Here is a 72,089-nt window from a genome sequence, read left to right as displayed (position 1 = left end):
TGGGAATTAGCTACCACCATAAAGGCCACAATATGCAAGCTAAATCGCTTAGTCATGCAAACATCAACAATCATCCACAATGGACATATGCTCACACTCTAAGCCATAAACAGTCCATTCATAATTTCATACATGATAGATACATTCACAATATTATGCATATCATCATACATCATCAACATATTCACCACATAATCATATCATGTCATACCACATAATCAATCACAGCATTAGCACACTCTACTAATACCTATACTGCTCAAAACAACGGGAAATGATCCCTACTCTATCATACATCAGCTAAATTACATTACTCAGCTGAACAACCAAAAACTGCACAACAATAGCACAGAAAAAATCACAATCCTGCCCATACGCGTACTGCCTAGTCTCATACGCGTATGGCCCATTCCTCAGCCAATCCCATACGCGTATCACCTGTCTCATACGCTTATGCTACGCGTACCACTTCCCCATACGCGTATCAACAGAGACCAAACCACGTTAAAAACATCATCTTCCTCATCCATACGCGTATTGCCTAGTGCCATACGCGTACCAGACCATCTCATACGCGTATTGCCTAGTGCCATACGCGTATGACCAGAAACCAGATTTCCAGATCTGCTATGGTTTTCTCTACCACGAGATTCCTCAGATCCAACCTCCCACAGTCCAATTTTACAGAGTAATCGTTCGTATCATCTAACATGAATCATACCCTATTCGGTTTCACAATTTCTAACATTTTTACATCTAATTCTTACGAATTTCCTTCAATTATAATCCAATTTTCGTTCATCCAAAAGTTCACAATTTCATCATGCATCATTCAAATCAGAGACAAATCAATGGTTTATCACTACCCATTACATGTTATCCCATAATACCCGTTAAACGACGATAAACCCCCCTTACCTGAGTTAATCCGGCGAATCTTCAGCTTCAAGCTCTTCCTCTCTGCAACCCTTGTTCTCTTGCTCTTCTCTTTTTGCCCTTTTTCCACTTTTCTGTCTCTTTTTCCTTTTCACGTGAAAATAACCCTTTTTACCAAATGAGACCTTTTCTAATTCCAACTTTTATTCCAATAAAAATAATAATCCAATAATAATAATTCCAATAATAATATTCCAATTATTTAGTTAAATTAATAAATATATTATTAATCTTAAATTAAATAATTATCTTATTTTATCGGGGTGTTACAAGTCTCCCCCACTAAAAGAGTTTTCGTCCTCGAAAACATACCTCAAGCGAATAACTCCGGATAAGACTCCTTCATCTGACTCTCAAGTTCCCACGTCACATTGCCACCTGCTGGTCCTCCCCAAGCTACCTTCACCAAAGCAATCTCTTTACCCCGCAACTGCTTCAACTCTCGATCCTCAATCCTCATAGGTGATGTTTCAACAGTCAGGTTATCTCTCACCTGGACATCATCTACTTGGACCACATGCGACGGATCATGAACGTACCTCCTCAACTGAGACACATGGAAAACCTCATGCAAATTCGCAAGTGACGGCGGTAAAGCGATACGATAGGCTACCTCTCCTATCCTCTCCAAAATCTGATAAGGACCAATAAATCGAGGTGTCAACTTCTTCGACTTCAAAGCTCGACCAACCCCAGTTATCGGAGTAACACGAAGAAACACATGATCTCCCTCTCGAAACTCAAGTGACTTCCTCCTCTTGTCGTGATAACTCTTCTGACGACTCTGAGCAATCCTCATCTTCTCCTGAATCATCTTAATCTTTTCCGTAGTTTGTTGAACAATCTCCGGTCCAACCACAGCACTCTCACCGGACTCATACCAACATAAAGGTGTCCGACATCTCCTACCATACAAAGCTTCAAACGGTGCCATACCAATGCTCGAATGAAAACTATTGTTGTAGGTAAACTCAATCAAAGGTAAATAACAATCCCAAGCACCTCCTTTTTCCAAAACACAAGCCCTCAAAAGATCCTCTAGTGACTGAATCGTCCTCTCAGTCTGACCATCAGCCTGCGGATGATATGCAGAACTCAATCTCAGCTTAGTTCCCAAAGCCCTATGCAAACCTTCCCAGAACTTCGATGTAAATCTATGATCTCTGTCCGAAACAATACTCGACGGAATACCATGCAAACTTACAATTTTCTCAATATACAACTCAGTTAATCTCTCTAACGGATAATCCATTCTGATCGGAATGAAATGAGCCGATTTTGTCAATCTGTCAACAATCACCCAAATAGCTTCAAAATTCTTAATTGTCCTCGGTAAACCAGAAACAAAATCCATACTGACACTATCCCACTTCCACTCTGGAATAGCCAACGGTTGCATTAGCCCAGACGGCTTCTGATGCTCAATCTTTGACTTCTGACAAGTCAAACAAGAATAAACAAAACTCGCAATTTCTCTTTTCATTCCCGGCCACCAAAATAACTTTTTCAAATCATGATACATCTTCGTAGCTCCAGGATGAATACTCAGGCCACTACGATGTCCCTCTTCAAGAATACTCTTCTTAAGTTCGGTAACATCCGGAATACACACCCGATTACCAAATTTCAAAACACCATTCTCATCAACTCTGAATTCACCACCTTGACCTTGATTCACTAGAGTCAACTTATCAACCAAAAGCACATCGGATTTCTGACCCTCTCTAATCTCATCCAGAATACCACTCGTTAACTTCAACATTCCCTATTTAACACTATTGTGAGTACTCTCACACACCAAACTCAAGTCTCTGAACTGCTCAATTAAATCCAATTCCTTAACCATTAACATAGACATATGCAATGATTTCCGACTCAATGCATCAGCTACTACGTTTGCTTTACCCGGATGGTAATTCAAACCAAAGTCATAATCCTTCAGAAACTCTAACCATCTCCTCTGTCTCATATTCAGCTCTTTCTGATCAAACAAATACTTTAAACTTTTATGGTCACTGAAAACCTCAAATCTTGACCCGTACAAGTAATGCCTCCATAACTTCAGAACAAATACCACCGCTGCCAACTCTAAATCGTGCGTCGGATAGTTCCTCTCATGAACCTTCAGTTGTCTCGAAGCATAAGCTACAACCTGCTTATTCTGCATCAACACACCACCCAAACCCAACAATGAAGCATCACAGAAAACCTCAAATAGTTCCGATGGACTTGGTAATATCAGAATAGGAGCAGTAGTTAACCTTCTCTTTAACTCTTGGAAACCTTCTTCACATTTTGAGTCCCAAATGTCGCATCACGCGAAAAACCGGCGGGAAAAGAATGAAACAACAGAGCCGCCACCGTGCGTTATTTATCCCAAAAGAGGGAAAGGAAACGCTCAGAGTAAACCTGGAAAAAACGTGGTCTCGCGACCAAAGAGAATGGGTTCGGGAGTCGGTTATGCGAAGGGAAGGTATTAGCACCCCTACGCATCCGTAGTACTCTACGGGATCCACGCACAAAAGAAAGGAATATTGGTTGCTAAACACTGCTCAAACACTCACACACACTGGCTGAAGGAGACACAAGAAAATGACTGAAACTGACTCGGCAGGATATCGCATCCTGGGCCTACTTAGTCTATCAGGCATAGACATCAGAGTCGAAGTAGTTCGGACTGGGGAAACGACACATGCTCGCTAGGATGTCGCATCCTATGCATACGTATCTTCTCGGACGAGAGAAGAATCAGAGCATTCGTAGCTCGGCTGACACGCACACAAACAAACACAAACACAGGCAAACGTGGAGCCCGAATGCCAATCACTGGACTTACGTCAGCATCCGAACCTAAACACACATGCAAAGAGGCAAACGTGGAGCCCAAATGCCAATCACTGGACTTACATTGACATCCGAACCTAAACACCACACACTGGAACCCAAATGCCACTCGATGGACTTACATCGGCTTCCAAGCACACAACAACACAACAGGTTAATAGGGAGTCGGGGACTCGAGCCTATAACTGTCAAGCACACACACAAAAGAAAAGAAAAAGGGCGCCCGGAGAGATCAGCTCAATCTCCTGCCTACATACTTCATCTGGTATGAAGATCAGGGCGATGTAGTTCCCCTACAGAGGGGCAAGGATCTAGCCTAACCAGATAACAGAGGGAGACACAACTCTAGGGAGACTACGACTCGAGCCTAGATGTTGTCATGCAAAGTCAACCCTAAGTTAAGGTTTCTAGCTAAATGGCACAAGGGCCAACCTATCCTAAGCATGGCTCACACAGGAAGCAAGCCACACACACACTTAACTTGCACAGGAAGCAAGCCAAGCAAAACCTACTTGCACAGGAAGCAAGTCTAAACTAAACCTAACTTGCACAGGAAGCAAGTCAAACAATCCTAACTTGCACAGGAAGCAAGTCAAACAATCCTACCTTGCACAGGAAGCAAGTCAAACAATCCTACAAGCACAGATAGCACACGCTATACACAAACAAGTGGCTCAAACAAGGGTTAGGTTTTAGTCAAGGGGTCATATCAACCTCAATAAACAAACCTCTGGAACTGGGTGAATGTGCTCTTAACCTTGCCATTGAGGGGCTAAGGTGAAGCAGATGAAAGGTGAGTGAAGGTAAGACTTCACAGCTCTTATCCCTGGCCTGGGAGAGCTTAAGACAAGAATGTGTGGGTTCAGAAAGTGGGAACCCTTCTACACATTTGAAACTGACTCAACTGTACAATCGTACAAGATCTTGGGTTTTTATCTGGAATGCATCAACACAGTGGTGTGAGCAAAGCAGAAGACACACTGAATAGTGGGGGATAGATTGCATATCCCTACCTTCCACCAATTGCCTCTTCACTTAGGAGGACTTTGACTCTATGCGAGGACAAAATTAAACAATCACAAACATTGCCTCTTAAGGAGGACTTCAGACAGTTGCCTGGCCAAGTAACAGGCCAGGTCTTCCAGACTACATGAAGTAAAAGAGACATACCTCAATGCAAATTTCTTATACAAGCAAAGCAAAGCAAAAGTTCACAAGGAACTAAAAGCAACTAAAGTACCTGAAATCAGTCAAGCACAGTTAGTATACAAGTTCAAACAAAGCAAACAGAAACAGACACCAACAGTCAATTAGGGGCACATGGATGTGCAAGGCACAAGGCTTAAGGCATGTGAGCCAAGCCACCTACAAAACAAAGAGGTTAGACAATGATACTTGAGTAAGCTCAATCAAAAGAATTGGTCTTAATGGCCATTTGATGGTCAACCTGAAAACACAAACTCAAAGGTGAGTAACAGGACCACTAGGGCAAGCCTAGGGTCAAAAGTGAATGAGAAAGTAAAAACAGCAAGGGGTAAGTATCCAAAATCATGTTCAAACAATTAGGAAACAAAACCAATTGGGCTCACATCCATATCAATCACTATCATCATTTCATGAACCACTTAGGTCAAAACATGGCAAACAGAAGCTCATAGAAGTCAACAGAAAGACTTAACTCAAAAGCAATCTAAACATTTTCCAAAAATCACCAAATAAATCATGATCAAACCTAACACATAGCATGGTAAGCATGTCAAATTTCATCCCATTTGGACAAGTGGAAGGCAGTCAATGAAAATCAGAAAGTCAAAGCAATTTTGAACATGCTCAAAGAAGTCAACCAAACATGCATCAACTTAGAAAAATCATAAGTCAAGAATGGTGTATGATAAACGAATGGGATCAAAACCATGGCAAAGATGAGGATGTCTAGTTATCTCATGTAAAATTTCATGTCCATCTAATAAAGTATGAGAATTTCACAAATGAAGTGGGAACATGTGTCACACAAAGTCAACATTTGACTAGGCAGGGGAGAAAATCTCAAACAATTAGGAAATGCCACAAATAATTCCAAGAAAATTCACGTGTAAACTATACATACAAGAGTAGGTTCATGCAAAATTTGGGGTCATTTGGATGTAAGGAAGCATGGTAATGAAAATCATGAAGTTGGACATCAATGGTGTGACACAAATTGTCACACCCTAATTCAAAAATTCATAACTCACAAACCAGCAATGATAAATTCACAAACTCTACACCAAAATCACCATGAGTGTGTCTAGTTTAAGCACAAAAAATTTGGGATCCATTGGATACATTCTCATCATTTCACAAATGTTTTGGCAAAGTGTACAAGAATTGGTCACATGTCACAAACCCTAGCAACATTTAAAAACCATCCATCAAAAAATTCTGGAAAAATAATGATAAAAAAGTAGAGATCATGATGAACACAACAAAAAAAAATCCCATTAAATTTGGATTAAAAATGAACAAGTTATGATTTTTGTAAGTTAGGCATGGCAAATGAAACAAACATTACAAAACAAAATGATTAATGGAATAAATAAAGAAACAATGGGGGGGTCAACGCCCCGGTCAACGCGCGAACATGGCCAATAGCAGGACGGCATGGCAGCGCTCTTTTTTAATATATATTTTAGAAGGCGTGAAATAAATGAATTGGCATTGCGCCCCAGTGGTAAAACACTTGGTATTTGAAGCAAGGGTCTGGGGTTCGAATCCCCCTCTCGCCCCAGGCCTTTTGGAATTTATTTTTACAGCAGCAGCAGAAAAACCAATTACAGTAGCAGCAGAAAAACAATTACAAAACAATTACAGTAGCAGCGTTTCAACAACTACAAACCCAAGTCGAAATTTTTTTTTTTCAAATCCAAAAACAGATATATCAAAACGTTCATCTCTTAATGCTCATCAATATTCCAAGATCAATTTACCCTAACACGAACTAACGAGGATGAACCGAGCCAAAACAAGTTCACACATCAAACTTCAATCCAACATAACTTTCAAAATAAACGACCATTTTCAATCATTCAAAGTGCAGTGTGATCAGGGAAAGGTGATCTACAAAGTGTGTATCATGGTTTTGCAAATGAAGAAGTTCGAAATTTTACCAAGTTGGATAAACGGTCGTGGTTCTGTTGCTTTTTCGTGTGTTTGGCTTGAAACAGTTACTTTAAAACCCTCCTAATGATGAATGGTGAAGGTGCTTTAACTTGCAACAGCTTGGAGTGGTCTCACACTTGGACTGTCATGGATGGAAGGTGAAGAAAAACAGTCATGCAAAGGCTGTTACAGATGGAAAATGATGTTGCAAATCAGTTCAAAATGATGCTTGGATGGTGTTTTTGGCAAGGCATGGCTTGGTCCTTTGGAAGTTTGTGACAGATTTTGATAAATGGCCAAGAATGAGTTTTTTAGAGTGAATGAAGTTCTGTTGGTTTTGTTGCTGTTCTTGTGGCTGCTAGTAGTGTGTAACATCACAGAAAAAATGATGAAAAACCTGCTATGTTGTGGTACAAGGCATGGCTCATGGATATGTGGGATATGGTGGTTGCAAATTGTACTTTTCTTCCCATTTTCAAGCAATTAGGCATGGCTATGTGATGGGTGTAGGTACTTGCACGAATTTGCCTTTGTACATGCTGCAAATAATATTCCAAGCAAGTTCCAATTGGCCCCAAGTGTTAAAAATGCATAATTCAAAAAGTCAACCATTGGTCAAACTTGAATTTCACATATGCTAGGTTCAAAAATGCCATTTTGATTGGCAATGTTTTGGCTCATGAAATTTATATTTTTGAAAAGAGGGGATCAAATGTGACTTGTAGGAAAAAACCCCACCAAAATTGGCCAAACGGTTTGAGAGATATGGCCTTTTGAAGTTCAAGATTTTCTGAAATCGATTCGATCATAACTTGCCAACCACACATGGGAATTGAGAGTTCTTGGACTTTTTGGAAATGGGAGAACAAGATCTTCAACTTTCATGTTGGGAAAAAATTCATTTGAAGCTTGTATCATGATGTAATTTTGAGGATCAAGACTTTCCATTTTTGGTAAGTTTCAGGTACAGGTCCAGTTTCCATTTTGGGAAATTTTTGATCTGGCTTCAAATTCTTCCATGATGGTGTTTGACATGATATATTAGGCCTATTGGGACATGAATAAGCTCTCTCAAACCATTTTCCATCAACAAATCACTGATTAAATGAACAGTTGACCAACAGTTGACTTTTCTAGGGTTTTGGATGACTGAACCTCTTCTGATGAATTCCAAACCCTAATTCCTTGAGACCTTGACTTCAAATGATGTCCCAAGACATATGAACTCTTGATTAATGAGCATGGTGCCCAAGTTCCACAATAATGGCCACCATCCACTGCTTTGACTGACAGTTGACTTTCTTTGACTTTTGACTGTCTATGTATGAACTGATGATCTCCAAGTCTTCAACCCCTGACCAAAATACTTCAAATGGACCTCCAAGCTATGTGAACTTGTTGCACAAACCCTAGGGCCTTGGCTCAATGAAAAACAACTTTGCCCGATTGGTTGACTGATCTCCTGATCAATTTGACCTAATTCTTGATTGGCTTGCACTTGAGGCAACTGTGAACAATGCAAATGCTATGCAATGGACCATGATATGCTATGACCTAATATGAAAATGTATGTGCAATGATAGGTGCAAATTTGAGGTGCTACAGCTGCCCCTATTCAATCAGCTGGGAACCCGAATGGATGAGAGCAACGGCTGTCAGACTTTCAGGGTAAACAGGGATTGAATACCAAGAACCGTAGAATTTGCACAATACAGGGATCCACCAATGGAAACGTCCACTGGGATTTGATATTTATTACTGGGTATATTTTTTTTGTTTTCAAAGGGTACGGCCACATCCAGACATCACAACGATGGGGAATGGGAACAAAAATCACAACTAGATGCCAACGGACAACTAGGAAAAACTCGACGTTTATCGAAACCAACGGAGAGGTAACCAGACATTAATGAATGACTGGGAGGGATACAACCATACGTCAACGGACGAAATGGGAAAAACTCATCGTTTACCAAGACCAACAGAGAGGTAAATCCACATGGGGACAGGTACAACTAGACGTCATAGGACGAATAGGAAAAACTCGACGTTTACCAAGACCAACGGAGAGGTAAATCCACATGGGGACAGGTACAACTAGACGTCATAGGACGAATAGGAAAAACTCGACGTTTACCAAGACCAACGGAGAGGTAAATCCACATGGGGACAGGTACAACTAGACGTCATAGGACGAATAGGAAAAACTCGACGTTTACCAAGACCAACGGAGAGGTAAATCCACATGGGGACAGGTACAACTAGACATCATCGGATGACTAGGAAAAACTCGACGTTTATCGACACCAACGGAGAGGAGAAATACTTCACTAGGGAAGAAGGACACAAACAAATCATCAACGGATGATCGGGAAAAACTCGACGTTTATCGAAACCAACGGAGAGGTAACTCTGCATGGGAGGGGGTACAACTAGGCATCATCGGATGACTAGGAAAAACTCGACGTTTATCGACACCAACGGAGAGGAGGAAACTCTACTGGGGAGAGTGAACACAACCAAATCATCAACGGATGATCGGGAAAAACTCGACGTTTATCGACACCAACGGAGAGGAGAACTCTGCATGGAGAGGGGTACAACTAGGCATCATCGGATGACTAGGAAAAACTCGACGTTTATCGACACCAACGGAGAGGAGGAAACTCTACTGGGGAGAGTGAACACAACCAAATCATCAACGGATGATCGGGAAAAACTCGACGTTTATCGACACCAACGGAGAGGAGAAAAACTTCTTCGGTCTGAATACCGGAAAATTGGCCTTGTGCCATGAGTACATCGACCTGATCGTCGGAAACTCCTTCGGTCTGAATACCGGAAAATTGGCCTTGTGCCATGAGTACATCGACCTGATCGTCGGAAACTCCTTCGGTCTGAATACCGGAAAATTGGCCTTGTGCCATGAGTACATCGACCTGATCGTCGGAAACTCCTTCGGTCTGAATACCGGAAAATTGGCCTTGTGCCATGAGTACATCGACCTGATCGTCGGAAACTCCTTCGGTCTGAATACCGGAAAAACATGAGACATATTATCTAAAGCCGTCAAAACGCAGATAATACACTCGCATGGAAGATTATCCATAACCGGGTTGTAGGTTGTTAAATGAATAATCGACCGAAAAAGAAAGGCATCTGGGTACCAGACTAGGTATGCAAAAGATGACCAATCAACAGGGGATAAAGCTGCTAACTCGGAGCAAGTATCCAAAAGAAGGGGAAGACCCAATGGGGACAATACTGCTTGATCAAGGCGAGTATCCAGAGGGGAAAGAATATCAATATCACAAACCGGATACTGATAACTGCACAGAGGGAGTTACATCTACCGGTTTGTAGGCAGAAAACCACGGAAAAGTAACCAGTCATCGATAGGATGAGCACAAAGGGTTAACTCCAATCAAGGGGATGAGAGTGGGATTTTACAACTACCAACTAGTAGGTAGAAAACCACAAAGATAGGACTTACAGCTACCGGTTTGGTGGTAGAGGCCAATAAAATCCGCTGAGGATGAAATGAATGAGTGCCGGTTAGTGAGCGACTATTCATTTATGCCCCAGGGCAGCACAAGAGATAGTCAACAAGAAGCCAATTTAGGATCGATCCAAAAAGGCAGACTGAATCAAGACTCATCCTAATGAGGAAAGAGCTCAATAGGGAAAACCCATCCTGTTAGGGAGGGAACGGAAGCAACCGTCATCCACGAGGATGTATCTCAGTGGGGAAATGGCAGGAAAAGATTAACACTTTCTGCTTAAGGGGTAGACTCTATATGGAGAGATCAGACACACCCACATCTGCTTAAGGAAAAAAGACCCAAGCTTGGCAAGACGCTAACAATTGGGGAGTAACACTGTTGGGGATACCCACTCGACTGAGGAATCACTTGTTGGGGAAACACCAACCTCTCAATTATGCTGATGAAACCAATCCTGAAGCCGATCCAATGGCGCGATGCTAAATTTTTCCAACAACCCGAGCTCGGCTGGTCGCCACGGCCTAGGGCTAATGGATATGCTTGTAATGTTGATGCATGAGTTTTTTCTTGCTTTACACAATGCCCCATGATTATGGAAATGCTATGCACTAATGATGCGATATGCTATGCTTATCTAAATGATGAATGCATAAACACACGTCTCCTTCAGAGACAACACCGGGGAACTCCAGGAACTGTGCTAGGGATCCTATAACCAAGTCAACTTCCATTCTGCTGGGGAAAGACAAACCTTGCTGGGGAAAAACCATCAACACAACCTCTGCTGGGAGGACAGCTCCGGACTTGGAAAACAGTCACAACTCCGCTGGGGATACAGATATCAGTCTATTACAGAAAACCCGTCCAATCCACTGGTAGGATGAACTCTGCTGGAGAAATAAATGCTACTCCATTAGGGACGACCCAACCAATCCATATGTAGGAGAATCACTGCTGGAGATGTATTTCATGAGACCCGCTCCACTCGGGGAACTTGCTGAGGAAAACCACACCATTCTGCTGAGGAGAACAATCCTAGTGGAGAGAACAACCATAGTGGCGAGAGTAACAACTCTGTCGAGGATGATAGCACGTCATATCATACTGGAGATGAATTCCCACAAACCTGCTTGGGATAAGCACTCACGGCCACACTGGAGATGATAGCATCACAAAACCAATTGTTGGGGAACACACCAACGGTCTACAGATAAATTCCACTAGGGGACTCCCGGGGAAAATAGCTGTCAGGCGCTCAGCGGGGATTCTCAACTGGGGAAATCTGCAAGCATAGGCCTGCTGGGGAGAAGCAATCCTTAGATTTGCTGGGGAAAGAAGGTACTGTCCACAGGTATCTCTGCAGGGGAAAATGATTCTGATAGCTTCAATACTGGCTTGGGCTGGGGACGTGATGACCTTCAGGCTTGCTGAGGAGACAACGATCTCGAATCTGCCAGGGAGAACACACTCTCAATCCTCTGGGGAGATACAGCTTGTTTGACCGGGATGTCGGTCGCCTCGTCGAACACTAGTATCCATCATCCACCCATAGTGTTGACTTTCCACTTTTAAGAACTCTCAGACTCTTCTGGACTTTTCTGCTCCATCATCTTGTATTCCCAACTCGTCCGTACTTCACGGAGGTTGAACTCTTGGGATTCATACATACTTTCCAATCATCAGACTTTGAAGAGTCTTCTTGATTAACTTTCCAGGATCGTCGTTGTAATCCTTCACCGTCTTTTCATCGTTCAACTATCCCTTGCCCCTGATTCGGCTCTACAGGGATCGTTAGATAAAAGAACGTGCCCCAGGTATGCCCCATGATAAGGCTCAAACAGCACTCTACTGGGGATGCCCCACAATAGAGCTAATAGGGACTTGGAGGGAGAAATGTTGCACTACTGGGGACATGAAGATGAACATCTTCAAACAACACTGCGTCGGACAACTTCATTGAGGAGAGACCATACGAGGTTCTGTAGGACAAAGATACAGTCATGCTTGAGATACGAACAATTGTCTTACCTGTTGGTAATCATACCACCCCCGGGAGAGCACTGTGGGTCTCCTAAGTATCCTTCCATCATCGTGAACGTTCACTTTGTTTAAGAACAATTTTTTTGAAAAATTTGTGTATTTTGAAAACAATGATACTTTATAAATTAAAACATGCAAAACGTTTGTTGAGTTGAAACAAATAAGAGTGCAAATAATTGGATGAAAAGCTCAAATTGATGTGATGGAATGGTAGTCTGCAAAGGGCGAGACTCCATGGATCTGTACAAGTTTGAAATCGGTGATATATATTGGAGAGGGCTACATTGAGCATAATGACCTTTCCTCTACCATTCTGAATTTTCGATGTATTCAAAGCTTCAGTCGACGACGAATCGAGAATCCCTGACGGATGACGGATATAGAGCACAGTCTTGTCAAGATGCAGTTACTTGCCAAATCCCTAATTTTTGCCTAGATTGCCCCAGTGTGAGGTGATCAATCTAGCGGGATGCAAATTCTCTTTTTTTTTCAATGTCTCTAACTTTTGCCTGGATCGCCCTTTCGAGTTTTCAATCCACCGAGACGCTCCTTTTTGCCTAAGTCGCCCTTTGGGGTGTTCGACTTAGCGAGCTGTTTTGCTTTTTTTTTTCTTTTAGGCGAAGTATTTCTTGACTGCATCGGGAATTCACAGGACGAGTGAACTTCTTCATCCATTGTAGTAAGTGTCAGAACACTGCCTGAAGAGGCTCTTTTGACAACATATGGACATTCATAGCTTGGGGGTTCACTTGCCCCTGGAATCGGGTACAAAAGACAAGACTTTCTTGAGCACAAGGTCACCTTCTCGGAACACACGAGGCTTGACCTTCTTGTTGAATGCTTTTTCACTCTCTGCTGATATGACTGACCATGACTCATGGCAGTTGATCTCTTCCTTTCGATCGAATTCAGCATCAGCCAACTTGGGACTTTGAGGGTGCTATCTTTCTTTTGTTTTTTTTCTTTTGATTTTGCTTTTGATTTTGCTTTCTTTTGATTTCTTTTGATTTTGCACCCTCTCTTTCTTTTTCTCTTCTTTTTTTCTTTTCTTTTTTTTTTGATGCCCCAGTTGGCTATTCTGCTGATTCTCGAGATGCAGCTGAGTGATCTTCTTTTCTTGCTCAAGAAGTCGGGAAATCTCGTCAGGAATCCCTTCAACATCATCTTCTTCCGCTTCGAATACAGGGAATTCAAAATTGGGAGATGACGTCTGATCATTACGTTCAATGGGTTTGAGAAACAACCTGCATAATGATTTAGAGATGAAAAGCTCTTTGAAAATCAAACAAGACAATCGTTATGCAGATGAAAAAATTGCTTTTATTCTTGTTTTTTAGGGTTTTTTGTGATCACCAATTTCATGCAAAAAACGAAAAGGGAAAACAAAAGGAAAAACAAATGTTTAACATGAATTTATTTGAATGAAAATATCATTGCACAAAATGTTGCCAACAATGTCATCACTTCTCCTTTTGGCATGGGAGAAGGGTTTTTAAACAAAGTGATTGTTACTCTGACTTATGAAAAAACTGTAGAAAAGCCCACAGTGACCCAATTGTGGCAGACACCTCCAGGAATGATGAAATTGTTCAAATCCCCTGCGTCCTCTTCCAAGATAGCAGCATCCTTTTCTTCAAGTTGATCGTCATGGATGAATCCTCCACTCTTGAACAGACCTTGCTCATTGCATGCCCCAGAATAGTAGCCAATGCCAGCCCGGGATCGGTTAACCAGGAATAAATCCATCAACAGTACAAAGTCTGGCAAATATCTCTCTGAGTTCACAATTCTCTTGCTCAGGATGATCCATCAATCTGGCAGAGATGGCTCTGGTATAATACCAGCAAAGTGCGTCTTCAAAATAAATGAAGATCGCAGGGTCAGACCACAGAACAGGAGACCGGAACAGAACCTGCTGATGCAAATGATGCATGAAGTGTTTATGCATATGCTTGTTTTTATTTCAAAGGAATTCGAGGGTTTTATTTGCAAACTTTGAAATATTTAGCATTTTGATCATATATGAGAATATCTCCTCAGATATATCAGGTGAAAAAATTTTCCCGGTTTTTTCATGTTTTGAAATTTTTTGCAAATAAACTCCTTTGAGTTCCTTGAAAATTTTCTTTTTTGATTTTTTTTTTCTGATTTTTTTTCATTGCGTTTCTTTTGAAAAATAAATATGCTATGATGCACATGATGCAGACTGGACTGGCTGGTTGTGCAAACTCTGACTAGGTCGAAGCTTCAGTCAAGATCAGAACATAAATCCAACTTATGGTCAAACTGATCACACTGTTGTCTGAACTAGAGTCACCAACAGAACCAAAGTCACCAACGGTACCTGTAATGAATAACCCTTCCCACTCACGGGCGTAGTCTAGGCCAGGGTAAAGCTGAGAGAAACGCAGCATAAATAACCTTTCGCAGAATACCATCATATACACACCTGAAGTATGTAACGACAATATCCCACCAGGGTCTGAACTGCTCGTGATATCAATGTTCCGCTAAGTGGCGCCATACCACCCGCTTCCCATGAATCACTCTATTCCTAGGTTTCCTAGATTTCACTCATAGCCTGGGTATTGGGCCTTTTACCTCGAGTAACTCCCACCCCAAACAGAGAAACACAGCCAGATGAACAGATGAATATGAATGAATGCAAACATTGATGCAAATAATAAATGCAAACAGTAAATGCAAATATATACAAAGAATGCAATAAAATAGTGCAAAGCAACCAAAGCCCTAACCTAGAGAGCGCTAGGAGAGACTCGCTCAGGGAAGATGGACCAGCATAGGTCAACTTCTCTATCATCCCCAGCAGAGTCGCCAGCTGTCGCATCGCGCGAAAAACCGGCGGGAAAAGAATGAAACAACAGAGCCGCCACCGTGCGTTATTTATCCCAAAAGAGGGAAAGGAAACGCTCAGAGTAAACCTGGAAAAAACGTGGTCTCGCGACCAAAGAGAATGGGTTCGGGAGTCGGTTATGCGAAGGGAAGGTATTAGCACCCCTACGCATCCGTAGTACTCTACGGGATCCACGCACAAAAGAAAGGAATATTGGTTGCTAAACACTGCTCAAACACTCACACACACTGGCTGAAGGAGACACAAGAAAATGACTGAAACTGACTCGGCAGGATATCGCATCCTGGGCCTACTTAGTCTATCAGACATAGACATCAGAGTCGAAGTAGTTCGGACTGGGGAAACGACACATGCTCGCTAGGATGTCGCATCCTATGCATACGTATCTTCTCGGACGAGAGAAGAATCAGAGCATTCGTAGCTCGGCTGACACGCACACAAACAAACACAAACACAGGCAAACGTGGAGCCCGAATGCCAATCACTGGACTTACGTCAGCATCCGAACCTAAACACACATGCAAAGAGGCAAACGTGGAGCCCAAATGCCAATCACTGGACTTACATTGACATCCGAACCTAAACACACACACACTGGAACCCAAATGCCACTCGATGGACTTACATCGGCTTCCAAGCACACAACAACACAACAGGTTAATAGGGAGTCGGGGACTCGAGCCTATAACTGTCAAGCACACACACAAAAGAAAAGAAAAAGGGCGCCCGGAGAGATCAGCTCAATCTCCTGCCTACATACTTCATCTGGTATGAAGATCAGGGCGATGTAGTTCCCCTACAGAGGGGCAAGGATCTAGCCTAACCAGATAACAGAGGGAGACACAACTCTAGGGAGACTACGACTCGAGCCTAGATGTTGTCATGCAAAGTCAACCCTAAGTTAAGGTTTCTAGCTAAATGGCACAAGGGCCAACCTATCCTAAGCATGGCTCACACAGGAAGCAAGCCACACACACACTTAACTTGCACAGGAAGCAAGCCAAGCAAAACCTACTTGCACAGGAAGCAAGTCTAAACTAAACCTAACTTGCACAGGAAGCAAGTCAAACAATCCTAACTTGCACAGGAAGCAAGTCAAACAATCCTACCTTGCACAGGAAGCAAGTCAAACAATCCTACAAGCACAGATAGCACACGCTATACACAAACAAGTGGCTCAAACAAGGGTTAGGTTTTAGTCAAGGGGTCATATCAACCTCAACAAACAAACCTCTGGAACTGGGTGAATGTGCTCTTAACCTTGCCATTGAGGGGCTAAGGTGAAGCAGATGAAAGGTGAGTGAAGGTAAGACTTCACAGCTCTTATCCCTGGCCTGGGAGAGCTTAAGACAAGAATGTGTGGGTTCAGAAAGTGGGAACCCTTCTACACATTTGAAACTGACTCAACTGTACAATCGTACAAGATCTTGGGTTTTTATCTGTAATGCATCAACACAGTGGTGTGAGCAAAGCAGAAGACACACTGAATAGTGGGGGATAGATTGCATATCCCTACCTTCCACCAATTGCCTCTTCACTTAGGAGGACTTTGACTCTATGCGAGGACAAAATTAAACAATCACAAACATTGCCTCTTAAGGAGGACTTCAGACAGTTGCCTGGCCAAGTAACAGGCCAGGTCTTCCAGACTACATGAAGTAAAAGAGACATACCTCAATGCAAATTTCTTATACAAGCAAAGCAAAGCAAAAGTTCACAAGGAACTAAAAGCAACTAAAGTACCTGAAATCAGTCAAGCACAGTTAGTATACAAGTTCAAACAAAGCAAACAGAAACAGACACCAACAGTCAATTAGGGGCACATGGATGTGCAAGGCACAAGGCTTAAGGCATGTGAGCCAAGCCACCTACAAAACAAAGAGGTTAGACAATGATACTTGAGTAAGCTCAATCAAAAGAATTGGTCTTAATGGCCATTTGATGGTCAACCTGAAAACACAAACTCAAAGGTGAGTAACAGGACCACTAGGGCAAGCCTAGGGTCAAAAGTGAATGAGAAAGTAAAAACAGCAAGGGGTAAGTATCCAAAATCATGTTCAAACAATTAGGAAACAAAACCAATTGGGCTCACATCCATATCAATCACTATCATCATTTCATGAACCACTTAGGTCAAAACATGGCAAACAGAAGCTCATAGAAGTCAACAGAAAGACTTAACTCAAAAGCAATCTAAACATTTTCCAAAAATCACCAAATAAATCATGATCAAACCTAACACATAGCATGGTAAGCATGTCAAATTTCATCCCATTTGGACAAGTGGAAGGCAGTCAATGAAAATCAGAAAGTCAAAGCAATTTTGAACATGCTCAAAGAAGTCAACCAAACATGCATCAACTTAGAAAAATCATAAGTCAAGAATGGTGTATGATAAACGAATGGGATCAAAACCATGGCAAAGATGAGGATGTCTAGTTATCTCATGTAAAATTTCATGTCCATCTAATAAAGTATGAGAATTTCACAAATGAAGTGGGAACATGTGTCACACAAAGTCAACATTTGACTAGGCAGGGGAGAAAATCTCAAACAATTAGGAAATGCCACAAATAATTCCAAGAAAATTCACGTGTAAACTATACATACAAGAGTAGGTTCATGCAAAATTTGGGGTCATTTGGATGTAAGGAAGCATGGTAATGAAAATCATGAAGTTGGACATCAATGGTGTGACACAAATTGTCACACCCTAATTCAAAAATTCATAACTCACAAACCAGCAATGATAAATTCACAAACTCTACACCAAAATCACCATGAGTGTGTCTAGTTTAAGCACAAAAAATTGGGATCCATTGGATACATTCTCATCATTTCACAAATGTTTTGGCAAAGTGTACAAGAATTGGTCACATGTCACAAACCCTAGCAACATTTAAAAACCATCCATCAAAAAATTCTGGAAAAATAATGATAAAAAAGTAGAGATCATGATGAACACAACAAAAAAAAATCCCATTAAATTTGGATTAAAAATGAACAAGTTATGATTTTTGTAAGTTAGGCATGGCAAATGAAACAAACATTACAAAACAAAATGATTAATGGAATAAATAAAGAAACAATGGGGGGGTCAACGCCCCGGTCAACGCGCGAACATGGCCAATAGCAGGACGGCATGGCAGCGCTCTTTTTTAATATATATTTTAGAAGGCGTGAAATAAATGAATTGGCATTGCGCCCCAGTGGTAAAACACTTGGTATTTGAAGCAAGGGTCTGGGGTTCGAATCCCCCTCGCCCCAGGCCTTTTGGAATTTATTTTTACAGCAGCAGCAGAAAAACCAATTACAGTAGCAGCAGAAAAACAATTACAAAACAATTACAGTAGCAGCGTTTCAACAACTACAAACCCAAGTCGAAATTTTTTTTTTTCAAATCCAAAAACAGATATATCAAAACGTTCATCTCTTAATGCTCATCAATATTCCAAGATCAATTTACCCTAACACGAACTAACGAGGATGAACCGAGCCAAAACAAGTTCACACATCAAACTTCAATCCAACATAACTTTCAAAATAAACGACCATTTTCAATCATTCAAAGTGCAGTGTGATCAGGGAAAGGTGATCTACAAAGTGTGTATCATGGTTTTGCAAATGAAGAAGTTCGAAATTTTACCAAGTTGGATAAACGGTCGTGGTTCTGTTGCTTTTTCGTGTGTTTGGCTTGAAACAGTTACTTTAAAACCCTCCTAATGATGAATGGTGAAGGTGCTTTAACTTGCAACAGCTTGGAGTGGTCTCACACTTGGACTGTCATGGATGGAAGGTGAAGAAAAACAGTCATGCAAAGGCTGTTACAGATGGAAAATGATGTTGCAAATCAGTTCAAAATGATGCTTGGATGGTGTTTTTGGCAAGGCATGGCTTGGTCCTTTGGAAGTTTGTGACAGATTTTGATAAATGGCCAAGAATGAGTTTTTTAGAGTGAATGAAGTTCTGTTGGTTTTGTTGTTGTTCTTGTGGCTGCTAGTAGTGTGTAACATCACAGAAAAAATGATGAAAAACCTGCTATGTTGTGGTACAAGGCATGGCTCATGGATATGTGGGATATGGTGGTTGCAAATTGTACTTTTCTTCCCATTTTCAAGCAATTAGGCATGGCTATGTGATGGGTGTAGGTACTTGCACGAATTTGCCTTTGTACATGCTGCAAATAATATTCCAAGCAAGTTCCAATTGGCCCCAAGTGTTAAAAATGCATAATTCAAAAAGTCAACCATTGGTCAAACTTGAATTTCACATATGCTAGGTTCAAAAATGCCATTTTGATTGGCAATGTTTTGGCTCATGAAATTTATATTTTTGAAAAGAGGGGATCAAATGTGACTTGTAGGAAAAAACCCCACCAAAATTGGCCAAACGGTTTGAGAGATATGGCCTTTTGAAGTTCAAGATTTTCTGAAATCGATTCGATCATAACTTGCCAACCACACATGGGAATTGAGAGTTCTTGGACTTTTTGGAAATGGGAGAACAAGATCTTCAACTTTCATGTTGGGCAAAAATTCATTTGAAGCTTGTATCATGATGTAATTTTGAGGATCAAGACTTTCCATTTTTGGTAAGTTTCAGGTACAGGTCCAGTTTCCATTTTGGGAAATTTTTGATCTGGCTTCAAATTCTTCCATGATGGTGTTTGACATGATATATTAGGCCTATTGGGACATGAATAAGCTCTCTCAAACCATTTTCCATCAACAAATCACTGATTAAATGAACAGTTGACCAACAGTTGACTTTTCTAGGGTTTTGGATGACTGAACCTCTTCTGATGAATTCCAAACCCTAATTCCTTGAGACCTTGACTTCAAATGTTGTCCCAAGACATATGAACTCTTGATTAATGAGCATGGTGCCCAAGTTCCACAATAATGGCCACCATCCACTGCTTTGACTGACAGTTGACTTTCTTTGACTTTTGACTGTCTATGTATGAACTGATGATCTCCAAGTCTTCAACCCCTGACCAAAATACTTCAAATGGACCTCCAAGCTATGTGAACTTGTTGCACAAACCCTAGGGCCTTGGCTCAATGAAAAACAACTTTGCCCGATTGGTTGACTGATCTCCTGATCAATTTGACCTAATTCTTGATTGGCTTGCACTTGAGGCAACTGTGAACAATGCAAATGCTATGCAACGGACCATGATATGCTATGACCTAATATGAAAATGTATGTGCAATGATAGGTGCAAATTTGAGGTGCTACACCAAACAAACGCTTGCCCCTTTCGAGTCAACATCGTCAACGGTAACGCCAACTTAGAAAATCCCTCAATGAACTTCCTATAATAACCTGCAAGTCCAAGAAAACTCCTTATCTCAGAAACTGACTTCGGAGCTTCCCACTTAGATACCGCTTCTATCTTAGAAGGATCAACAGCAACACCACCTCTTGAAATCACATGACCAAGAAAACTAACCTCTTCTAACCAAAATTCACACTTAGACAGTTTAGCAAATAACTTCTTTTCTCGTAGAACTTCTAAAACCACTCTCAAATGCTCAGCATGCTCTTCTTCAGATTTCGAATACACCAAGATATCGTCAATAAATACCACAACAAACTTGTCTAGGTACGGATGGAAAATCCTATTCATATACTCCATAAATACTCCAGGCGCATTAGTCACACCAAAAGGCATTACAGAATACTCATAATGTCCATACCTTATTCTGAAAGCAGTCTTCTGAATATCCTCAGTTTTCACACGTATCTGATGATAACCCGATCTCAAATCTATTTTACTGAACACTCTCGCACCAACCAACTGATCCATCAAATCATCAATCCTCGGCAAGGGATACCGATTCTTGATCGTCACTTTATTCAGTTGCCTGTAGTCCACACACAACCTCATAGTACCTTCTTTCTTCTTAACCAATAACACTGGCGCACCCCACGGTGACACGCTCGGACGAATAAATTCCTTATCCAACCGATCTTCCAACTGACTTTTCAATTCAGTTAACTCAACAGCAGACATACGGTACGGAGCCATCGATATCGGCCTAGTACCAGGTACCAAATCAATCGAGAACTCAACTTCACGCTCTGGCGGCAATTCATTCACTTCTTCCGGAAACACATCAGGAAAATCACACACCACGGCTAGATCGCAAATCACCAGTTTATCTTTAGCCTCCAAAGTCGCTAACAGCATAAACAACTCTGCCCCATCTGCTACTTCCTCATTCACCTGCCTTGCTGATAGAAACAAACTCTTTCCTTCCTCAATCTCAGGAAAGATCACAGTCTTATCAAAACAGTTGAGATAAACTCGGTTAAACACCAACCAGTTCATACCCAGAATAACATCAATCTGCACTAGTGGAAGACACACTAGGTCCATTCCAAAGTCTCTACCAAAAATTCTCAAAGGACAATTTAAACAAACTGAAGTAGTAGTCACTGAACCCTTCGCAGGAGTATCAATCACCATACTACCATGCATCTCAGATATCTCTAATTTAAGTTTCACAGCACAATCCAAAGATATAAAGGAATGAGTCGCACCTGTGTCAATAATAGCTACAAGAGGAAAGCCATTAATATAACACGTACCTCGGATCAAACGATCATCTGCAAAAGTCTCAGAACCCGATAAAGCAAAGACCCTGCCTCCCGACTGGTTCTCTTTCTTCGGCTTAGGACACTGTGAGCTAATATGACCCACCTCTCCACAGTTGAAACAAGTCACAGTCTTCAACCGGCACTCTGCAGCCAAGTGACCACCTTTGCCACACTTGAAACATTTCTTCTCAGTACTGGTACACTCATGGATACGATGTCCAGCCTGACCACATCTGAAACACTTAGCAGGGGCACTGGAGTCTCCCCCACTAGGTCTCCTCATCCCACTCTGTCTCTGGAAACCTTTGCCAACTGCATACGGCTTCCCACGATCATTCTGATTCTTGCCTTTCCTATCAACCCTCTGCTGATAGCTCTCCGCTCTGGCCTTGGTATCTTGTTCAAAAATCCTGCAACAGTCAACCAAGTCAGAAAACACTCTAATCCGCTGATACCCAATAGCCTGCTTGATCTCGGGACGTAACCCGTTCTCAAACTTCACACATTTTGAAAATTCCCCAGTAGCCTCATCATAGGGAGTGTAATACTTCGACAGCTCCGTGAACTTAGCAGCATACTCAGTAACAGACCGGTTGCCCTGCTTCAATTCTAAGAACTCTATCTCTTTCTTTCCTCTGACATCCTCTGGAAAGTACTTCCTCAGGAATCTCTCTCTGAACACCGCCCAAGTGATCTCAGCATTCCCAGCAACTTCCAACTCAGTGCGGGTAGCAACCCACCAATCATCTGCTTCCTCTGACAGCATATGCGTACCGAACCTGACCTTCTGGTTATCGGCACACTCAGTCACTCGGAAGATCCTCTCAATCTCCTTCAACCACTTCTGAGCACCATCTGGATCGTATGCCCCCTTGAACATTGGAGGATTGTTCTTCTGGAACTCACTCAGTTGACGAGCAGCTCCCAAGCCCACAACATTCGGATTCCCTCCAAGTACTCCAGCTAGCATACCCAGAGCCTCAGCAATCGCAGCATCATCTCTACCTCTTCCAGCCATCTCTATTCTGAAAACCCAACAAGCTAAACAATAAGTACCGATAGGGTTACACAACACCTATCCCGTACAGGGGAACAGAATAATTACGACTCGACTCGACCGACTATGCTCTGATACCACTAATGTAACACCCTTCTAAAATACCCCAAATATTTAATTAAAACAACAAATATATATCAGAGTAGATATGCAATTAAGGGTGTCACACAATCACTTCACACCATTCACCATGATAACTGTCATGCTCTTTATTTAATCAAAATAACATTTCATAATTCGTAGCGGATAGAAATCAAATCAATCATGCAAAACATGTAACACATTACATGTAAACTGGTTCAACAACCAACAATAAAACAATTAAAACATCCCTTCCCGATGTTACATCTACCAGAGCATGACCCACTAAGGAACTACACTAGACTCCAAGTACTAGCTCCTACTCAATCACTGCTCGTTACCTGAAAAATAGTTGTAAGGGTGAGTTCCTCAATCGATATAATAAGCATTATAAAACATCATGTAATGCTAAGTAATTTAACACACATCATCACCCTAATCAGATCACACATATTCAGCAACTGCAATATCAACTCATAATCATCATCATCATCATACTCGAACTCAACACAACCATAAAACACACGTATAATATTGGAATACATCCATTCATATTATACGCCATACATACATACATTATGCAATGAGACTCCATGCATGCGGTACCGACTATTCGTGAACATATAGTTCAACCTCACCGATCAAATCCAGATACGGCTACCAAGCTCACTAGTCCCATTCATTTGAGATCTAGTGACTCACTCACTAATTCCTCACCATGGGAATTAGCTACCACCCCAAGGGCTATGATATGCACGCTAATCACCTAGCATGCAAACATCAACAACAATCCATAATACTCACTCACTAATTCCTCACCATGGGAATTAGCTACCACCATAAAGGCCACAATATGCAAGCTAAATCGCTTAGTCATGCAAACATCAACAATCATCCACAATGGACATATGCTCACACTCTAAGCCATAAACAGTCCATTCATAATTTCATACATGATAGATACATTCACAACATTATGCATATCATCATACATCATCAACATATTCACCACATAATCATATCATGTCATACCACATAATCAATCACAGCATTAGCACACTCTACTAATACCTATACTGCTCAAAACAACGGGAAATGATCCCTACTCTATCATACATCAGCTAAATTACATTACTCAGCTGAACAACCAAAAACTGCACAACAATAGCACAGAAAAAATCACAATCCTGCCCATACGCGTACTGCCTAGTCTCATACGCGTATGGCCCATTCCTCAGCCAATCCCATACGCGTATCACCTGTCTCATACGCTTATGCTACGCGTACCACTTCCCCATACGCGTATCAACAGAGACCAAACCACGTTAAAAACATCATCTTCCTCATCCATACGCGTATTGCCTAGTGCCATACGCGTACCAGACCATCTCATACGCGTATTGCCTAGTGCCATACGCGTATGACCAGAAACCAGATTTCCAGATCTGCTATGGTTTTCTCTACCACGAGATTCCTCAGATCCAACCTCCCACAGTCCAATTTTACAGAGTAATCGTTCGTATCATCTAACATGAATCATACCCTATTCGGTTTCACAATTTCTAACATTTTTACATCTAATTCTTACGAATTTCCTTCAATTATAATCCAATTTTCGTTCATCCAAAAGTTCACAATTTCATCATGCATCATTCAAATCAGAGACAAATCAATGGTTTATCACTACCCATTACATGTTATCCCATAATACCCGTTAAACGACGATAAACCCCCCTTACCTGAGTTAATCCGGCGAATCTTCAGCTTCAAGCTCTTCCTCTCTGCAACCCTTGTTCTCTTGCTCTTCTCTTTTTGCCCTTTTTCCACTTTTCTGTCTCTTTTTCCTTTTCATGTGAAAATAACCCTTTTTACCAAATGAGACCTTTTCTAATTCCAACTTTTATTCCAATAAAAATAATAATCCAATAATAATAATTCCAATAATAATATTCCAATTATTTAATTAAATTAATAAATATATTATTAAACTTAAATTAAATAATTATCTTATTTTATCGGGGTGTTACAGATAACATGATATATGCCATGCATCAACAATAAACATCGATGATGCAATATATGTCTCAGATGCAGACATCATTCGGGCAACAATATCTACAAGAATATGATTATGTTGCTATCCGAACAGCCCTTGGTGATGCTCTCCAGAAGCTCCACCGCCGGAATGATATAGATATAGAGCGTGACACCATGTTCTGAGTTATGCAACAGCGGTAGCTTGACATGATGACACACATTCAGCTGGTACGAGAGCAACATCATGATTATGCAGGACAGACCGAGCATAATATAACAGATCTAACGAGGGGATTATGGGACTACATATGGGGATGGATGACATGATATAATATATGCACATTATGGGTATGCCACCTAACCCTCACCATGGTCGTGGAGGATATAGAAGAGGCCGTGGTCATGGTCGACGCTAATTTCTTCACCAGATTCTTTCTTCCTTTTCCCACTTTTATCAAAATATTGGGGAAAATGTTTGGTTTAAGTGTGGGGGAGGAACTTTACTGTTTTCTTCCTTCTTCTTATTGTTTTTTTAGTTAGATTTATTGCTTTTCTAGTTTATTTCATGTTTATTAGGATTTTATCAATTTCTAGTTTAATTGTTGTTAGTAGAGTCAATGCATGTGATGTCGAGTCATTTATGTGTGGTTTATGTCGGTTGTTAAACTCTCCTTAAAAATTGAGCACCAACAAAAAATTTCTTCATGACACACTCCAAAAGTATATAGATTGTTTTAGTGTATTGGCTATGTTTGAGAGACTTGGGAAAGTCCCGACAAAATCGGTACCGTCCTGACACCTGAGAGTCTCCCAACTATGAAAATCAATTTGGATACATGTTATGCTGAAACCTTAAGTCTTCTTTTTAAGTAACCATTGAGTAGTTTATATTAGTAGTCAACACCATCTTAGGCGCACACTACGTAGGAAGACTGATGCAAATAAGTGAATAATCATGCGCAAAAAAATGAACAAAATGAACAAAAAAGGAAAATTAATTATAAAGCCAACGTGCATGAGTTGGATTTAAAAATGATCATAGTCACTAATAGGTTTCCTTACTATATGTGTGAAAAGATAACAGGCTTAATGTAATTAGACTTGAATGAAAAAGGGTGAAAGATGATGAGTGATATAGGTTGAGCCATAATAGCATGATTCATATTGGTTTGCATAGGAGGGGATTTTTTACCATGGAATGTGGAATTGTGTCCATACGGTGTCCTTGGTGTTGACTTAGTACCTATTGATCTAACGTTAGCCAAACCAAATGAGCAATCACGTACAAGTAGAAGTGATGTTGTGTCTTTGTTGAAATTACATTGTTTGTATCATGTTGGTTGTTTGCTTGAGGACAAGAAAGGATTTAAGTGTAGGGGAGTTTGATAACCGCATAATATACCGTATTTTCTTACTCAACTCACTTAGCCTTCGATTTTATTTTGTCACTTTTATGTAGTTGGTAGTTTCTCCTTGTTTCAGGTATTTTCCAAGTAGGAGTTGGTACAAGAGACAACAGAGCAAAAATGACCAAAAATGAAGAAGTACAGAAAATGCACTGGTGACGACCTCTATGGCGTGCGCCATGACGTGGTACCCATGGGGTACCACCCACCTTGAAGAAAAAGTAAAAAAATTAAAGTCTGAAGTGTGTGGTGTTCGCCACAGGGGCATGGTGTTCGCCATGGCCCCTCCACCAGACACGTTAACTACTCAATGCTCATGGCATTCTCCATGAGGCCATGGCGTCCACCATGGACTTCGTGTCTAGAAAAATAGCAACTGAATTGCTCAGTCTTCTCCCACTTCAGAACTTTTCTCTCAACTACTTCCACACGAATTTGATTGACTTCTCAACTATTTGAACACTATATATAATCTTAGTTTCTAGGTTTTAGGGGTGCAAGTTTTCTAGTATCAAGTAGGCAAAAACATCATTTATTGTAAAAGTGATTTATTGTTCATATTGAGTAATAAGCACACCATAGTTCTAAGATTATGCAAATTTCATGTTTGTACTTGGATCCTTCATTGTTTAAGCTTGCCGCCGTATTAATTTCAGAGTTTTATTTACAAGTTTTTCAGTTTCCAATTCCCGCACTGTATTACTTTCAGTATGTATTTTTCTTCTTTAATTTTTATACATTTTATTCTTTTAGGTTTTAATATTATAATTGTCATCTTTGATTTTTTTACTAGTTTTAAATATATCATATTGAAATCCATTGTACTCGTATATTATTGTTTGCATGCTAGTTGTTGAGAATGTATCAAGTGTGAGTAGTGTGGATAATAGTCCCACAATGGTTGAAAATGTGGAGACTTGAGCATTTATAAGTGAGAAAACCAACCCATCTATCATCTTAAGGTTTTAGGTGAATATGTGGTGTGTCTCACAAAGGTATTGCTCTAAAAAGAAGAAGTGCCACAATGTTCAATGCTCCCTAGTGAAAAACTCCCCCAACAAATGGTATCATGAGCCTTTGGTTTGAAAAAGGGACTAACTTACTTGTATTGAAAGTCAAACGGCGCTAGTGTGGTGAATAAAAAGTGTTTCGTTGAAGAGTGTCAACGGTGCCAGTGTGGTGAATAAGAACCGTTATGTGCGGTACAAGAGTTTGGGGAAGTAAGAAGAGCTTTCACTTGGGGGAAGTATTATGGACTTGCACTTGAGGGGGAGTGTTGAGAATGTATCAAGTATGAGTAGTGTGGATAATAGTCCCATATTAGTTGAAAATGTGGAGGCTTGAGCATTTATAAATGTGAGAACTCACCCACCTATCATCTTAAAGTTTTAGGTGAATATGTGGTGTGTCTCTCACAAAGGTATTGCTCAAAAAAGAAGAAGTGCCACAATGTTCATTGCTCCTTAGTGAAAAACTCCCCCAACACTAGTTACTACTACTTCTCATTATCATCATTATATTATCATGTTTAGAAATTTATTTGGTACGCATAGTGAATTTAATATGAACAGTATGTCAAATATGTCTGGCTAAACCGTTTTGGGTCCAGAATGCGAGGACTGTCGTTTCGACGGTACTCCATCTAAGTTGGAAATTACCGGTTAAATTGGGATTCGTTTTTAGGGCTGATTTTTATAATGTTTTAAACTGAAATTAATTACCACGAAAGCGTTAAACTTAGAGATATTGGCTTTGTTTCGAAGGAGAAGAACCTGTATCTTAGCTTAGAAATAAAAATCAGATTTTATATTAAATCTAGAGCGACAACAAAGGTTATTTTAAATTGTAAAAATAATTATTTCCAAAAATAGAGTTTAGAAGAATAAATGTGTTGCAATAGCAGGCGTTTGTAAGTTTAAACTCTGGTGTTACGCGAGCGATAGTCGGTATCACCTTTAAATCTGTTTTTCACTCAAAAAGACTTTTTAGTTAATTAAAAATTCTTGATTTTTAAAAACATAAGTTTTATACTTTAACATGCTGAACCGCAACAGTGGCGGTGTAGATTTTAGAATAAAACTCGATTCCGATTTAGGGAACGCAAACGGTTCATTTAAATTAAGTTTCTTCATATTATAGAAAAATATTATCCTGATTTAATTAATTAATTCTACTTAGTTGTGAGTATTATTGATCAATGCAAGCCACATTCTGGTCTCGCTTTTATTATTTTAAAACCAATTTATTTTATTTTCTATTTTAATTCCTATTCTCATCCATAATCCGATTAGCCTTAAATTTACATAGCAATAGTATATAGCGGTGAAGTTTACTATAACTCCATGTGGGTTTGACAATCTTTTATATTACTCTGAAACATTTTGTGCACTTGCGGAAAGCATCAAAGAGAAGGAAAACATCACATCACAGTGGGAGTTACAAGGTGGATAACGGAAGTTCAACTCACTTTGTATGTTGAACCTCCAAGATTTGCACCTGTATTCAGAGACTTTTATGAATAATAAGAAGACCATATGTCGGCTTAAAGCTTAAGAGCCCGATTTGCATCAGCTGGAGAAATGGAGAATTACTTCACAAACCAAGATCAAGAGAAAGCAAGGAGGAAAGACCACATGCGCGCAGAATGGGCATGGAAGAACAATGACTTCAACAACACAATGCATGATATGCATGACCTTTCCGCAACAATAACATGTGAAAAGAGATGTAGTTTATTTTTAATTTTTAGAAGATTTATTTTTAATTTCAGGTGTAACCTAGAGAAGAGCAATAGCTATCATAAGTGCTCTTCCTTTTCCATTGTATTATCAAGTTTATTATCTTTAATAAATAAGTTTGTAGTTGTGCTTTTTTTCAGATTGTAAGTTTAGCACTTTAGCATTGAAAAGATGATCCAAACGAAGTTTGATCATCACAATAGCAACTAATAACTTGAAGGCGAAGAATGAGAAAAGAATCAATGGACTTGTACTCAACCTACAAATACCTCATCTAGTAAGATTTGAGCCAAATAATTTCCATTGTTCACTTTTCTTTCTTTATGAGTGTATCCATGCATTATTATTTTATCTGGTTTGATCTATTTCCGATTAAGTTTATCTGGTTTGACCAACACACATTGAGGCATTTTTTTATAGCTTTGAGACTTTTTCAACCACCATGTAGCAATAGGCATATCCATTGCTAACCACTTTGAGCTTTAGCCTTTCTTTCGACGGCGTGGACTAAATTTTTTAGCTATATGTATTGAAAGATCTTTTTTTCCATCCTCTCTTTGGAGTTAGGTAGAAGTATAGTTCCTAAAGTCTATGAAAAAGATTAAGTTTGGGGTTGCTCTTGGAAGTGAGCAAAGTTTTAAGTTTGGGGTTGGGGTACTAGAGAATATTGGCTAAAATTTTAAAAAGTTTGTGAAAAAAAGAAAGTGGAAAAAGACACTTCAAAAAATATGAGAAAAGAGAAAGAATGAAAGTATAAGAAGGGCCAAAAATATCTAGTACCGTAAAAAAAAGAAACAAAGATGTATGGCGATAGAAGGAGAACTAGGCACCTACCTCCAAAGGTTTAAACCTAGTTTCCTAAAAATATCCTACCCAAACATAAGTCAAGTTACAACCTGAAAAGACTTATAATGTGTGTGTTGTGATTTCTGTGATGAACTATATTGGAACATGATCAAGCTAAGCATAATTGATTTTGCATGTTGATTGAGAGATAACCCTATCCATTGAGTGAGTCAAAGTGAGCTGAGAGACATGTTGAGTACTCATCAATGTTTAGGACATTTTTCGAATTTGTTGGATAGAAGTTGGAAGCTAGAACAATGGTCAGGTAAAAAAATATTTAATTTGGTGATGCTCGATTGTTATTATGCGACTTGTTTTCTATTGAAATGTATAGTTGCAGACGAGTTACTTGAGGACAAGCAATGATTCAAAGTTTGGGGTTGTGATGGCAGTCCGTCATTGCATAAATTTAGTCGAAGAATCGACTCAAAATAAATGAAAGATGAGCCAAAATGAAGAAGAAAGACCAAAGAATGAGGAAAAATAGCTAAGTGTGAAAAATATGGACTTTGTGAAAATTTGAGTGAAAAAATAGAAAAAAAGAGTGCAGCTTCGAAAATAATCACTTGCACTATCGTGCAACATTGCGTGCGTGATAGTGCCATAAAAGTTGCATCGTGATGCAAGTCATCACGTGCACGATGGTCCTTTTTTCTAGGTTTATTCTGACGCGTCTGGTCCATTCTGAGCTCTTTTTAAGGGGAATTTCTGCATTTTGATAAGGGTTACGAAAAGTAGAGAGTAAAGCGCGATTTTGAGAGCATCAAGGGTGATTTTTAGGGCATCTAAAGCCATTTGAGGCCATTACTTCAAGGGAAATCATATGTTATTTTCATCCATCAATTGTGGTATTGTTATATGAATTATGAGTAGCTAAGCTCCTCTATGTCAGGTTGTGTTATGGTGAACCTATTTCAATGTTGTTGGATTGTATGTTGATTTGACTTTGTATGAACATTTTGATCTATAATGTCATTCAATTGTTTATTGTTCTTATGATTTTTAAGTGAGATACTCTTTTAAATTGATTTTGGGCACATAAGAAATACTTACCATTAGTCTATGCATTGGACATAGGTCAATTGTTGTACTTACGCTGGTTGAATAGGAATAGGAGACCCCGAGTAGTGACATAGTAAATTAACGTTATATACATCGTCTAACCCTGCTTACGCTGGCGAACTAAGGATAGAAAGCTTCGAGTAGTGGTTAGTGAGTTATTTCGTGAGAGATCGGTTATAACAGTTTTGTTAATTCGTTGTGGGGTTATAATGATAATATCATTCATACAAGGCATCAAACATCAACAATAGCGAAACAAGGGATTCTAAAACACAACTTGACCGTTTTCTTAGTTCTGTTTAATCTCTTATTTACTTTTCACACTGAAACTCAAAACCCCCCATTTTTTACTAGTTTTTTATACATTGCACATATTTTGTCTTGTTATAAGCAGTCCTTGTAGATTCGATCTTTTTATCACTTCAAGATTATTGATACATGTGTCGATAAGTCATTAGGTACGATGTGCTTAGTGGGCTTATTTAGCGTGCAACCTACACAAGTGGTTCTTTAACTATAACTTGTGTTGAAGTATTTGTTACTTGACCAAACTTGATTTGTCGTGTTGAAGTATTTGTTACTCTTGACCAAATTTGATTTATCGTGTTAAAGTACTTGTTACTTGAGCAAATTTGATTTATTTTCTCTCTCTCTCTCTCTCTCTCTCTCTCTCTCTCTCTCTCTCTCTCTCTCTCTCTCTCTCTCTCTCTCTCTCTATATATATATATATATATATATATATATATATATATATATATATATAGTTCGTCTGAATTGAGTAGATGTGTTTTTTAAAGGAATACTTGTAATGAAAAAGGCATAACAAAGAGAGTGAATTACGTCTGAATTGAGTAGATGTGTTTTTTAAAGGAATACTTGTAATGAAAAAGGCATAACAAAGAGAGTGAATTAAACAAACTCGAAGTCAGAGATTGAGTATTGCTAAACAATAAGACAAAAAAAATAAGAATCTAAAGCATATGTTTCTCAAAGAGGTTAAGACATTTCCCTACTCCCTTTGTCAATCAAGTGCTTATTTTCAAAATGTAACACATGACATAACTTCCAAACACAAACTACCTTAATATAACTGCGTCTTTAAAATAAAAACATAACTTCCTAAGATAATTTCCTTCTATAAGTTATTTCTCTCCATTATTTTCTTTTTCTTTCTCTGAAAAAACCCTCCGCACTTTAGGCCTATCATATTCCACTTTCACTAGTTCATATATAAACATTACAATGTTTATAATTCAAAATTATTAGATCATTATATTGTATTGATTGAGTTAAACTTTGTTTGTACATCATATGTATGACAAATGTCAAGATTTATTGATGATTATAGTAGATTTACATGGATATGTTTTCTCCATTCTAAATCTGAGGTTTTTAGCGTGTTTAAGAATTTTTTTTTACATATATTGGTAATCAATTTCACCCTTACATTAAATGTTTACGTACAAATTATGATGGGGAATATATTTCTCATGAATTCCAAGAGTTCTTGCAAGCAAAATGTATTATTTTTCAGTGTTCATGTTCTTATACGCCTCAATAAAATGGAGTTGTTGAGCAGAAGAATTGACAGTTACTTGATGTCACCCACACACTTCTTCTCTAAGCTTCTGCCCCATTTGAGTTTTGAGTTGAATCCTTGTCCACAGTGGTATACTTGATCAACTGCCTTCCTTCTTAGGTTATTGACCTTGATTCCACACTCTTTCATCTAAATAACACAAAATCTGATTATCTTGATCTTCACACTTTTGGTTACGTGTGTTTTGTTCACTTACTATTTCTGGAACGTCACATATTGAGTGATCAATCTATAAGGTGTGCCTTTATGGATTATGCTCCTACTCATAAAGGTTTCCTTTATTATGATGCAACTTCCCAATTTTTTCTACTATTTCTTTTTACTCTCCCGATTTTGTTTCCTTTACTAATTTTTTGGAGGTCACTCTCCCTATAGAACGTTTTAAGATAGGGCATGCCTTTGTTGGGCAAAAGCTTCTTCTGTGTAATATCTCATATCCCCTTAAATGCTCAATTAGTTATCAGTTGAGACCAATTGAGTTCCTATGTACTCTATCTTTTGTCAGTTGAAACAATTAGAGCTCTCATGTGCTCTAAATGTTGTCAATTGGGACCAATAGAGTAACCAGTGAACTATGAAGAGATTAATCATTAATAAAAAGAGACTGACATTTATTAATAAGTACAAGAGGGGACATTTTTGGTAACATTAATAATTGGTCAATTGGTACTGGAAGACAAAATATCAATTGAGATATTTTGTGTCACTACTTAATATTTTATATATTGTATATAATATATAGTATGTGTATGTGTGGTGGATAAGAAAGAATAGGAGTTGGTAAGAAAAGAGGATAAGAAGAAGTAGAAAGAGTAGGTAGGAGAGATAGAGATATCAGAAATAAAAGAAAGAAAGGGGAAAAGTATAGAAGAGAAGAAGAGAAGATAAAGGAAGAGGGGCTTGGAGAAGAAGAAGGAAGCCATGGATATTCATCATCACCACCATCATCTCATCTTCATCATCATCATCACTAACTTCAGCTCTATTTCATCATCTTCATCATCAAACCAAGGTGAGTTCTTAGATAGAGTTATCCTTTGGGAGGGTAAGAATTTCATGAAGGGAAACTAGGTTGTTATGATATTGTGGTTGTTGATAATAGCATGTTGATGTTGATTCATGTTGTTCTTGATATTATGTTAGTTGGTGTGAATATTATTTTGATTGCATGATTATTATGTATTTTAGCATGGATTCATAATGATATATGTTTTGGTATGGATTGGAGTGGTTGAAATTGAAAAAGGGAGTGTTTAGAAGATGAATTTGTGAAGAAAACTAAAGAATCAATCGATCGGTTCTGGAATTAGTTGTCAACCAATCGATTGTTCCATGTTCCTGTGAAGAAAAATAGAGTTTTTACTCATGTCAGTCGATTGACATGACAGACCAATCGATTGGTCCTGGAAATTTTGTGAAAAATACATTACAGAAACTTCATGCAATCGATTGACTCCCAGCTCAATCGATTGGTTCAGCCTTGTTTTGCCAAAAAAAAACACTTATTTCATGTTTCTAAACCACCTTAGATGTATTATGGCTTATACCATGATGTGTATGCATCAATTTAACATTAATCGGTCGATTTACATGAGATTGGATGGGTTTAACCTAGAATATTAGTTAGGTTAAAATATGTGGTTATTATTTCCACCATAACTCAATAACCGTGAACCCGATTGATATGATACTTGAAGCTTTGGGAAGCTAATCTAATGAGATGTTGTATGGTGATGAGAGACCATGAACTAACGAATAATGCTTGGTAGAGGATAGTAATGATTGTATGCTTGATTATGTTTGACTTGTTTGTGCATGACGACTTGAATAACCTAAGATACTTATGAGTATGACGTGAGTCGGATATGCCAAGGGTTTATTGTGACATGTTACGCCACTATGTATGTTTCATGTACGATATTTGCTATGCTAATGAGCATGTCATGAATTGGTTGGATGTTTGATTGTGAAATAGCATGTTTTAAAATCTTATGAAGATGAGTGAGGAAACCTAGGAGAATAACTTGATTAATAACTTAGAAAGATAATCTAGGTTATGGAAATGGGTATATGGCGATGCTTGGGTGCAACGTTACCTAGGTGCGTATCATGGACAAGTATTCACCTGATAAACGAATCAATATGTTTTGTATGGAACATGTGTTTTTTATGTAATGAGAATGGATCATGTTATGATGACATGAGAATTGATATGCTATCATGAGAATTTGTTAACATTTTTGTTGAGGAACCTTTGTTCCAAAAGTCCTATTTTTTGTGAGGAACCTTTGTTCCAAAAGTCCTATTTATTGTTGAGAACTAATCACGTATTCGGAATTATTTGTGATTGTGTATATACCACTTCGAGGGCTTAGGTAAAGCGTGATGCGTGCTTTGTGTTGCTTTTCGCAAGTGTACGAACGCGTCAGAGTAATATAAAAGATTATCGAACCACATAGACCAAGTGTCAATCTATCGTTATCTGTTGTTATGGTGTTTATCAAAGGCAATTAAAATAGGTGTTTTTGTAGTATGAAATTGAAAAGTAAAGTTTTTAAAATAAATTTAATTAATAAAGACAGGGTCGAATGTAATTCACGTAATCAATTGATAATTCAAATACTTGCTAATAGAACTACTTATGGGCAGTGTTTCCTACTTTGAAAAGAACTAATTTAACAGGAACTGTCGCTTTCGCGTATTCAGAACCGAGTTGTACTCCCTAATCAAACCCTCTTATTGTCACTTATAAAAAGGCGCGTATTGCGTTAGAGTAGTAAACCTATTTTTAAGAAATATAGTATCTTGACTAAGTTGAAAAGTATTATAACCTGGATTTCTTAACCAAAAGAGGTTCTTACGAACCAGACTCTAAACTTATAAACGCGTCCGAAAATAGTTTTAAAATCTCTTTTCTTCTTAATGTTAAAATCTCCTAATGAACTAGACAAAGCGCTTTCGTTGTTTTTGAAATAGTTAACAACAATTAAGTTTAAAAAGACGTTGGACGGCTTTCGATCTTACCCAACGGAATTGAAGTGCGGGAAAACTTAATTTGAAAGTTAAAATAGCCCTTAAGTGTTTCTACAAACATTTGTACGGATTACTGGTTTAATCACGATCCTTACATTCTAGCCTTATAAATTTAGCTAGACATGGTAAAGTAAAAGTGCATTAAAGTAAATAAAAGTAGTGCGAGTGCGGAAAGTAAATAAAGTAAAGCGAGTGCGGGAAATAAATAAAGTAAAGCGAGTGCGGGAAATAAATAAAGTAAAGCGAGTGCGGAAATAAATAAAGTAAAGGCGAGTGCGGGAAATAAATAAAGTAAAGCGAGTGCGGGAAATAAATAAAGTAAAGGCGAGTAATAAAAACCTGCTCCAATCGGAGGGCTGGGTAAATTGCAATGCGGAAAAGAAAATGGCGGCAGGATTAACTTCCTTCCAAAGTGCTCCAGACTCTATCACAGACTCAATTACACAATTGTGGTAACACTCCAATGTGAAGCGATTACCACTTTATAAAACTGAATATATGCCTAAGTGAAACAAAGTTGCTTCTGATTTCGCCTTGTTCCAACGTTCGGATCTTTGTCTGCTCTAAGTTTGGGTGATTATAAAACTGAATTCGCGTTTCTATTTATAAGCAAATAAAAAAGGTGGAATTGATTTGGATGCCCTTCAACTTGAAAATAGAGGAAACCGTTTCCTTCTTGTGGCGCCCGCCACAAGCACAAAGTGGGGCGCCTTAGTGGATGAAGTGGGGAAACGTGGGAGTTGAGGAAGTTAGACTTGGACACGTCATGGCTTGGTCTGTGGCGCCCGCCATGGGGTAAGCCATAAGCACAAAATGCTGAATTTTAGGGTTTTTAGCCCTTTTTCACTCCTTTTCTCGATCGGGGCTCCGATTAAAGTAAAAACCTGAAAACAAAGGAAAACACAGTAATAACACAACAAAATGACAATAAAACAACTAGAATGCATGTGAAATCGGAGTTGAAAATACGTAAATTTTAGTGTGATCAAAGCGGTAAGTGGGGATATGGCACCAATGATTCGTGCCTCAATTGGGTTTGAGCCCCAACCATGGCGGACATGGGGGATAGGTGGACACCTAAGTGGGTTAGAGTCTCATACGGTGAAAGGTACCCTAATTGGGTTAGAGTTTCATACGGTTGACGGTCGCTTGAACTGAGGATTAAGTCTCATAGAGGACCTGATATCCACTGTGAAAGTCGAATCATACGAGCATGCATGAACCGAGCTTGGCTTAGACGTAGGTCCGCTCGGGTATTGATGTTGCGTGAATACGAATAGTGATCTATTGAGTTATGTAAACTCAAGTGACATGTTTCCATACATTGCGATTACCCCTTAGTTACTCAAGTCCTAGTTACAAGGTGCGAGTGATGCACAAGTAACGGAAGGTGAATACTTGAGTTAGAATCGAGTAGAAACCCTGTAGAGCCGAGTGGACCTATAGGATAGGAGAACTCACTGAGATTATCATCTAATCTCATTATTTTTGTTATTTTTCAGGTATTCCTTGCAGGTTGAATTCAAGAGAAGCTGTCTACTGATGTTTCAGGGGATGGAGTTATTCTGACCTTCCGTTGTGGAGTTGTGTACAATGAAGATATTGTACATAGTTCTTAGATTTTTATTTTTAGGAACTATTGTATAACATGCCCCATTGATGTTTTTAGTTGGACACGTCTATATAATGATGTCATTAGGCACTTATGTTGTATCAGTGCCAATTAATAACACTTGTATGATATTATTCTAAATATATATATTATATGGGTTTTTTGCATTATGGCTCCTATCGACATTGAACTGCCGACTAATCCTCCACCAATGGAACCACAAAGGTCTAATCGTATATCTCATCCACCAAAAGGTATGATGATGAATCTACTTCTCTTACTGCCACTTTATCTTATATGTTTGTTCTTACAAGTTATTCACAGACAGCTAAAGACTCACAGTGGGTAAAGACAATGCAAGAAAAGTTACAAACACTTCAAGAGAATTATACTTGTGATATCCTTCATTGTCTAGCTACTACTAAACCCATTGGTTGCAAATGGGTGTATTATGTGACACTCAATTCAGATGGCTCATTTGATCGTTTCAAATCTCGACTTATTGCCTTAGGCAACAAACAAGAATGTGGAGTGGATTATGATGAGACCTTCTCCCTACAGATAAAATGACTACAATTAGAACTATATTTTCTATTGCAGCTTCTAAAGGGTATCCTCTTCATCATATGGATGTGAATAATACCTTCCTTCATGGTGACTTGGCAAAATATATCTATATGATTCCTCCTCCATGCTTTTCCTCCTATTATATTATTGTGCACAACCTAAATTGTTTCTAATATGGTTTGCGACAAGCTCCTCAGGCATGGTTTAAGAAATTTTGATCAACTCTTCTTAAATTCTCTTTTACCTAGAGTCATTATGATACTTCTTTATTTATTCATCACACTAATGTTCACATTGTTCTTCTTCTTATCATTTATGTTGACGACGTCATAATTACAAGATTTGATCAACCATTTATTCAGACACTTAACCAACAACACCAAGATGCCTTTCATATGAAAGATTTATGTTGTCTTCGTTACTTCTTGGGATTGGAGGCTCACTCAAACTCCAAGGGGTCTTTGTCAATCAATACAAATATATTGAAGATTTAATTTCTATGGCTAGCTTTCAGTGTGTTGTCCCAGATTTAATTTCTATGGCTAGCTTTCACTGTGTTGTCCCAGTGGATACTCTTCTTGAAGTTAATGTCAAATATTATCATGACGAAGGTGATATCTTCCCAGACCCTTTGAATTGTCAATAATTGGTGGATAGTCTTAACTATTTGACTATTACACATCTCGATACTTCTTTTGCGATACAATAAGTTAGTCAATTCATGCACACTCTCCGACGAATTCACTTCATTATTGTATGTCGTATCATCTCTTGAAAGGTAACTCTAATAGATGCTTAATTTTCCCTTCCAATTCGTCTCTTGCTTTGCTGCCTATAATGATGCGGATTGGACGAGAAAGAGGAAAAAGAAATAGAGAAAAAACGAAATTTCAAAACAAATGTTTATAAAAAATGTCTTTCTCAAAATAACCCATATAAATAGCCACTTAACTCAAATAATTTCGAACAAAATGGTCCATATTATGTGGAATTGATGTGGCACCCACCTGAGTGTCACATAGACAACTAATGGAATGATTTGAGGGGGGGAAATGACATTCTGTTACGATTGATGGTTCACTGAATAAAATTCTAATAAGATTATAAGTGACTCACAAAATTGAATTTCTATATTTTCATGTAATAGTGTATATTATCCACTTTGAATACAGTCATCAGCAAAAATGGTGAAAAAATAATCTTCACTATATCATACTATCATATCCTCATGTGTAGAAAATCTTCCTCCGCCCAAATAGAAGCTAAATCTTATTCACATCACTAAAAGAACCGAATTAATTAATTAATACACAACAAGTATTGAGAATAAAATTGGCACAATGAAACCAAATGATGCGTTGCTGTTTAGCTTAAGCCAAGGTTCATTCATCATCTACATTCGGATCAGGGGGAGAACCGGCAAGCCAACCCCACACGCCACCTGAACCCTGCCTCTGTCTTGCATTTAAAGCAGCTTGCTCTGATGCAGCCTTTTGCCGCTGGAGGAGTTCAAGCTCCTTTTGTAAAGTCCCAAAATTTTGGAGCTTCTGACCTAATTCAGCAACCTCCACCTGCGCTCTCAAATATATATTTTAAAGTTAAATAATAATAAATCCTACTTCCATCTTGCATCATAGGAGACAAATGCCACAATTTCAAAGCAGCCTCAGACATACAGATTAGATCATAACAATGAAGGATTAATTCCAACATCTAACTGATCATATAGCAAAGCCACATCATTTATATCTGACAGATTATGAGACAAAGCTTTTGATACCAACACCCAGTTTTAAAAAGAATTATTTGAAAGCAAAATCATCACGTGGATTAATTCATTTAATTGTTAGCTGTTGCTCCATGAATAGTTTAGTGATCAGATGTGCGGCGCATCACATTTACCAAATAAGCTTTCTTCAACCATTTACCTAACACCAGATTCTATTCAAAAACACACTCACAAGTCATACAGATAATCAGGGGAGATTTTCAGAGCATTTTTAATGCATACCTCAAGTTTGAAACACCTTGACTGCTCAGCAGCAAGCTGACCTCGTACTGATTGGAGCTCCTACATGCAAGAGCACAAAATGTAAGGACCTTTGATAGCAATAAGAGCAATGATGTAGTTCAGATCTTATTGGTAAGTAACAATAGAATATTCAAATTTGGTTTATATACCTTAATCTGCTTAAGTCTCAGCCCAAATAATACAAAAGAAAGTGGTTTACTGGGACCCAAATCTCTAGAAGTAGAATGAAATAAAGCAATGTGTGGTCAAACCCGCAATTATGAAGTGGGATCGTAGAATCGCATGTTTGGGCTAACCACTTCGCAATGAGCTTTGATGAAACGGGTTGGCAATTGTGAAAAGCTTGACTCACTTACTCAAGATCCACAGCCATGATTTCGTGTTGCAATACGGCCAGGCCAGGGTCAGTGGAGGTGTGCAGCATGGTCAAACCCACGATTATGAAGTGGGATCGTAGGATTGCACATTTGGGCTAACCATTTTGCAACGAGCTTTGATGAAACGGGTCAGCTATTGTGAAAAGTTTGATTCACTCGCTCAAGATCCACAGACATGATTCTGTGCTGCAATACAGCCAGGGTCAGTGGAGATGTGTGGTGTCAGGATCAGTGGTCAGTGGTCAAACCCGCAATTATGAAGTGGGATCGTAAGATCACACGTTTGGGATTAACCATTTTGCAACGAGCTTGGCTGAAACTGTTCGGCTATTGTGAAAAGTTTGACTCACTCGCTCAAGGTCCCGTCTCCGCCACACATCTCTAAAAGAGAGAATTCTTCAGTTTTCCCTGCCTTGCCCTGTTTTCGTTCACGTGGCCCTGAGGCTTCCTCTGTTTCTGTTTTTTTTAGTCTATGAACTTATGGATTGATGGTTATGAATTTTTAATTAACTTAGTCTAATCTTGTGATTTAGAGGTTAATTTGTTCATGTATGATAATTTTTACCCGTCCTTGTGTAGGATCTTACGAGTCGTGTTATGATCTTTCACCCCCTCCCGATTCTAGGCAGGGTATCGAGTTTAAGTACATTGAATGCAATAGCTTTATTCCCTGGGATTTTAAATATTATTGCCATTCATTATTAAAAATTATTCGTTTGCCTCTCTAGTGTACGATTCTTGGATCCATTCCAGACTAAATCCAAAATGGAAAAATGAATTTCAACCGTAAAAGTAGTTACCTTGTAAAGGTCAGAGTTACTAGACTCGGCATCAGCCAGCTCTTGCTTTAGTTGAAGAGTATGCAGCCTCTCCTTACCAAGCGATGATTCTAATTCATCTCTCTCAGCCTTTAGTACTGATAGGATATCACCTTTGGATTTCTGTAAGTTACCCAAAATATGAAAGCAGTGACTGGCAAGAAAGAAAATGAAAGGGCACAAATGCATAATTTGATCTATGTTTATCATTTAAATGATGCAGGCAGAATATGCAAAATTTGAGGATCGAAATTAGAAATCAATAAATGCATGTATTATTTACAGATATTTGTGCAGGACATCCAAAATTGCATGCATTAGTGCATTTGTGGTTTGGAGGTTTTTTATGATCATACAACTGATTCTTATGTATCTTCAATTATTATTTTTCCACATTTATCACATTGACAGTAGGATAAATGTCACTGACAAATAGAAAGACAGTTTTTCTGAATGTGCTTGGTATGCTTTCTACTCCCTAAGATACATTGAACTTGTTCTACTTGCTATAGAATGGATCTAAACAGCTTGGGAAGTCCAACCTTAAAGAGGTCTATGAAAGTGGAACAACAACAACCAACACCCAAGCCTTATCCCACTAAATCGATCCGCTACATGGATCAAATTAAGCCATAATGTTCTCTTTAAGTGGAACATTACCACCACAAGTAGGTAAATAGATACTCTCCATTATCAGCGTGGATACTATTTATCCAAAAACTGGATTGCTCAATCATTTGATAAGAATGTCTGAGTTGTTCTTGTGAATGAGCACACTATATGAGATACGAATGTGGTACATATGCCTGAGCAATGGTACTGTAAGGACACAATGAATAGTATTCATTGTACGGAATGTGAACAATGACGAGAAAAGGGCATGCGATACGTTCTGGTCAACAAACAAAAAACAAGCACAGTGAAGGTGCCAAATGCTTCAATTAAGGCGGCTAGGGTATCATGAGGAAGCAAGACTTCCAAGACTGTGAGACAGTGTTATCATGTGTAGACAGAAATATTATGAACACTACACACTAATCTGAACATATAGACTAAGCTCTAACTAACGGATCTGATTAATGGGCCTAATACAGAAAAAGATAATATATACATAATATGTACTTACAATAATAATTACTTATTTACAACAATAAATTTCCCAAATGGGAGAAGTTATGTGTGCCTTAAAAAAGAAATTGAAAGGCATATTAAATGACTTGACATATTTGGATAGTATAAAAGTAGTCAGATCTTTAGAGAAAAAAAACATTTAATATAGTTTTGATTCTCTGAAAGGCAATGAGCAGAAGAGGAAAGAAACTGAAACAGAATATGTCAAGCTTTTAGATCTAGGCTTGTGAGCCAAAGGCCCATGCAACCAAGAAAATAAAAATTCAGTAAATCTGTTCCATGAACAGATAATTCTTTTCTAAAATAAAGCACCCCATAAAAATTATTCCCAACACAACCAAATGCTGGAAAAAAACGGCTTCATATAACCAGATATAAAAAAATGTATATGATTTACAGTAATACATACTGTTGGATAAGCGTTGTCCACAGTAATTTCCCAAATTTTCCCTTCTTGTCCTGCTCCAAGTTCAGGCTCCGAATCTCGAGTAGCATTTGTAGCATTTGGTACAGCAGAAACACTGTCTGGTATGGAATTTTCATTTATTTTGGATTGCAAGGTGGATTTGTGGCTTGGTTTAAGAACATATACCTGAAAGCAGAAATTAAATCTGACCAGTGAGAATGATAAAGTAAAGGAAATAACAGAGCAGAATGGGGAAAATGCTGAAATAATTTTTACTTCATTGTTGTAACGTCCATTGTATCCTCCAAAAGATACAAGTACATCTTCTCCATCATTCGAGCTTACAACCAAACTCAAGCCCTGCGATGAGAGGCATTTTAATTATGTTCATCAGTGGGCACTAGAAAGATACCTAATGATATCAAGAAGTTAGCAAGGATCGGTGTTCTAGTTAGATTTCACGTTTGATTGTGTTAAAATAAGTGGACGAAGTACCTCACTAGCAACAGAAACACGCCCTTGAACAGATGTTACTGCTGACCAAGCCAGTGTAGACATGTTCAGTACAACCGTCTCCGAAGCCCCTGCAGAATAACATGGAGTATAACTTATAAAAAGGCATATATATATTAACTCAAATGACAGTACCAGAAATCTCATACAATCCTAAACATTAAGTATATTCACAACCTAGGTAACCACACCTTTTTATTGATATATTTGTAGATATATAGTGCAAGTAATTAACTACTAACTACACCAGAATTTAGGAACATTCCCAGTGACTCCATTAAAACAGTAATGCATTTCCCGTTTACTTTCTTTCACAATGAAACAGTAGGCATAAAAAAACCACTTAAATATGCCCTACAACAATTGTCAATTTAGTATGATAGATCAAGGCAGCAAACAATTAATTGCCAATTTTGCAAGAAATAGTTAAAATCTGAGATAAACAAGAGAATTGAAGAGAGGTAATCATTAGCAAATATCCCATACAACAGGTTTTGTCTGATTTATTTACTCTACTCATCTATATATTCTCTATACTGCATTTCTCCAAAAAGCATTTGGAGGAATTTGCAGTTGCATTTGAATGAGGTTAAAGTACAAAATGAGGCATATAATGCAGTAGTTTTTTTGTATACCACAACTTATTTTGGGTGTAATTGACATTTTGTCCTTGCTAAAATATATTTATATCAATTTGTGTTGTGTGAAACTCAACTCTAGAAAACCGACTTGTAAGTTAAATGAAGTCCACCACTACTTATATGCACATTTTCAAGTCATGTCGCATCCAATGTGAGGCTCTCAAAATACCCCCTTGAGCTCAAGGGTGGACATCTGGAGCGTGATCCAAGTGGAAATATAACGGGTGGTCCACCGGATCTTGGAAAGGGTCTGATACCATCTTAAAGTTTGTGCTGGGTCAAACTCAATCCTACAAAACCGGCTTGTACGGTAAATGATGTCCACTACTTATAAGCACATTTTCAAGTCATATCACACCCAATGTGAGACTCTCAATGTACCCCTCTCAAGCTCAAGGGTGACATCTAGAGCGTGATCCGAGTGGAAAGATAACGGGTGGTCCACCGGATCTTGGAAAGGATTTGATACCATTTTAATATTTGTGTTGAGTCTAACTCAACCCTACAAAACCGACTTATAAGGCGAGAGAAGACCACCACTTATAAACATTTTTAAACCATATCACATCTAGTGTGAATCTCAACAGTAGTGCATATCATTTTAGAAACTTAATACTAAAAAGTAATTTTACATGTTTAACCAAACATAATAACTCAATCATAAAAGTAGTTCTCCATCCATAAACAAAACATGAACTTGTTTAGTGCATCTCATTGTTGGCACCAAGGATCTTCTAGTTCCTAATTTGCTCTTTCATTTTTATTTATATTCAATTCTCCATTCGGGCGATAGAATCCTCCTGTAGGTCCTGGTTCATTTTAAATCCAGGTGATAAAGTTCGGAAGTACAGCAATATTTTCATTTTGTCACAAGGCAGTTGAAGGGGCTAAGCATTAAATCACAGACCAATTTAGCGGATAGATATGTTCAAATGTGTTGATAACTCAAATAGGTTTCGAAGAACATTATGTATCAAAGAATTTTATTTGATATAAGATGGTACTAGCTCAATAACTTTTCTTGCACAAGGTGTTTTTCCTGAATACAAGTACCTTAAGCAGTACAAGGGATGCCTATTATCAATTTGAATCTCCGCTTTCTATTTAACCATTAATGGTAAACACTAATGTTTTACCCATTTTAGAAGATTGGGCCACGAGTGAACAATCCTATGCTTAGACACATGCATATAACTAAAAAAAATAACAAACCGGTATGATTTATATAATTATTTGAAGGTAGAATGCACTATTTAACTCTACAGAAGAGTTGAAATATGATTTAATGCATGTTTGGATCCATGTTTAGCACAGACTTAATATCACAAACTTGATTTTGATCATTTTTTACATGTTTGGATATTCTCAAGCAAAAATTCCTTTGCATACAAATCTCGGTTTGGCTCGAAGTAATAAGAAATAGCTTTTGTATTAGGTTAGAATACTTGCACCAAGTTTTATGTCTTGCTTTTAGTGTGAAAAGTTCTGAACAACAATCACTTCTTTCTAAATTAATTTTAACCAAATCAATTTTACAAAATCCAATTTATTGAAAATCATGTTTCGCAAACACGTACCCAAATACAGACTTAATGGTTTAGTTTGACCCACAGCACAGGCATGCCACATGTACATCAAATAGTTTAGAAAATATTTGTCCAAGGTATCAAGGAATATTTGTACAGTGTGGCAGTTAATTTCTCAATGTAGAAAGTTTAAATCTTAATGACAGAGCAGCAAAAAAGCATACCGCTCTTGTTGTCGCCACCACCAACAATGAACCAGTTCTCTCCTACTGCCACACCAGCATGTCCTGCACGTGGAGTTGGTATCTCACCTTGTTGTGTGGGGCGAGACCATTCCATCTGTGGAATTCATGCAAACAATTAGATGGAGATGACTTTCCAGTCGAGTTCCTAACAGAGGAGGCAAGAGCCTTACAGTTTGCAAATCGAGAACATGTAAATCATTGTAGCAAGTTGCATGTGAACCCCCTCCGAAGATGAGCAAGTATCGCTCCACATGTACAGCAGCAGCATGATCAGACCTTGGGGAAGGAGGCACTCCACTGCCAGTGATGATAGTTAGAACAAAACCTTATCATGTTACTGTTTCATATTTTCTCTCTCTTTAGAATGGTAAGACAAAACCAAATATTGCATAAACAGAGATGATCATCAAACAGAGTCGTATGAAGTTTTTACTCTTTATACAACCCAAAACCATTGAAGTCCACCCCTAGGTATTAAAGAAAATAAATCAACCCCTCCCATAAAGTCCTGATAAGGTAAAATAGAAACCATGAAGATAAAAGGGTTTTTTTAGAAAATTTCTTACACGGCATCAATTTCGTCCCAAGTCATAGTTTCCAAGTCCAGAATATGCAGGTCATTCAAGAGAGCCCTTTTTGCATCTTGCCCACCAAAAATTACTAAAGTATTCCCAACAAGGGACACTGATTGGCCTCCGCGTGATATCTAAAAGCATACATGATAGAAGAGGGAACTAAACAGGCCATTACTGTATTTTAATTAAAACAAAAAGAATGAACGAAACAAAGGTCGCGTGTTAGCCTCGATGTGATATCTAGAAAGTATACATGATAGAAGAGGAAACTAAAGACTAATACTTAAATTTAAAAAACAAAAAAGAATGAATGAAATGAGAAAAGAGGGGGCACCACTGCTGTAAGCTTACAAACCAAGGTATGCATGCATCACTTGTTAGAGAAATGCAAATATGACATGTCACATAGGCCTAAAATGATAATTAGAAATTTCTAAGAGACTTTAGGATCAATAAACATAACAGACACATACCGGAGCTTTCCCATAGGTCTTTAGAGTTGACCATGTTGCTGTTTGCAGATCAAACTGTTTCACTGTCATAATATTTAACAGGAGTGCCCATACTTAGTTGCAATCACAATAGAAAAGACAACAAAAAAAAAAAACAGGAGTAGAACAAGAGTTATAAAAAAAGGGAGAAATGCACTGTAAATTATGAACATAGATCAAATCAATGAACTGAGGAAAATGTTATTAGGTTTGTGTTTTATATTCGGGTTCAGAGAATAGGAATTCACAGAAGAAGAAAATCTTATTGAACAAACTTCTTTGACATTGGACTAGGGAAACCCAAAATGCGGAGCTGGAGATGCGATAATGCTTATAACTATGACTCCAAAACGACACTCTTCTAATGATATACTGTTGAATAAATCATTTCCCAAATTCTTGCATTTTAAGTTTGTTTTAAACAGACAACATTAGTATTGTCAGCACTATCTGGGAGTGGAGATCAAACTCTCGACCTCCTTATCACTCCACTTCTTAACTCCCCCACCCCATCCAGCCACCAAGCCATCCTTATATCCACTTCCTCACATTTTAAGTTATTATGCACAGATATGATGCCATGCCAACCCCTAAAAGAAGAAAACACATTATTACAACACTAATATATTATACCTTGGATACTTTCGGAGGGATCTTTTGTGTGGCCAGCAATTGACAGGAGCTTATTTCCCCATGCAATCTATAGTGACATAATTTTTCATCGAAAATACTACAGAATTAGTACAAGCTGTCAACAACAAACAGATTCAACACAGCAGTTATGCAGAGTTTTATGCTCAATACAAACCAAAGAATGGCCAGCACAAGGGTCCAAAGTTGTAGAGGGTTCGTCTCCAGTTTTAGCCTCGAGCTTTGACCAAGTCCATCTTCTCAAATCCAAAACCTGTATTTGTTTCCATTTAATTCGAAAAAAAATCAACACATAATTTAGTCAATATAAAAGGGAGACTACAAAAAGCTTATCTGTTCATAACCCAAGATATAGTTATACAATTACTTCCAAAAGTTGTTTCAATTAAAGCCCACAAGTTAACAATTACTTCAGCCAAAACCCATACCTTCATGCAACAAATATATTTAATATATGCTTACATGAAGATCACTAAGGTAACGGCCATTGTGATTTCCACCGTATATGTACAATTTATCTTGCACGGCTGCAGCTCCATGCTGAACATATAAACACACTTGGCTTAGGAGGGGGGACTAAAAGTATAAATATTAGAAAGAAAAACAATGTTGCAGAATTAATTTTATAATTATTATATAATGCAAGAGCCAAAACCTCGTATCGGGCTTTTGGTCGTTGACCAGATACTGGAGGTGCAACCCATTGATCATAGACTCCAACTGAAGCAAAGCCTTCCACAACAACATCTTTATCCTGTGTTCCAACTTGACTTCCATTTTCAGAGGAAATAGTTTTTGTCTCTGGATAAGTATTCCCATTCTCAATGACTGGTTCAACTTTGGAATTATACTGCCAAACCAGCAAGATAGAATCAGACATTAGAAAACAGATACAGGAAAAATTGCAAGTTGATGGTGACAACAAAAGTGGAGAATACAGAGGAAAATGTTCTTATTGTGATTCTCTTGATAAGTATTCATGTCGCATGCCTTTTAAATAAATCTAATTCTAAAGACCAAACCCTTAGCGTCATATCATGAAATCTGTAATTGATGTTACACCAAAACCACCCAACTATCTTAGTTGCATAAGAATTGCATGCATGTGTAGCAGGTGAAAGGTGGGACATTACAAGCAACTATGCAATACCCCAAATTTTATTAGCCAAAAAACCGACGTCCTACTTAGTTGACCATGAATGCAGACCATATTGTGCTCGCTCAATGCTTACTCTATTGTTAGTTTGATATAATATGTGTGTATAACATGTAAAGCTCAACGCAAGCCCAACGCATAAGTGCATATCAGCAAGAACAATATATATATATATATATATATATATATATATATATATATATATATAATACTCACATTCATTTGAACGTCTATTACTGGCTCTGCAACAGAGTTAGAGGCTCTTGAATACCAACCGGGATCTTCTTCCTACACATTAAAAGAAAATAAAAACAAAAGTATTCAGACAATATATTGCATTTTACCTAGGAAGAAATGTTCACAAAAACTATTTGTATTATGACCTCCAATATTTTTACAAAAAGACGCATGGCTTCTGTGGAAGACATGTTTCCAAGCTGGTTCCAACTGCAAAAAAATTACTACTTAAAACAATATTCTGAAGCAAAATGGGAGAAAAAATGGACTAGTGCATATTGCAAGTATAATTTCAAATATAACATCAATAAATTTAAACAAACAAGAGTGCAGTATTCATGAGAAAATAGTTATATAATATAAATGCACGGACAGGCGTAGCAAAACCATAATTACACATCAATGCAGAGATATAGAATAGAGAGGTATAGTAATAGCACAAAAAACTGAGAAAGCATGAATGTAGGAGACAAACCTGGCCCATTTGCTGTGCTCCACAATTTTCCATGAACTGGGTTCTGGGATGTTACAAGGTCCCACACTAGCCTGTAATAACAAATTGGCCATGAATTGAGCAATAAGTTTTACAGCGAATTAATGATAACTTCACCGCTTCAATTCCACAGAATGATAGCACAACAGACCCCAAAAAAAACAAATAAATAAACCACAAGCTGAAGCTAGAAGAACAGTAGCAATCGCCAGTAAATCATATTACATTCTTTCATGTTTAAATTGCATTGCAGACTTCGTCACTATTGATCAAGTAAAGCAGAGCAGCATATGAGCCGAGCAGCATATGAGCCGCATGCAAGTAAAACTGTAAATTCTATGCATTTCACGACGTGAATTAAGGCGTATCCAATGGCAAGTGCTACAACAACCACCAAGCTTATGAACATGTTTGGATTAGCTTATTTGAACTTATTGACTAACATAAATCCTCGTGAGCGTGTTTTGAGAGCTTATAGAAAAATCCTATGAAAATGTCCAAAACTATTTTCAGCTTATTTCCATAAGCTCTCCATAATAGCCTATCAAAACAACTTATAGTTTATATGGAAACATCTTGTTTCAGAGAATAGCTTGTACATAAACACTTATATGCTAAGAATTTATGCTTTAAGGGCTTAATTTAGTTGTTTGTCCAAACATGGCCATAATATCATATTAAATGATTTTGCAACCAACGGCACTCTCCGTAGTGTAATCAACTAACCAAAATGAACAGAAAACCACATAGATCAACAGCAAGTTTTCCATAACCATAACGAGTTCCAAACAAGTAGTTTAGAATATAATACTCTCCATAGTGCAATAGACTAACCAAAATGTTAAGAAAACTACATAGATCAACATCAAGTTTTCCATAACCAGTTCCAAAACTAGTCATTTCAAATACGAATCTATGATGTTAGGAAACAAGAAATCCATCTAACCTTTATAAAACAGATCATCATATAACGGCAACTAATTCAACTAATATTAACCAAATTCCTCACTCATAATCACAAATCAAAACTCAAAACCACCTAATAGCTTGTTTAACACACCACCACAAAGAAGCTAGGTAAATTACAAAACCAGCAACAAATCAACAATCAATCACCTAATCTTCAACTTCAATCAATCAAATCACAACAGATCCATGAAAATCACAGACAGAAACACGCAATTGATGAGAAAAACATCACCGACAAAAAACGCAATGCAGGTTAGAGGAAAAAGACGAAAGAGTGAAAACCTGTTGGTATAAGCTGTAGAGAAGAAGCGCGGTGGACTTAGGGAACTTGGAGGTGAGAGATTTTGTTGGAGAAGTGGATCCATCAAAACCGACGTAAGATGCCGCAGCGTAGAACCGTTCTGGATATTGCAAACCAGAACTTATTCTCGCCATCGCCATCGCCATTTCTGAATATTGCTGATTATTTTCAGATCCAATTATTTACTTCGATTGAAACTCTTGAAACTTAGGATCTGATTATTATTTCAATGGGGATTGGGTTTCTGAACTATATTATGTGTTTGGATGTACGAAATCAACTAAATTAATTAATAATCGATTAATTAAACATGTGAAGTTTTCTGTTTTTCTACTGGTGCATTCTTCGCAGATCCATTTTATTGGTTATAATGTTAATTTAGCAAAATGCCCCCGGGGTTTCGATAATTATAAAAAACAAAATTAAAATAACCAAATTTTTTAATTAAAATTCTAAAATAACAATTATTTGAAATTATTTATCAAAATAACAATTTTTTTCAAAAACATATAAGAAAGGCGTCAGCTTGGCATTGACGTATCCAATAAAAATATTATTCATTGGTTTCACATGCACAAGCGCATCCATGTCATGGTGTTAGGTGGGAATTTCGATATCAGATTAGATGTGATAAAATAGGGGGAAAGAATGTCCTTTGGAGTTATCTAGGATTTCGATACAAAGTGTTGTTCGACAAGAATACGAAACTCAGGATGTGTCGAAATTTGCCTTCTCTGTAGGAAGATGAATGTGAAACTTAGGGATAATCTCAAGTTCAGAGGGTTACTTCAACGGAAGGGTTGTTCGACATATATTTGAATTTTGAATGACAAATGAGTAACCGTATTTCATTCTTATCCACTTTTGATAAGAAAGGATATGTGGAACGTTCTCATGAGTTGAAGGCATGTCGAGTGTAATGTGTCAGCGCCTGGAAAAAGATTCGTTGGAGACAGTTATTTTAATTTAGTATAAATAGGCATCCTAATGTTAGGATTGGGGTGTTCAAATTAATATACAATCAATCATATTTACTCAAAGTATCCGGTGTGTAGAGAAAATAGTACAATTGAGAATGTATGTTTGATAACACCATTATACTTATATCAATTAAAGCTTATTTACATCTTCTTGTTTAATAATTATCTTTTACTATCAGTCATTTATCAAACATTGTTTTATACTTCACTTATATTTTTGCCATTTATCTTCTTAAGAACGCTTTCATCAAATATTTTTATTCAAGGATACTGTCGAAGTGTCCATATTTTCATACAAGATTTTTAGAACAATAACACATGCCCTATGATCAATCTGGTTGATGTAACACCCCGATAATAATACGATAATTATTAAATTAAGTTAATAATATATTTATTAATTTAATTAGATAATTGGATTATTATTATTATTATTTTTGGAATTATCAAATTATTATTATTGGGATAATAATATAAATTGGAAAATTATATAAGTGTGAAATAAGGAAAAAGGAATCCCATTTTGGTAAAAAGAGTTCTACGTGAAACAGAGAAGCGGCTGAAAAGTGGAAAGTGGAGAAAGGGCAAAGAGGAAGAGCAAGGGCAAAGGTTGGAGAAGAGAAAAGCTTGGAGCTCAAAGATTTGCCAGATTAATCAGGTAAGGGGGGTTTATCGTCGTTTAATGGGTATTATAGATTAACATGTAATGGGTAGTGATAAACCGTTGATTTGACCCTAATTGGGATGTTGAATGCTGAGAAATTATGTTGGATAAGTGTGTTAAAGTTGTACTTAAATCTGTATTTGAGTGTATTGTGATTTTCCGAACGTATCGCTTCTTACGGAATTGGAATCGGAGGTCCGGAAGTCCTCCAACGGCGGAAAATGCGGAGAATTCTGCATTCTGTTTCGTGTTAGCGCAGGAACAGCTTTCTGTCTTGCGTTAACCGGTTAACCCAGGGTGTTAACCGGTTAACACTGTTGTAATTTGTGAAAATTGCTGTTCTGTCTGCGTTAACCGGTTAACCCAGGGCGTTAACCGTTAACACTGTTGTAAATGGCCAGAAAGCGTGTTCTGTCCTGCGTTAACCGGTTAACCCAGGGCGTTAACCGGTTAACACTGTTGGGAAAGTGATAAATCGAATTTTGCTCAGAATTTAATGGAATTCGTCGGGGTGAGTCGGGTGATATTATCGTTAATTGTGATGAGTAATTTTGTTGAGTTTATGTTATGAAGTGTCGATACAAGTATGTTGCTGAGTTGTTCCATGTACGGAAAGTTGTTAAAGATACTGAGTTGTAGGCTTGGTGAGCCAAAGTTGATTATAAGTTGCTTATGTTGAAACCATTGTTGTGTTGCTATTATTATCACGTTGTCGAAATTTTAAGTCGTGTATGTCATGTAAATCCATATGCATTAAGTCGGAGCTTTGCTCACACCACGTTGGCCTGGATTGGCAAAAGTTGAAAGTTGAAGGCTTATGCCTTGATGCCCAATAAAATGGCAATGATTTTAAGTTGGGAGTTTTACTCCGAATGGTACCACATGCATGACGAGTCGAGTCTCATTAGAGTCGCATTTTGTTGGTTTGTTGTATGGAATATAATATGAATGGATGTATTCCAGTATTATATGTGTGTTGTGTGTTGTGTGTTGTGTTGATGTTGAGTATGATTGAGTTGATATTGCCGTTGCTGAATGTGTAATCTGATTTGGGTGATGAAACATGTTAAATTACTTAACATTGCATGATATTTTATAATGCTTAATATATCGATTGAGGAACTCACCCTTACAACTATTTTTCAGGTAACGAGCAGTGATTGAGTAGAAGCTAGTGCTTGGAGTCTAGTGTAGTCTCCTTAGTGGGTCATGCTCTGATAGATGTAACATCGGGACGGGATGTCTTTAATTGTTTTATTGTTGGTTGTGAACCAATTTACATGTAATATATTATATGTTTTGATTGGTTGATTTGATTTCTATCCGCTGCGAATTATGCAAAAATGTTATTTTGATTAAATAAAGAGCATGACAGTTATTATGGTGTGAAGTAGTCGTGTGACACCCTTGATTGCATATTTACTCTGATTGATATGTTGTTATTTTTAATATACTCGGGGTATTTTAGCAGGGTGTTACATTAGTGGTATCAGAGCAGGTCGGTCTGTCCGGCCAGTTGTCGTGTCGTTACTGTGTAACAATTGTGTATTGTTACTAATCTAACTTTTAAGTTGTGTTGTATTGATAAGTTGGAATGGCTGGAAGGAATGATGCTGCAATGGCTGCCGCAATGCAAGCAATGGCACAAGCTGTGCAGAACTTGCCAAATGCTGGTGGAGATGCTGGATCACGTAGCTTGGCGACTTTTCAAAGAGAGAATCCGCCGGTGTTTAAAGGGAAGCATGATCCAGATGCAGCCTTGGGATGGTTGAAAGAGATCGAGAGAATCTTCCGTGTTATGGATTGCACTCCAGCTCAGAAGGTTCGGTATGGTACTCACATGCTAGCAGTCGAAGCTGATGACTGGTGGCTAGAGACTCACGAGAGGTTGACCGTGGCAGGTGAAGTCATTACTTGGGATGTATTCCGTAGGGAATTCATGAGAAAGTATTATCCGGAAGATGTCCGTGGTAAGAAGGAAATTGAGTTCCTTGAACTGAAGCAAGGAAACATGTCTGTCACTGATTATGCCGCAAAATTTGTGGAGCTGTCCAAATTTTATCCTCATTACACTGGTGCTGGTGCTGAGTTTTCAAAGTGCATCAAGTTTGAAAACGGACTGCGCTCTGAAATTAAGAAGGCTGTTGGGTATCAGAAGATACGCATTTTTACTGAATTGGTTGATAGCTGCAGGATATTTGAAGAAGACAATAATGCTCATTACAAGATTGTCAGTGACCGCAGGGGCAAGCAACATCAAAACCGTGGCAAGCCGTATGATGCCCCAGTGGGAAAAGGGAAACAAGGAGCTGCTCCGGCTCAGAGGACTAGTAGGGGAGGTGATCCTGCTGGTATAGTTTGTTTCAAATGTGGTCAGGCTGGTCATAAGAGTAATGTATGCACTGCTGAAGTAAAGAGGTGTTTTCGTTGTGGTAAGACTGGCCATGCAATAGCTGATTGCAAGCACAAGGAAATGATTTGTTTTAATTGTGGCGAAGAGGGGCATATTGGAAGTCAGTGTCAGAAGCCAAAGAAATCTCAAACTGGAAAAGTGTTCGCATTGACCGGAACTCGAACCTCCAGTGAGGACAGACTTATCCGAGGTACATGTTTCATAAATGGTACTCCTTTAATTACTATTATTGATACCGGTGCTACACACTGTTTTATTTCTGCTAATTGTGCTCGAAGACTGGGTTTAAAATTGTCCGCTTTGGATGGTGAATTGATTGTTGAGACCCCAGCTAAGGGATCAATAACTACTTCTTTGGTATGTTTAAAATGTCCTTTGTCGATCTTCGATAGAGATTTCTATGTTGATTTAGTATGCTTGCCGTTGGATGGGATGGATGTAATTCTTGGTATGAACTGGTTAGAGTATAATTATGTTCATATAAATTGTCATCATAAGTCGGTAAGGTTTTCCACTCCTGAAGAGGAAGGAGTTGACTTATTACCTTTCGGAGAATTGCGAAAATTGATGAAAGAGGGAGCTCAGATGTTTTCCTTGATGGCGACGTTGTCAGTTGAGAGTAAAGCTAAGATTGAGGAACTGTTAGTGGTGAAAGAATTCCCTGAAGTTTTTCCTGATGAAATTCCTAGTGTGCCGCCAGAGAGGGAAGTTGAATTTACTATTGATCTGGTACCTGGTACTAGGCCTATTTCGATGGCACCGTATAGAATGTCGGCATCGGAATTGTATGAATTAAAGAAGCAATTGGAAGACTTACTTGAGAAGAAGTTTATAAGACCAAGTGTGTCACCGTGGGGAGCTCCAGTGTTGCTAGTAAAGAAGAAAGATGGTAGTATGAGGCTTTGTATTGATTATAGACAATTGAATAAAGTAACGATCAAGAATAAGTATCCACTACCGAGAATAGATGATTTGATGGATCAATTAGTGGGTGCTTGTGTGTTCAGTAAAATTGATTTGAGATCGGGCTATCATCAGATCAAGGTGAAAGATGAAGACATCCAGAAGACAGCGTTCAGAACTCGGTATGGACATTATGAGTATTCTGTGATGCCTTTCGGTGTTACTAATGCGCCGGGAGTATTTATGGAATACATGAATCGTATTTTCCATACTTATCTGGATCATTTTGTGGTAGTATTTATTGATGATATTTTGATTTACTCTAAGTCCGAAGAAGAGCACAAGGAACATTTGAGATTAGTGTTGGATGTTTTGAAAGATAAGAAATTGTATGCGAAGCTGTCCAAGTGTGAGTTTTGGTTAAGAGAAGTCAGTTTTCTCGGCCATGTAATTTCAGGAAAAGGTATTGCTGTAGATCCTTCCAAGGTCGAAGCTGTTTTGCAATGGGAGACCCCTAAGTCGGCTACCGAAATTAGAAGCTTTTTGGGATTAGCTGGATATTATAGAAGGTTTATTGAAGGATTTTCTGAGTTAGCACTTCCGTTAACTAAATTAACTGGTAAAGGTAAAGTTTTCGTGTGGGATGTTCAGTGCGAAGAAAGTTTTAATGAATTAAAAAGGAGGTTGACGCCGGCGCCGGTTTTGACTTTGCCAAATCCGGAGGAACCGTTTATAATCTACTGTGATGCTTCATTGATGGGTTTAGGAGGTGTGCTCATGCAAAATAATAAAGTAATTGCTTATGCGTCGCGACAGTTAAGAATTCATGAAAAGAACTATCCTACGCATGATCTTGAACTTGCTGCTGTGGTGTTTGTGCTAAAAATCTGGAGGCATTACCTTTATGGTTCCAGATTTGAAGTTTTCAGCGATCATAAAAGTTTAAAGTATCTATTTGATCAGAAAGAGCTGAACATGAGACAACGTAGGTGGTTAGAATTGCTTAAGGATTATGATTTCGGGTTGAATTATCATCCAGGAAAAGCAAATGTTGTGGCTGATGCTTTAAGTAGAAAGACCTTGCATGTGTCAGCAATGATGATTAAGGAGTTGGAATTAATTGAGCAATTTCGTGATATGAGTTTGGTTTGCGAAGTAACCCCGCAGAGTGTAATGCTAGGAATGCTAAAGATTAATAATGATTTTATGGATAGTATCCGAGAGGCACAGACATTGGATGTGAAATTAGTAGATATCCTTAATCGTTGTGGTCAATCAGAGAAGAGTGACTTTAAGATTGATGTGAGAGGTGTGTTGAAATTGGGGGAAAGAATTTGTATTCCTGATGATGCGATTTTGAAAAGAAGCATTCTAGAAGAGGGTCATAGAAGCAGTTTGAGTATTCATCCAGGAGCTACTAAAATGTATCAGGATTTAAAGAAAATATTTTGGTGGCCCGGAATGAAAGAAGATGTGGCTCGTTTTGTGTATGCGTGCCTAACTTGTCAGAAGTCAAAGATTGAGCATCAGAAGTCGTCTGGGCTAATGCAACCGTTGGCTATTCCAGAGTGGAAGTGGGATAGTATCAGTATGGATTTTGTTTATGGTTTACCGAGGACAAGTAAGAGTTTTGAAGCTATTTGGGTGATTGTTGATAGATTGACGAAATCGGCTCATTTCATTCCGATTAGAATGGATTATCCGTTAGAGAGATTAGCTGAGTTGTATATTGAGAAGATTGTAAGTTTGCATGGTATTCCGTCGAGTATTGTTTCGGACAGAGATCCTAGATTTACATCGAAGTTCTGGGAAGGTTTGCAGAGGGCTTTGGGAACTAAGCTGAGATTGAGTTCTGCATATCATCCGCAGACTGATGGTCAGACTGAGAGGACGATTCAGTCATTAGAGGATCTTTTGAGAGCTTGTGTTTTGGAAAAGGGAGGTACTTGGGATTGTTATTTACCTTTGATTGAGTTTACCTACAACAATAGTTTTCATTCGAGCATTGGTATGGCGCCGTTTGAAGCTTTGTATGGTAGAAGATGTCGGACACCTTTATGTTGGTATGAGTCCGGTGAGAGTGCTGTGGTTGGACCGGAGATTGTTCAACAAACTACGGAAAAGATTAAGATGATTCAGGAGAAGATGAGAATTGCTCAGAGTCCTCAGAAGAGTTATCATGATAAGAGGAGGAAGTCACTTGAGTTTCAAGAGGGAGATCATGTGTTTCTTCATGTTACTCCGATAACTGGGGTTGGTCGAGCTTTGAAGTCAAGGAAGTTGACACATCGATTTATTGGTCCTTATCAGATTTTGGAGAGGATAGGAGAGGTAGCCTATCGTATCGCTTTACCGCCGTCACTTGCGAATTTGCATGAAGTTTTTCATGTGTCACAGTTGAGAAGGTACATTCCTGATCCGTCGCATGTAGTCCAAGTGGATGATGTACAGGTGAGGGATAACCTGACTGTTGAAACATCACCTATGAGGATCGAGGATCGAGAGTTGAAGCAGTTGCGGGGTAAAGAGATTGCCTTGGTGAAGGTAGCTTGGGGAGGACCAGCAGGTGGCAACGTGACTTGGGAACTGGAGACTCAGATGAAGGAGTCTTATCCGGAGTTGTTCGCTTGAGGTATGTTTTCGAGGACGAAAACTCTTTTAGTGGGGGAGAGTTGTAACACCCCGATAATAATACGATAATTATTAAATTAAGTTAATAATATATTTATTAATTTAATTAGATAATTGGATTATTATTATTATTATTTTTGGAATTATCGAATTATTATTATTGGGATAATAATATAAATTGGAAAATTATATAAGTGTGAAATAAGGAAAAAGGAATCCCATTTTGGTAAAAAGAGTTCTACGTGAAACAGAGAAGCGGCTGAAAAGTGGAAAGTGGAGAAAGGGCAAAGAGGAAGAGCAAGGGCAAAGGTTGGAGAAGAGAAAAGCTTGGAGCTCAAAGATTTGCCAGATTAATCAGGTAAGGGGGGTTTATCGTCGTTTAATGGGTATTATAGATTAACATGTAATGGGTAGTGATAAACTGTTGATTTGACCCTAATTCGGATGTTGAATGCTGAGAAATTATGTTGGATAAGTGTGTTAAAGTTGTACTTAAATCTGTATTTGAGTGTATTGTGATTTTCCGAATGTATCGCTTCTTACGGAATTGGAATCGGAGGTCCGGAAGTCCTCCAACGGCGGAAAATGCGGAGAATTCTACATTCTGTTTCGTGTTAGCGCAGGAACAGCTTTCTGTCTTGCGTTAACCGGTTAACCCAGGGTGTTAACCGGTTAACACTGTTGTAATTTGTGAAAATTGCTGTTCTGTCTGCGTTAACCGGTTAACCCAGGGCGTTAACCGGTTAACACTGTTGTAAATGGCCAGAAAGCGTGTTCTGTCCTGCGTTAACCGGTTAACCCAGGGCGTTAACCGGTTAACACTGTTGGGAAAGTGATAAATCGAATTTTGCTCAGAATTTAATGGAATTCGTCGGGGTGAGTCGGGTGATATTATCGTTAATTGTGATGAGTAATTTTGTTGAGTTTATGTTATGAAGTGTCGATACAAGTATGTTGCTGAGTTGTTCCATGTACGGAAAGTTGTTAAAGATACTGAGTTGTAGGCTTGGTGAGCCAAAGTTGATTATAAGTTGCTTATGTTGAAACCATTGTTGTGTTGCTATTATTATCACGTTGTCGAAATTTTAAGTCGTGTATGTCATGTAAATCCATATGCATTAAGTCGGAGCTTTGCTCACACCACGTTGGCCTGGATTGGCAAAAGTTGAAAGTTGAAGGCTTATGCCTTGATGCCCAATAAAATGGCAATGATTTTAAGTTGGGAGTTTTACTCCGAATGGTACCACATGCATGACGAGTCGAGTCTCATTAGAGTCGCATTTTGTTGGTTTGTTGTATGGAATATAATATGAATGGATGTATTCCAGTATTATATGTGTGTTGTGTGTTGTGTGTTGTGTTGATGTTGAGTATGATTGAGTTGATATTGCCATTGCTGAATGTGTAATCTGATTTGGGTGATGAAACATGTTAAATTACTTAACATTGCATGATATTTTATAATGCTTAATATATCGATTGAGGAACTCACCCTTACAACTATTTTTCAGGTAACGAGCAGTGATTGAGTAGAAGCTAGTGCTTGGAGTCTAGTGTAGTCTCCTTAGTGGGTCATGCTCTGATAGATGTAACATCGGGACGGGATGTCTTTAATTGTTTTATTGTTGGTTGTGAACCAATTTACATGTAATATATTATATGTTTTGATTGGTTGATTTGATTTCTATCCGCTGCGAATTATGCAAAAATGTTATTTTGATTAAATAAAGAGCATGACAGTTATTATGGTGTGAAGTAGTCGTGTGACACCCTTGATTGCATATTTACTCTGATTGATATGTTGTTATTTTAATTATATACTCGGGGTATTTTAGCAGGGTGTTACAGTTGATCCTGTGAGTAACCAAAGTTTTTGTAATTTGGAAGACCAATGGTGTTTACCAATTTTCACGGTAAACACATGGCGCCACTAGGAGTGACACATGCATGTGTAGGCGTCACATGCAATAGCGTATGTATAGTCCACTCTATGTAGGCGTCAATGCATGTGGCTACTGCTCCTTCACTTCATCTATAAATACAGCATCACCCTCCCATAATTTTTCACACGTTTTCTTACTATCTCCTTCCATTTTTCTTCAATATCCTTCAATTTTTCTTTAAAATATCTTCATATTCATATATGTGTCCTTATATTCACAAGAGAAATATCGATTTAATTTTTTCAACAGTGCAACTTGCGATGAAGATCCAACTTTGAAATGTAGATACGTTCGAACATCTTACAGGACCTTGAACTATTGGTTAGATGGAGAAATTGCAGAGGGTGAAAAGATCAGAAGAATTCAATGGCTTGATACCACTTTCAACCTAAATGGAGAAGTTCGTTTATGGGTGAATGTTAAAACTGACAGAGACGTTCACATGATGATGTATATTTCTCACAAAATTGTTTTGATGGTTGTAATTACATATTTATGTTATTTAATTGGTGTAGTTGTTTGTGATGTTATTGTATTGTTGTAGTTGTTGTTTAGTTGTTGACAGAAACGTAAAAGCATTACTGAACAACTGCCTAGATTGTAACATTGAACTCCATTTGGAACGTCTGATCTCAAACAGCGCCCCTAGCATAAAATAGGTTGCTTGCATTAAAGCAGTTATCGGTAGGTTCCGGGTGCCTTTGAAGACAGAGCTCATTGATTCCACAAGATTTGTTGTCACGTGGCCTTATCGTTAACCGTTGTCGTATGCCCTAGTCCACTTTTCCAATGGAATATTGTCGATCCACCTTACTGCATCTGCGTTTGACAATTTGATATCTTCGCGGTAGTGTTTGAAGGAAGGTTCTGTTAATGCATACCATGCGTTGACAATCTTATTCCGCAATGTTTTGTCTTTGATCTCCCGCATGAAATTTTAAGTGATATGTCTAATGAAGTAGACATGCGTCGAAGGAGGATCTTGTCAGCCATTATCAATGTTTTTATAGGCACTCACAATTGATGGGTGTCTGTCTGAGGTCAAACATAAGTTAGGCTGAGGAGCAACGTGCAATAAGAGATTTTTTAGGAAAAAACTTCATCCCTCAGCAGTCTCCCCTTCAACTAGTGCAAAGGCGATTTGAAAAATATTGTTGTTATCATCTTGTGTCACTGCCATCAGTAGCGTTCCTTTATATTTCCCGTACAACTATGTACCATCAATTTGTATAATAGGTTTACAGAAAGTAATATCTTTGATGCATGGTTGTTACGCCCAGAAGATTCGTTGGAATATGTCATTATCGCTAACACAAATCTCGTCTGGGGTATATGCCAACAACCTTTCCAATTTGACAATAGTCCCTAGAGCATAATGCTTAAGTGCCACCAAGTATTTTGGAAGATCTTTGTATGACTTCTCCCAATTTCCAAACACTTTTTCAATTGCCTTAGTCCTAGCTATACATGCCTTCCTGTATGATGGAGTATAGTTTTATTGTGTAACAATATACAAGATTATTGTACTCGCCTTTAATGACAAATTATCGCTAATGACAGACAAAATTTCATCGCATATTAACTGAGAGTTGAGTTTGCGATGGTCCTGCATTGGGTTCGTGATTAAGCAAGTGTGAACTGGACCCATAGAACCTATCTCCCAAGAATCACTCCTCTTCCGATAAGATGCTGACAACCGGAACAGGCAAAGCTCATTACGACAATAGATTTTATACCTCGTTGCATTAGTTTGATCAACCCTATAATCAGTTGATAATTTTATGTGATACTTTTTAATGGCTCTGACACAATCTTCTTTTGTGCGAAATTTGTCTCCTTCTTTCAATGATCCTTGAATTTGCACATAAGGATTGTGAAATATATCTGATGAAGGTTCATTTGCATCCAAATTCAAGCTTGTCATATGTTGAGGTGAACAATATACATGACTAGCTGGTAATGACTCCTGTTGGTGGTCGATAGTTTCATCGTTCACCATTTCATCAACCAATAACTTGTCTTCTTATTCTTCCTCGTCAACATCATTGACTTCAACTTGTTCGTCATCATCAGTTTCACAAAACACTTGTGACGGATCAACGAACTGAGATAATTGATTTTGTTGTGTTAAAATATATAACTCAATATCATTGAACCCAAATTGTTCATGACTGAGAAACATATGATGAACATCGTCATCATCTCGAATCTTCAACTGATAAAACTTAACTTGGTTGTCTGCAAAAAACACTAGATTTTTGTAGATGATTTGTCCCACCTGACTACACTGCAATTCCTTTTCTATTATTTGTTTCAAATGTGAAAACTTTGATCGTCTATTTATTGTAAACCTAGTAACTTCTATGTTACAAAAATAAAAATCGGATAAGTCACATTCAAATATTTCACCATCGGTATGGGCATTGATCATGTAATGTGGTGATGAAGTCATTTTTGTAATATGTAAGTTTAATGTATTATGGTGATGGGCATTAGCATGCAGTTAAATAGGGATAATGGTGAATATCCATAAATCACGGTATGCGTCATAGGGTGTGGCGCATGCTATATGGTTTTAACTTAGGCGTTATTTACAGTGGCATCTACGAAGAATCTTGCATGCATAAGCCTAGGGTTCAAACTACAACGAATCTCTGCAACGATTCCCTGCATGATTATATTTTCACTGTCCAATGTATGCGCCCTTACCATTGGCGCATGGTCTTAGAAAATAATGCATGCGCCATAACAAGACAAGTCATGCGCCCTGCCATGATTCCCTACATGATTCCCCATGCCCTAAAGGATAACACATACGCCCTCCCCAATGGTGCATGCCCTAAAAAGACATATATGCGCCAACCTCAATGACGCGTGTTTTAGAGATCACATGCAAAAAAAAATCATGTGAATGCAACTTACACTCAACCTACTTTCACATCTATAAATACTGATGTTTATCAGCCTTTCCATCAAACACATTCAACTTATCTACATTGTATGCAACACTCAAGCTATCTATGTTGTCTGCAACATTCAACTTATCTATATTGTGTGCAACACTCAACATATCTATTTTGTCAGCAATGGATACTCAAACACATTCAACAAAGTGTCTCTACTAACCATGGGGGATGAACATCGAAGAACAATCGACAACATTGTGACATTTGTAAGTTATTACTTATTTATTAATTCTTACTTATTTCTTATTCTTACTTATTTCTTAATTATCTTTTGTTAGGATCCAAAGAGATTTTGATATCGTGTACATGATTATGTACCACACGATCCTTTGATAGAACTGTATCTACGAGCATGCGGTTTTGGTAATCTACTTAACATAGTCTCATACTCAGTTGATTACAAATTTATTCTTGCTTTGGTAGAAAGATGGAGACCCGAGACCCACACATTTCACCTTCCTTTCGGTGAGTGTACCGTCACACTTGAGGACGTCTACATGTTGTTAGGTCTACCTATCGATGGTAAGACCTTAAATGGTAGAGTTAACCAGGATAACTCTATATGCGAGGAATTGTTGGATGCCCCTTTGTATGAAGATACAACTACAGGACAGACTTCGGTTCAACCTAGGGGTCAAGGTATTAATTTAAAATATCTTAAACAGTGTTATCCAAGTATAACATTAAACAAAGAATCTATTGAGTATGAAAAGATAATTAAAGCTCGTTGTTAAATTATGATTATATTTGATCATTTTTTATTTCCTGAAAGTACTGGTAATACGGTATGTAACACCCCGATAAAAATAAGATAATTATTTAATTTAAGTTAATAATATATTTATTAATTTAATTAAATAATTGGAATATTATTATTGGAATTAATATTATTGGGTTATTATTTTATGGGAATAAAAGTAGAAATCAGTAAAAAGGTTCCAATTGGTAAAAAGAGTTATTTTCACGTGAAAAGGAAAAGGAGACAGAAAAGTGGAAAAGGGAAAAGGGCAAAGAGCCAGAGAACGAAGGTTGAAGGAAGGAAAAGCTTGGAGCTCAGAGATTGCCGGATTAACTCAGGTAAGGGGGGTTTATCATCGTTTAATGGGTATTATGGGATAATATGTAATGGGTAGTGATAGACCATTGATTTACCTCTGATTGGAATAATTGTGCTGAAAATTGTGAACTTTTGGGATGAACGAATCTGGATTAAAATTGAAGGAAATTCGTAGGAATTAGAAGCAATAGTGTTAGGATTTGTGAGATTGAAAAAGATATGATTCGTGGTAGATGATAGGAATGAATTAGGTGTAAAAATTGGACTGTGGAAGGTTGAATTGGAGAGACTTCGTAGCAGAGAAACCATGGCAGATCTGGAGAAAATCTGGTTTCTGGTCATACGCGTATGGCACTAGGCAATACGCGTATGAGATAGTGGTACGCGTATGGGCAGAGGTGCTACGCGTATGGATGAGGGAGATGATGTTTTGAACGTGTTTTGGTCTCTGTTGGTACGCGTATGGGGATGTGGTACGCGTAGCATACGCGTATGGGATGGTGTTACGCGTATGGGCTTGGCCAGGAAATGGGCCATACGCGTATGGACATGGGGCATACGCGTATGGGCAGGATTGTGATTTTCCTGAGCTGTTGTTGTGCAGTTTTTAGCTGTTTAGCTGAGTAACGTAATTCAGCTGATGTGTGATATATTAGGGATCATTTCCCGTTGTTTTGAGTAGTATAGGTATTAGTACAGTGTGCTAATACTGTGGTTGTTCTTTGGCATGATCTGATATGCTTATGTGATAAAATATTGATGATGTGTGATGGTATGCATGATGCCGTGAATGTATCAGTTATGTGTGCAGTTGTGAATAGACTGTTTTATGGCTTAGAGTGTGAGCATATGTCTATTCTTGAATTGTGGTTGATGATTTAGCATTGCTAGGTGATTAGCATGCATATTGTGGCCTTTATGGTGGTAGCTAATTCCCATGGTGAGGAATTAGTGAGTTAGTCATTTTGGACTGTTGTTGATGTTTGCATGCTAGGTGATTAGCGTGCATAGCATGGCCCATTTGGGGTGGTAGCTAATTCCCATGGTGAGGAATTAGTGAGTGAGTCACTAGGTCTCAAATGAGTGGGACTAGTGGGCTTGGTAGCCGTGCCTGGATTTGGACGGTGAGGTGAACTATATGTTCACAAATAGTCGGTACCGCATGCATGGAGTCTCATTGCATAATATATGTATGGCGTATAATATGAATGGATGTATTCCAATATTATACGTGTGTTGTGTTGATATTGAATATGAGCATGAGTTGTATTTTGTATTGAGTATGATATTTGAATTGATGTGCCGTTGCCGAATACGTGATTTGATTAGGGTGATGAATGTGCTAAATTACTTAGCATTACATGATGTTTTATAATGCTTATTATATCGATTGAGGAACTCACCCTTACAACTATTTTTCAGGTAACGAGCAGTGAGTTGAGTAGAAGCTAATGCTTGGAGTCTAGTGTAGTCTCCTTAGTGGGTCATGCTCTGATAGATGTAACATCGGGAGGGAACATTTTAATTGAGTTGTTGATGTTTGTTGAACCAGTCTACATGTAGTATGTTACATGTTTGAATGATTGAGTTGATTTCTATCCGCTGCGTATTGTGCAAATGTTTTAATTGATAAATAAATGAGCATGACAACCTATCTTGATAAATGCGGGAAGTTGTTTGTGTGACACCCTTGACTGCATAATTACTCTGATGATATATGTTGTTATTTTAATTAAATATTTGGGGGTATTTTAGAGGGTGTTACATTAGTGGTATCAGAGCATAGTCGGTCGAGTCGAGTCGTAATTATTCTGTTTCCCCTGTACGCACTACGCCAAATAAGGGAAAAGAGGGCGCTTATTTTGGCCTATAACAGCGCTTTTAAGCGCTCTCTAATCTGGCGCTGGCATAGGTAAAGACAGCGTTTTGTTCTCCTGGAGAAAGCGCTGTCTAAAGTGGCCACATTATAGTGCGCTTTAAGAAAAAAGCGCCCTCTGGAGTGGTCCATAGAGGGACACCTTAGAGGGCGCTTTCTGGTAAAAGCGCCCTCTAAAGTTGTCAGTGTAAAGTGTTTAGAGGGCGCTTTCAGGAAAAAGCGCCCTCTAAAGTTGTCATTGTAAAGTGTTTAGAGGGCGCTTTCAGGAAAAAGCGCCCTCTAAAGTTATCAATGTAAATTGTTTAGAGGGCGCTTTCAGGAAAAAGCGCCCTCTAAAGTTGTCATTGTAAAGTGTTTAGAGGGCGCTTTCTGGACAAAGCGCTCTCTAATGTGTTAGTTATTTTAAAAAAATTGTTTGAAAAACAGTGGATATATATTTATTTGGTAACCTGTTCGCATGCTGCAAAAGTGTAAAATTCATATTGATTTCATCCTTTAATCCAATGTTATACACCATTAATCCATTGATATATACAACATGAATCCATTTATATACAACATTAATCCTCCATATATACAACATTAATATATGATTCTTTGATCAACAATATACAACAACATATTCTCAAAGTACTACAATTAAGAGAATAAAACATAGCAACCAACACCCAGTGACCACTGTATCCAAAAGCTGTCTAGTAGTTCTAACCAATACTAAACAAAAACGCCCATCCACCCATGGTGGCAAACATGTTCTGTATATCCAAAAGCTGTCTAGTAGTTCTATCGCACATCCATACAAAATAAGGCTCAACCAAAACAACAGATGGCAGCATAAGTAGTCCCCTACAAAAAGAACACGTCCAAATGCAAATAACACAGAACTGTCAAAAGGCGATTGAGCAACAAATAGTAAACAATGGCATAAAGTTAAATGACATAGCTAATATTACCTGAATTCCTGCATGGCTGTTAAGGTAAAAATCAAATTCCCTAGGGTGACAAATGCCGGTGTCTACCAGGGTTCCTTTGACAATTTAGAACAACAAAATCAGCAAAAAGTGATAAATTCAAATGATAATATATACCAGCTGCATTGAGAAATATATTGAAAAAACCTGGCATAATTTTTCCACTTCTATCGGTCTCTTTGGGGTTGACAGGAAAGAGACGGGTGTGATGTCTCTTTTGGACCACTACAAAAGTAACTTTAAGTAGATACCCATCCTCTATTGAGACACAAGCCTGTATCTCCGACCATATTTTTTCTTTGCCAACCTTCAAGTCCGGACTTCTCCAATTATCACATGTAATCGGAATATGTTGTCGAACAAGGAAACCAATGTCGTAGAGGGATACTTTCAAATATCCAGCATCATCATCTAAACAAATATCAATTGATACTTTCGAGCATCCCTTGCCCCTTGCACAAATGATTGACTTCATAATAGCCATTTTACCTGTAAAAAATAAAACAATTAAAATCAGATGACAAATGTAAAAACAATTAAAATCATAAAAGTCATTTTACCTGTAATAAAGAAAACAATTAAAATCATTTGACCTGTACCTTTTTCACTAAGTTCTCTTTCTTTTCTTGGTTGGAATATGTTCTACATGTCTCTTAACAACACGGACGGTTGGATTGATCCAAATACCCTCATTATGATCATTTCTAATATATGAAACATTTGATATATTATTCTCATCTTGATCATTTCTGGTAAACGATTCAATCTCAACATCAATATCATCACCTTGATCTCCAGTGTTTTCATCAATTACTTTGTTGGAAAAAAGAACTATAAACCATTTCGTACTTTTCGGATCATTGACATAGAACACTTGTCTAGCTTGAGAGGCTAGAATAAAAGACTCATCTTTGTATCCCACCCTATTAAGATCCACTTGCAAAAATCCTGACTTATCCATTCGAATGTCGTTATTATTTTCAACCCACTTGCAACCAAATATAGGAATCTGAAACTTCTCATAATCAAACACCCAAATGCGCTCGATAACACCAAAATACGACAGATTTGCAAATTTGGGGTTTAAGTCCTTCACACTTGATATGTGCATTGCTTCAGCTACCACGGTGACACCACTATTCTGCATAGTACTTTTATCATCTTGTTCTTTGGTATAAAATGTGTATCCATTAATCGCGTATGCGCTATAAGAAAAAACATGGAAACTTGGACCATATGCTAAGCATCTCAACCTTTCTGTTATTGAAGCGGGATCTGAATAATACTTTGAATAAATATGATCCTTAAACCAAGGTATAAAACATCGATTGTGCTCTCGTACTATCCAATTTTCATTTCTATTGGGATTTAAACCTCGGAGAACATCCTTGTGAATTTCAACATACGGCTCAACCTCATTCTCATTGTGCAGAACATACAAATGCACTTGATCCCGTTCGACCCTTGATACTGCCACGATTTTATTTCCAATTAGATTTTTTCCTTCTTTCTTTTCGACAAGCTGAGACTTGGGGAGTCCGATTGACTGAACATTAGACAAATATTCAGTACAAAACTCAATCGCTTCTTCAACAATGTATCTTTCAACCATACAACCTTCTGGTCGACTTCGGTTCTTCACGTACCCTTTTAATATTTTCATATAACGTTCAACAGGGTACATCCATCTCATATAAGCTGGTCCACACAATTGTGTCTCTTTCACAAGATGAACAACTAGATGTACCATTATGTCAAAAAATGATGGAGGAAAAAACATTTCAAGCTCACACAAAGTAATAACGATTTCTTTTTGCAACATTGGTAAGATCGCAGGATTGATCACCTTACTGCAAATTGACTTGAAGAAAGAACACAACTTAGTTATAGAGCTTCTTACTTTTTCTGGAAGAATAGAACGTATACCTATTGGGAGAAAATGTTCCATTATAACATGGCAATCATGGGTCTTTAAACTCTTTAACTTGAGGTCTTTCATAGACACAAGTCTTCTAATATCTGAAGAGTACCCTTCTGGAACTTTAACTTCACTTAGAAACTTACACAATGTTTTTTTCTCCTTTCTAGATAGAGTATAAGCAGCAGGCGGTAGATATGTTCGTTTTCCTTTCTTCAAGGGTCCTAATTCAGTTCTTATTCCCATCGCTATCAAGTCCTTTCTTGCCTTAAGGCCATCCTTAGACTTTCCTTGTATATTGAGTAACGTGCCAATAACACTTTCAAATACATTTTTTTCAATATGCATAACATCAAGAAAATGTCTCACATACAAGGACTTCCAATACGGCAATTCAAAAAAAACTGACCTCTTCTTCCACCCACTTTTGACAAGTGTGTGGGCAAAAGGCTTGCCAAACTGAGTATCCAAATCTTTCACCTTTTCAAAAATTTGATCACCCGTCAATATAGGTGGAGCTCTGCCTTGTTCTGTCTCTCCATTGAACCCCTTTCTCCATCCACGGTAGTGATGATTTGAATTTAAGAATCTCCGATGACCGAGAAAGACATTCTTCTGACCAAACTCCAAGCGCTTCCAATCTGTTTTATCTTCACAAATAGGACACGCACATTGACCTTTTATGCTATACCCTGATAGATTTCCGTATGCAGGAAAATCATTAATTGTGCCAAACAACATCGCCCTCAAGTTGAAACTTTCTTTCCTATATCCATCATAAACCTCCACACCGGTCTCCCACAAAATCTTTAAATCTTCGATTAAGGGCTTCAAGTACACGTCTATGTCATTCCCTGGTTGTTTAGGTCCAGAAATCAACATAGACAACATCATGTACTTACGCTTCATACATAGCCATGGAGGTAGGTTATAAATCATAATAATCACAGGCCATGTACTGTGTGAGATACTCTGGATACCGTGTGGGTTCATTCCATCAGTAGATAATGCCAAGCGAAGGTTTCTTGATTCTTCTCCAAATTCAGGATAATCATTATCAATTTTCAACCACTGTGGTGAATCTGCCGGATGTCGATACTTTCCATCTATAATTCTTTCATCTGCATGCCAGGTCAAGTGTCTTGAATCGGTTTCACTATGAAACATGCGTCTAAATCTCGGAATAACAGGAAAATACCACAAGACCTTTGCTGGAGACAACTTGTTCTTATATCGCGAGACACCGCATTTAGGACACTCATTTAACGATGCATACTCATTTCGAAACAAAACGCAATCGTTTGGACATGCATGTATCTTATCATAGCTCATGCCAATAGAGCACAACATCTTTTTGGTCTCATATGTTCGATTGGGAAGAACATTATCCTCAGGAAGCATATCTTTCAAAAGGGCTAATAACTCTGTGAAACTTTTATCCGACCACCCATTGCCCGCCTTTAAGTTGTACAACTTTAATACCGCAGACAATCTTGTGAATTTAGTGCAACCATCATACAAAGGTTTCTCTGCATCACTTACCAACCTCTCAAACATTTCGGGACAATCCTTAAGATCTCCTTCAAGTGCTTCTGCAATCTCTTCAACTCGATCACAATCGTATGTATCTGCGCCACTATAGTTTGAGGCATAGGTCGTACTATCCCCCGGTTCAACATTTTCGTTACTTTTCTCACCATGCAAATTCCAACATGTATAACTTCGATCAATTCCATGCCTCATTAGATGCGATGTCAACTGAACTGCGTCAACCCGTTTCCCATAACAACAACCCAAGCAAGGACATATCATTCTACTGGGGTCTTCGGCGTTCGCAACGGCAAACTTAACGAATTCTAATACCCCATTCTCGTACTCTCTCGACAATCGATTGGAAGACATCCATGTATTATCCATTACTAATTAGAATAAACAAAAAACAATTTCAGAAGAGTTCAAACACATTCGGACCTAGGTTTCTAATGATATTGGTGTTGACACAAAATCAGATATTCATAGGGCTTGAAATTGCCTAATAAACCCAAACAAACGTAGGGCTTGAAATTTAACGCATGCGCTATCAAATTTAAAATGACTATGAATATTGAAACTTTACAGGTTGAAACAAACGTAGCATAGACAACGCATAGACAACAATAACAAAAAACTGAAATGGGGCAAAGCTAAAACAAAGCAAGAAATAGGGCAAAGCTAAAACGAAACAAATGTACCTTTGGTGCCAGAAGGAGGAAACGTCGTAGATCTAACAGAGGTGGAAGGAGAACGCCTTAGAACCCTAACGTGAAAAAGAACGAAAATAACAGAGAGTGAAATAACAAAACGCGCAGTATGTTATAATTTTAATGTTTACTAAACGGGACCTTAGAGGGCGCTTGTGGAAAAAAGCGCCCTCTAAGGTGCGCTGTCTATTGCTCCTTATTTTTTCGCTTCACTTTAGACAGCGCTTTTGTAATAAAGCGCCCTCTAAAGTGCGTTGTTGTACATGGACTTAGAGAGCGCTTCCTTAGAAGCGCCCTCTAAGGGTATCCTTAGAGGGCGCTTGCATAAACGCGCCCTCTATTGTTGTCCCTCCATTTCCTCATTATTTTTTCGCTTCACTTTAGAGGGCGCTTTGTTACACAAGCGCTCTCTAAAGTGCGCTGTTGTACATGGACTTAGAGAGCGCTTTTTTAAAAGCGCCCTCTAAGGGTATCCTTAGAGGGCGCTTTCATAAACGCGCCCTCTATTGTTGTCCCTCCATTTCCTCATTATTTTTTCGCTTCACTTTAGAGGGCGCTTTGTTACACAAGCGCTCTCTAAAGTGCGCTGTTGTACATGGACTTAGAGAGCGCTTTTTTAAAAGCGCCCTCTAAGGGTACCCTTAGAGGGCGCTTTCATAAACGCGCCCTCTATTGGTGTCCCTCCATTTCCTCATTATTTTTTTGCTTCACTTTAGAGGGCGCTTTGTTTCAAAAGCGCCCTCTAAAGTGCGCTGTCTATTCCTCCTTATTTTTCTCTTCACTTTAGAGTGCGCTTCTTTAAGAAAGCGCCCTCTAAGGTGCGCTGTCTATTCCAGTTTTTGGCGTAGTGACGGGATGGGTGTTGTATAACCCTATCAGTACTTATTGTTTTAGTTTGTTGGGTTTTCAGAATAGAGATGGCTGGAAGAGGTAGAGATGATGCTGCGATTGCTGAGGCTCTGGGTATGCTAGCTGGAGTACTTG

General features: G+C 38.3%; 1 protein-coding gene across 1 annotated transcript; it reads right to left on the bottom strand.

Moving 5' to 3' along the window:
- Positions 1-39,089: 39,089 nt before the first annotated feature.
- Positions 39,090-50,899, bottom strand: LOC127132372 (acyl-CoA-binding domain-containing protein 4). The gene is made up of 18 exons (XM_051061317.1): positions 50,525-50,899; positions 49,256-49,326; positions 48,927-48,990; positions 48,760-48,831; positions 48,043-48,237; positions 47,850-47,927; positions 47,545-47,640; positions 47,370-47,436; positions 46,719-46,780; positions 46,237-46,376; positions 45,841-45,967; positions 45,650-45,764; positions 43,241-43,329; positions 43,022-43,105; positions 42,749-42,931; positions 41,191-41,331; positions 39,993-40,052; positions 39,090-39,552 (listed from the first exon to the last, which is right to left on the bottom strand). Exons 1-18 carry the CDS (start codon positions 50,687-50,689, stop codon positions 39,364-39,366), a joined length of 1,998 nt encoding a protein of 665 aa, XP_050917274.1. The 5' UTR covers positions 50,690-50,899; the 3' UTR covers positions 39,090-39,363.
- Positions 50,900-72,089: the final 21,190 nt, after the last annotated feature.

This window comes from Lathyrus oleraceus, chromosome 3, assembly GCF_024323335.1.
Source record: "Lathyrus oleraceus cultivar Zhongwan6 chromosome 3, CAAS_Psat_ZW6_1.0, whole genome shotgun sequence".
Lineage (NCBI taxonomy): Eukaryota > Viridiplantae > Streptophyta > Magnoliopsida > Fabales > Fabaceae > Lathyrus > Lathyrus oleraceus.
Note: the sequence above shows the minus strand (reverse complement) of the source record. Positions and strands in the feature narration are given on the sequence as shown.

Excerpts from the sequence above, each read along its gene's own strand:
- LOC127132372 (XM_051061317.1), bottom strand. The coding sequence starts at position 50,689 with ATGGCGATGGCGATGGCGAGAATAAGTTCTGGTTTGCAATATCCAGAA. Across the intron at positions 43,106-43,240 it reads GTGTTTCTGTTGCTAGTGAG|GGCTTGAGTTTGGTTGTAAG; the intron begins GTACTTCGTCCA and ends CTCTCATCGCAG. Across the intron at positions 41,332-42,748 it reads TGGACAACGCTTATCCAACA|AAATCCAAAGGTGATATCCT; the intron begins GTATGTATTACT and ends GGTAACTTACAG.